The 61,238-nt window shown below is 38.6% G+C and overlaps 1 protein-coding gene across 1 annotated transcript; it reads left to right on the top strand.

The window, feature by feature from the left end:
- Positions 1-14,051: 14,051 nt before the first annotated feature.
- INTU (inturned planar cell polarity protein) lies at positions 14,052-53,157 on the top strand (the record flags this gene model as incomplete). Its single annotated transcript, XM_079534290.1, has 16 exons — positions 14,052-14,182; positions 15,845-16,431; positions 25,108-25,193; positions 30,963-31,166; positions 35,742-35,860; positions 38,726-38,815; positions 39,377-39,454; positions 40,567-40,756; positions 45,348-45,401; positions 46,594-46,656; positions 47,317-47,538; positions 48,024-48,446; positions 48,961-49,058; positions 49,409-49,598; positions 51,951-52,105; positions 53,046-53,157. 16 exons carry the CDS (start codon positions 14,052-14,054, stop codon positions 53,155-53,157), a joined length of 2,802 nt encoding a protein of 933 aa, XP_079390416.1.
- Between the last annotated feature and the right edge of the window lie 8,081 nt (positions 53,158-61,238).

Below are 61,238 nucleotides of genomic sequence, written 5' to 3'. Positions count from 1 at the left end.
AGTCCCTCCAGTAATAGGTACATGGCCTACTGATATTGTGGTCAACACTCCGATCTTTATTGCTAAAGGGACCCCCATCATGTCCCTGTGGCAGATCAGGACACCTCCTTTGGTGCCTGATATTGTTATGCAGCCGCAGATATCCGGCCAAAAGGTGTGGTACAGGCGGCCAGGACATGCCCCCGTACAAGCGGAAGTGTTGACCCAAGACAGAAATACGGCCTGTATCTTGCCCTGGAGAGCAGACCTTCCCCTCCTGGTACCTGTAAAACATCTGTATTACTCCCCGTGAGTCTGTGAGCCTTCAGGACCACCGGAAGGAACAAAACGCCATCAAGTGTTCCAGTGTTGCTGTCAGATCACGTACAACACCCGGTGATGGTCTGCATGGGACTGATGGAACATAGAACGGACCTGCACCTCAGGACCTCATGCCTCCAGTCACATCATCGAGCACTGGCCCATAGAAGAACATGGACATTCACTAATCATCACTTGTCTTGAACTGTACCAACACACGTCGCGATAAAATTGTATAAGCGTCGCGATATACCGGATCTCTGTATTAGGGAAAGCTCACCCTTTTGTTAACCTGATCAGTGGTTCACGCCGTGAAGGGGTGGAGTGTATGGGAACTGCTGAGTCACGGCCTGAACCTCTGATTAATCACCTGAGGCGAGCCATGAGTCAGCCAGAGGAGCACAGGTGAAGGCAATTCACCTGTGCTGCCGGAAGGGGTGGAGCCAGGCTCCACCCCTCCTAGACCTATTTAAGAGCTGGCTACCAGAGGGGAAGGATCTCTTCTGGAGATCCCCTCTCTTGGTGTCTTCTGGTGAGCTCAGCCGAAGGGTAAGCTCTTCCGCTTATTCTCTTTGTGATCATTGTCTACCTTGCTTGATTCTCTCGATTATATTGTGATTACAACATCTTGATATCTGTTGATTAAACAACTATATTGCAATTATAGCATCTTGATTATACACATCCATAAATATCAATTTACTTGTTCAGTAATTTCCTGAAAACTGTCCAGTATATACTTGAGGAACAATTGCTGGCTATCTTGTTCACAAAGGATCTCCACTGAAATCATAAAACAAGCATCAAAACTTACTAGCAAATTGCTTTTGCACTTGAGAGGGGGCAGTATCAAACAGCTCATGTTTAGAAATTTCTTTGTGCATAACCTTGTTTTCTGTAGCTTTACATGGCAACAACCAACATAAACTACTGAGTGCCTCAATGTAACAAAATACAGTTATCTCATAAGAAAGTATTTTAATCTGAAGGACAAGAAAATAAGCCCAACACTTGTCTGAATTCATATACAATATCCCAACACACCAAGAGATGGAGTACTTTTCAGAGCTGTTCAGCATAGAGAAGTACCAAATATTTGTCAAACAGCAGTGTAGTTCCATACCTGAGGATGTTCACACTCTCACAGATGTAAGCTAGACAGTCAGGACAGGCAGAAGACAACAGGCCCTACTGTACTAACAGAACAGAACCTCTGTCATAGATTATTCCTGCCATTGCATCCTCTCCTCCTGGTTCCAGCATCACCCTGGTCACATTAGTCCTACCCATCCCACTGGCCAGCAGAGCACCAATAGTGGACTGCTAAGTTGAAAACCTTGTTACAGGCAAAGCTGAACATCCTTCCTGAACTGTACAATACAAACTATATTGGTTTCATTCAAATTATTTTGTCATTTTACAAAAAAATACATGCAAGTCATTTTTTAAATATCATAATGGTGACATACAAAGTGAGCTTCATGGGACAGACGGACCAGAATATTATTCTTGGCCATTGAGGAGGAAGGAATGGTAAACTGCAACATGGAAAAAGGGGGAAAAAATTTCAAGCAGATAAAAAACCTCCTTCTTGCTCTTTTATGTTCTTCAGAGTAAATAGCAGTCAAAACAAGTTAACCTTTTTGCCAACGTTTTGTGGCAGTTTGTCATCCAACATGTTCAGCACGAAGAAAATTAGGTTCAGTGTTTTTCCCGGGTGGGTTTATTTACTGTTTAAGGGCAAGACAGGTAAGGAAAAACACAGCTAATCTTTGTAGGACAGGGTTTGTTTTCAATTTTAACAATGTGATGTTGGTTTCCTTTCATTATTTGTGCAATCTGCAGAATCAGAAAGCCTTAGAAGTGATGGCACATTTGGAGACTAAAACCTAAGCTATAATTCTAGGTAGCTAAAAGATGGAGATGGCATTCAGTGTTTCTGGTAGGCTGTCACATACAAAGGTTTTTTTGTACTTCCCATGGTCAAGATAATTGAGAAGCTAGATATTATCTTTAATTCTCTTCTTTGAAAAAAAAAACATCTAGAGATTGAATCCTTAATTGAATTCTTAGGGCTACAACCTCAGGGCAATTCCCATTGATTTTGACAGTTTTCGGGCATCTAAAGTCCTTTGAGGATGCAGGTCACTCTTTTCCTGCCAAGGACCCTGAGGAAGCCCAGAAATAAGTAAAAATTTTTAGCTCACTCTCTTCATATATACACCAGATGGAGAAAAGACTAGAAATAAGATTTTAATCGGTAACTTTTCATGCGTCTAGAATGTTTAATCTACAAGAAGAAGTTACTTTTGTAAGTCCCTACACAATGGTAAATAATGGATAAAGGTTTAGAAAAAAAAGCCTCTAAGAAAGAGGGCCAGGAAGCATTAATAATAGAGATAGCAATAATGAAACATCCTTGATTTGATCAGAAATCATTTGTGAAAGGCATTAGCTTAGCAGTACTGCAATTATCTCAAGTTCATAAAAACTTTGCTCAGCAGCAGGTGGTGCTATTCTGCTTTATAAAAGAATCTCGTGAGCTACTAAAATATTAATTAAGCTCTGACTAAATGTAAACTTGAGATAAAAGCACTTATTTTCTCAAGCTATAAGCCATTTCTGGGGCTGCTCTTTGCCTTATGTGTTCATATTTTTAAGAAGTAGGTGACTGTCAGTATACCTGATAAGCAAATTTTAAAAGTTTTTAGTTTTAAAAATAATTCTACTTAGGTCATGATTAACCTGACTATATACATTGTTTAGTCCAAAAAACGAATGCTACCTATGCCTCTTCAAGCAAGAAAAATCAGCTGAATCCAAAAGCACTGGTTGTGAAATAGCACATAAAATGTACAAGCAAATTTTGAAATTATGGGCTGGATATTGAACTTGTTTTCTACAGTTTTCCTTGTCACATTTTATCAGTCTTTGCAACATATTAGTTTTATTTATATTAATTTTATTTATATTAATTTTTAGATCTTTGCTGAGAGTAAACGATACATTGATGTGAGCTGAGTGATGCCATCCTACAGTGTGCAGATTATCAATTATGCTGATTGTGGAATGGAAGCAGCAGAATGCAAAGCTACTTTTTATACATCTTGGAGAGTCACTTTTTACAATCTGATAGTAACAGGACTAGGTGACATAGTCTGATAGCGATTTAGGCTAGGTATTAGAAGGAAATTCTTTACTCTGAGGATGGTGAGGCCCTGGTACAGCTGCCCAGAAAAGCTGTGGATGCCCCATCCCTGGAGGCACTCAAGGCCAGGCTGGATGGGGCCCTGGGCAGCTGAGCTGGTGGGTGGCAGCCCTGCCCACAACAGGGGGTTGGAACTGGGTAGGTGCTGAGGTCCCTTCCAACCCAAGCTGTTCTGCAAATCTATGATTCATTCTACGACTATGAAAACCCACCTGTGCCACACTTCAGTCTTTTAAACACAGAGACGGGTAGTAGCAGCCTAAGTACACAACAGTGATAACCTGTCCTGTCGTCTGAAAACAAACATCCACCTGACAAAATTGCTGTCATTATCCAGTAATAATCAGCAGAAGACCAAGCAATACTGGAAACAAGCCAACATAGACTTGAAGAAAGATCCCACATGGAGTTGCAGAATTTGTGCATATTTGTCTGTTACATGTCACAGTTCTGAAAAACGACATTCGGAATTACCTGTGGTTTTAATACAGCAGAAGCACATTTGGTAATGAACCCACTTACCAGAAAAGGCAATATCACAACACTGAATGACACAGTGTTAACTGACTGGTTTCTTTATTGGTTTTCATCCTCTGTGGTAATGCATAGCCCCTGCTTGCCCACTATGTCCATATACAAGCAATTTTCAATTTATAAGTAAAACGGAAAATACATATGACCCTTCAGATGGAAAAAAAAATAAATCCGTAGGCTGTCAAATCTCTGTATTTTCAGATGAGCAGAAAATGTGCTCTCTGGTTTGTTATTCCTGGATCCTTTCATTTACCATAGCTTAATGAAATAAGAGATGTGAACTTGATACTGAGCTGCCCCAGTTCATAACTTGGCATAACAAAATAAATGGAAGAAGATGGGCTTAAGTTAATATGCTGGACTGTGAATTGCAGCTGGTAGGACACATTCACAGTGCCTGCTCTGCTGTCTGTTACAGGAGTGGCTTCATAAGGAGAGACATGAGGAAGGATGCAATAGCCAGGAAAGTAACCTTGTGCTCACTCAGCAATTTGTCACAGCCCTTAGTTTGTGAGCTGAGTACGGTAAGGTACAACATTCTTCACTTGTAGGCATGATTAAACTGAAATAACAGCTTTTCCTATGAATATATCACCAGGACAAAAAACAAAAAGGGCAAATATAAACCAAGAGGGATCAGTCCTACTTGCTTAGCACTCCTTATTTCAATCAGATCGTCACAACTTCTGTTTTAACCAAGTAGAGTTGCAGCTCACTCACCTCCACACAAGCTTCATATTTATCCCATCCTGGGTCTGCAGCCAACAGCAGCTCAGAGTTGGCAACTTTGCAGTAAATTGGGCTAAAGAAGTACGTGCTGACTCATGAGGAGTGGAAAAGTAAAATACATGTAGAACTGATTCATAATTATCTAATATTTCATTCTCCAGATTCAGTGGAATGATCAGATACTTTTCCAAAAGATTTCAGCTACCCACACAGAGCTAACAATTCATGCCTAACGATGTAAGAGGCAAACAATAAGCACAAAGTAATGATAAGCTGCTTTTCATCTCACGTAGCTAATGAAATCAGATCAGCCTTTGATTCCCCAGCACACTAAAACTTACTAGCCAACTCAAAGAGGGTGTTGCAATATGGCAAAAGTAGCTTTTTTTTTTTTTTGTCTTTTCCAAGAAAGTGTGATGATCCAAGGACTTCTGAGACTGACCCTCCAGGGAATTGTTTCATACCCAAGAGAGCAACAACCACTTATTTAAGAAAATAAAATGTAAAAACACTACATCAGAAAGAGATTTCTTTCATAAGCAGAGCATCACAATATTTGCTATTTCTTTTACATAAGAAGCACCAGAATAGCTCTTGAACACAAAGGGCCTTCATAAGGCGGCTCAACTGGCAGTAAAAGTGCACAGATGGAAGGGGAGCCCAGGCGTGCTGCAATTATTTTGCATGCCAGGGTGCCTGCTAAAATTCATTTCTGTTGTCACTGCTCTGTTTTTACCAGGCTTAATATCCCTAATGCTTTTGTTTCTTTGCATTGCAGAACTTTTAAACTTTCCCCCGGTTGCATGAATTTCACTTGATTTAAAAAACACTGTAACACCACATTCTTAATACATAGTTACATACAGAACTGACAAACCTCGAATGTAATGATGACCTTACTTTTCTGTGGCATATTGTACACGCACTAAAATCTTGCTGAAATACAATAAAACAATACTTTATATTCCAGGGAACCTTTAATCTCTGACTCTACTACAATAATTCTTGTAAATGTCAAAGGCAGGGGGATTTGTAAAAGTTGCTTTGAGAATTAATCCTTCCAGCACAGAACTCTCTTTTAACTTTAGAAGCTCGTGTGCAGCAAAGGGAACGTAAACTTATCCAGGGGAAAAAACTGTACAGCTCTGAATGTATTCATAGTATCACTGTTGAATTTCTGACCCCTTTTTCCAGTTGTTATCTGCAAATATTGAGCTTAGCCACATTAAATGTTATCACTAAAGTTGTAATTAATATCTAGAAAAACATTCTATTTTTCCTGCTTATCAGCAACAAGATACTGTCATTCCGTATCTGTCATTTCATAATCTACATGCTCCTCCCCCCTCCCCTTTTTTTTCCATTTCAGCTCTCTTTTTCTACGCTTAAAAGCTTTTTTGGTGAGTTGTAAGCAATTCTAATGCAGGTTTTCACAACCAATTTTAGGCTTGAGTACAAATATTAGTATTAGATGATATTATCATGAAGATCAGCATTAGGTGGTTGTAAGTAACACCAGACAAAAAGTGGTCTCCTGCTAGAAGGATCACGAGGACAAGGGGAAAATGACACATGTCCTGGACAAGCCTTCTTGCGATGCCGTGGGGTTCTGATGGTAACGATCGGTCTTCTTGTTCTCTACAAGCAAACTCCAGCCCTAGAAATGAATTTTGCATTGCCCTAAGCAAATTGGAAAACACAACACCAAATTAAACATCACTGCTCCCTCAGGCATAAAAACAGTACTAAGAACAAAAAAATATTTGTACCAAAGTAAATCTCTGCTGCTTACTGTGGTGCTGCCGTTATGTAATGCTGAGCTCATAACCACGTATAAAGGACTGATGGGAATGCAGTGCTCCAGATAAGCTGTTCAAGTCCCAGGTCTATGTTACATTCTAAACCAACCTTTACAATCTCAGCATGTATGTGCAAGGATTTTTGCTTCTCATTTGCCTGAAGCTAATAAACACTGCTAGCAGCTCTGGTTCTTAATCACGCTGCGGTGAGATGTTAAGCTGCTGAAGGCTGATTATTTCAAGTTACGAAATATTTTTTTATTAACTGATGCTACTTTCAGCAGCACCAACTTTGTTTTTTATCTTTCCAGTTCAGCTTAAAAAGATCTCCATTTTCTCTTTCCCAGTTTCACAAGTCTAGTTTACCATAGCAGACACACTGTGAGAACACAAAAGTTGCTCTATTTGTGAATGGAAAGAAAATTTCTAACCCTGCCATCAGATGCATACTTCCAAGAACATTTGCAGGTGAAACACTCCAAGTTTCGCATCACATGATGCCCACTCATGTAGTCATCCAGAAATGTGAATTGTGCCTGAGTGGTATCTCAGGGGATAAGACCACACTACTTCTATCAGCTTCCTGAAATCACGATGTGGCGTATGGGAAGTGTTGAGTCACGGCCTGAACCACTGATTGATCACCTGGGGAAAAGATCAGCTCAGCCCTGGAAGTGCAGGTGAAGGCGATTCAGCTGTGTGATTAGAAGGGCTGGAGCCTGGCTGCACCTCTCTTAAACCCCATTTAAGGGCTGACTGCCTCTAGGGAAGGATCTTTTTCTGGAGTTCTCTTCCTTGTAGAGTTTTTCTGTGGGAGCCTACAGCTTTGGAGACAGGTAAGCATTCTTTTCCTGTTTGTTATTTTACTACACTATTCTTCCCAACTGTAACAGTGTGGTATTGTAGAAAGTTCTTCTCACAGTGCCTGTTGCAGTAACATTATGATTATTTAGAGTCTGTACACCCAAAGCTCTGTTAGTCACTGTTTCTGAGACCCAGAATATTGATACTCTTAGCTTTCCTATCACCGCAGCCCTGGTGCTGCAGGACATGGCAAGAGTTTTATGTTATTCTGAATAGAGTTGCTGCTGTTGCCCATCTTGGATGCAACAATTTGATTGTAGGCAGTTCCCGCATCTCTGAATTCAGTAGGATTTTGAGGAGATTGCCCTTCCCTTGTAACTTTTAGCTGGTATTAAAGGAACTGCTAATCAATAACTGATTGCAAGCTCTTACTAGCTAGTGATCCTAAATTGCTTATAGAAGAAATCTGGAGGAGATGATGTGCCTGACTAAAGCATCACGGAAACCTGACCTCCCTGTAAAAGGGAGTAGAGAGCACAAATGATGGCTATGCACAGGTAAGAACTAAGAACAGCAGAGATGTGAGTCACATCTCCATTCAGCCAGTGCACAGTGTCAGACAGGAATTTGTTGCAGGGCCCTGCAACTCTTTCCTTATCTGGAAAGACTTGTATGTTTTATATATATTTTTTTTATTTTCTCTCGGGGGGGGGGGGGGGGGCGAGAGGAGGAGGGAAGTGGGGGGGGGGGGCGGCGCAGGAGGAAGGGCAAAGATTTTGTGGGATTGACCCTTTTAGCACTGATACCTAAGGAAAGAGAGTCAATTGGACAACTCGATTCCCTTAACCAACAAGAAAGTAAGTGGGGAGAAAAGGCTTTCTCGCCCCAGAGGAAGGTTCAGGGACGAGGAGTTCTACGGTTGTCAGTTCGAAAGGGTTCCACCGAATCTGCGACAGACCGCCGTTTCCTGAGATCCGCTCCCCGCAGGTGATGATCCGGCACGGGGCAGGCGACAGGAGGCCCCAACAGCAGCCCGCCCCGACCGCCCCCGCCCCTCGGCGCGGGCCGCGCTTCCCCCGCCCCACGGCGGGCTCGGGGGCCGGACGGGCGGGGCGGCGGAGGCGGGCGGCTCGAAGGGTTCCCACCTGCCCGCTGCCGCCCGCCCGCAGTCCCTGGTGCCGCGGGGCGGGCGATGAGGGGGCCGCGGGCGGGCGCGATGTTCGGGGCGGGCAGGTACAGCATCCCGCGGCCCGTCACCAGGAACCTGGAGGACCTGGACTCGGTGCAAAGCGTTCTGCTGCACAGGTCAGCGGCGGGACGGGGACGGGAGGCCGTGGTGGGGAGCGGGCCCCTCGGCGCAGCCCCGCTCGGAGCGAGAGAGAGGCGGGCGGCGTGGAGCCCGAGCTCCCGGCCCTGCGGAGGGGCTCCTCGCGGCAGCCTTTCATTGCTGGGGCAGGAAATGAAACGGGCCGAGCCCGTGTCCGCCCTCGCCTTGTCCGGGAGCTCGGGCTCCCGCGGCCCCTCGGCAGGCAGGTGGGGCGGCGCCCCCGGCTCCGCGGGAGCCCTGGGAGAGAGCGCGGCGTGTGACGCGGGTGCAGAGATCGAGGCGACAGAAGCTGTTGGATCGGTTCGTGAGCGCTGGGAGCGCTCCGTCAAGGAGAAGAGGAAAAGCTGAACTGGTGGGCAGTCGTTAGTCAGCGTGCGGGAGAAGCGCTGTCTGCTTTATCCCTGCCTTCCTATCTCTAACGTGCGAAGTCCCGTGCCGTTCATGACAGAACTCGTAGCGGTAGCACCTTATCCGATGGGCCGTTCGTGGGGCTCTGAGAGCCGCCTCGGTGCCGCCTCCTTTGTGCACAGCTGTATGAGAGAAGCACCGACAGAAGCGCGTCTGCTTTGTGAAGTGCCCGTCTCCTCAAGTATTTTCTCGGCTGTGTTGATTTATTTCCCACTAAAGAAAAAGTGCGCTCTCTCCTAGTGCTAACTCCAAACATATATTGCTATGGGAACTGCCAACTGATTCTTAGCTCAGCTTCTCCCCAGCTGAAAGCGCCAACTGAATGAATAGTTGCTTGAAATGCCTGAGGATGAAAGCAGTGCTTGCAGCAAGCAGAGTGCTCTGCAATTGGGTTGTTCCTATGCTGCTCTCTGCTGCAGCTCTATGAGCAGAAAACTTGTCTGTATGCTACCAGGGATCCTATGGTACCTGAAATGCTGTGAATGCCTTTGTTAGTGACTTGATAAAGAAAATCTTGTTTTGAAGTTGAATTAAATACGCTGCCCAGTGGTATTGCTTATATCTTTGCAATTTCAGTGCTGTCAGGTACTTATTCATTCATGAAATATTTGCATGTTGACATGGCAAACAGTCACTTTGTTCCAGGAGTGATGTGCTTGCTATGTGCAGCAGGTGATGCTGAAAGAGCTTGAAGGTTTCAAGTGAAGTAAAAATAGAGGGAGAAGTTGTATTTGAAATTACAGCTGCTTTCCATGCTAATGGGAACTCTGAACCATGCAAGACTTTTCCTCAAGGGAATGAGACAGTTGGACTGCTGCTCCTGAATTCTGTCAATGTCCTCAGTTGCTTTTATGCCCTTTTTCTGAAATACTATTTGTGATCCATTTTAACAGTTGCTTAGATCGGAAGGGATGCAGGAGCTTTAACAAAATAAAGAACAGTCAATTTTATTTATGCAGTATTGATTTGTTTTCATATAAAAATTCTTTTGGTCACAAAGGTAGCTTTCATTCTCCACATAGTCTGTTGAAATGTAAATTTCCCAATTAAGATGAGTTCCAGTATCCCTACTCAATTTGTACTGCTTTGCTGCAAATGTTGGTTATGCAGCAATGTCAGAAAAGCTGTGAGCAGCAGCTCTTGTAATCACAGTCTTATTTGTGTAATCTTCTGTCAACCTTACTGTAATCACAAAATCTTGTTTATTAAGAAAAGCCTATGAAAAGTGCCTTTTGCCCCTCTTAAAGAAAGAAAGGCTTTAGTGGAGTAGGGGAAAGCTGTACTGTTGTCATTAAACTCGAACTAAAAGGAATTCATTCCTTTTTCATGTTTTTGCTGATGCTGTGTATGGGGGGGGGGGGGGGGGGGGGGAACCAAAATGAATTGAACTTCCCAGCTGAAAGAACTGATAGCTGGGATGGGCTTTGCTTAGCAGTCTGCCACTTCTCTGCTTGTTTTCCTTCAGATGTTTGAGTAAAGGTGGTGTTAACCTTAAGAAACAGAGATGAAAATATTTTTATCTTAGTACTGTTTGCTTGTAGTGTGTCATATCTTATCTATAATGTATCATTTTATGTCTGTCCAGTTGTCAATAGAGTCATGTTGGAAATATTACTCGATTTGAAAACTGGTAGAAAGGGAAAAAATGAAGACATAATGAGCAATTCAGGCTTTCTTATTTAGTTGCCAATAACAAAGAGCTGTAACTTGAACTAAGTAAAAGCAAAGGGACACTTAAAATCTTGATTAAAAATGGTGACTAGATGAAGAACAGATTCAGCTGTGAGATTGTGAGGTACAATCACTAGAGAACATTGCCAGCCGATTGCTGTTGCCACCGACTGCCACGGTGCTGCAGTCAGTTCTGCTCTTCACCCCCACTTAGCAGAGGAAATGACCCTGAAGAGGCATAGGAGGCAGCTGAAGGCTCGGCACCCGGTGATCCAATGTAGTTTCTGGTTAGTGTATTGGCACTTCATAGGCATAGACTGGATGCTCTTAGTGTCAGTCAGAGTTCTCTTGTGGTGAATGGAGCAGTAATTTGCTTCTGTATAAACAAGACCTAACGCTGCCTCTGTTTTTAGCCTTATGTTGAACAGAGCGCAGCTACATCCATATTCAGGCCCAGCACACCTTCTTGAATGTGAGTCAGTGAAATAAATCTGACATACTGTCCGATCGTGGGTCCTGATGAAACTGCTGAAGTTTGAATTAACTATATGTGGCCCAACAGGACAAATTAGTTACACAACTCCTAACTCCTTTTCCTGTGCTCTTACAGCTAATAGAAAAGATGGCAGTTCCCGCCTCGTTTCTTCATCAGGGTGGAGGAATCAGTTGTTGATGTGTAACACTGAAAAACTGTTAGTAGTTGAAATTGTCAAGTATATGGTTAGGGATTGGAATAGGAGGTAAGTATTTCTTCAGCCAGACCAAAACTGGAGTTGTATGCATTTTTTTTCCCCTTCGATAGAAAGGACCAGTATACCTCATTGGTGTGTCTTATGCACTATCCCCTTTTAACTACAGTCTGCTCCTGAACACAAATGTGGGTCAAAGTAGACTTATTTTTAGAGTGCAATATGTTTTGAAGCATGATATTAAGCTAAGAAGAAACAAGCAATTTCCAAACATATGAGTTAGTTCGTCCAGAAAAACCTTCAGGCAAAAGAGTGTTCAAAAGCACTCTTCTGGTTCTTTACTCTTTTAATTATTCACTTCTAAATGACCATCAACCGGTTGTTCAGTAAGAGTGAGCAGTAGTAGTGATGCCAGTGATGTCTTGTGGTGTATTTTGACCATCTGCTTGTCAACAACAGCAGCTAAGTGCAGAAGGGCTAGAGGTGCTTCAGTGAGAAGCATCAGCCAACCATTTGGACTGAGTGTAAAGGATCTACCAGAAGACAAATTGTTTTAAGTCTTTTCCTAATATTTATGCCCAAGAAATGATGGGAAGCTTTCTTAAGCAGGATTGTGTGGGAATGTTTCTTCACTCAAATAAAATTCTGCTGTGTGAGATAAATCCTTCAATTTTTAGTTGTTCCCACAGCACTGAAACCCCACATTCATTTCAGAAGAACACTTAAGTGATTCCCAGCTATCTCAGTGAACTAAAATCTTCCAGTATCCGTTCCTCTGTAATACGTTTATCTCTATATAATACCAAGCAGTGTAAGACTGCCTCCAATTTTTGGAGAGCCTGTGTTTCTCACTTACTGAACAAACAACTGGAAACAATTAACCAACTCTTGAACTCAGTGAAATTTGACATAAGTAAAAGGATAATCTGGCAGCTATAACTTCTCTACAGAAACACTTCAGTGCGCTATTTACTGTATTAAAAGTGCTTGCAAATAGTAGTGGAATTAGGGTGGGTGGGGACTGTATCTCATCTGCCTCTTTGAAAATTGTAACTCCTGCAGTATTCTTTCCAGAAAATTATAACTCATCAGGTTCTTTGGGAAATGTTGTTTATGCAGATTCTGTTTTTGCACAGTAAATTGTTTGAAAAGTTGGGTACTTCTAAAACATTTTTTTCACCTGTTTTTCTGGAAGCAATAGAAATTACGAAAGTTGGTGCATAGCTTGCATTCTGGCAATTGGAAACAAAGATATAATTTATTTTAAGAATCATCTACCATGCATGAATGATATACTCTGCATAAAGTGGTTTTTGCCAGCTTGGTTAATTCTTTTCACTATTTCTACCATGACTTGTCCTAACTTGAATAAAATCATACTGGAACAAACTTGCCTCTTTTTTTTTCTTTAGGTAGGGAAAGTTTGTTTCTTCCCTTGGATAGTTGTTTATTCAGAAAATCCACACAACAGTAACATTTCCTTGAAAGAAGCTTTTCTACAGACGTTTCAGAATTGGCACGACATTTGATGTAGGTATTTCTAACTACTCTGGTTGAAGTTGAATCACTGGGACACAAGTCCAAACCATTCCTGTCTGTTAATTCACTTAAAATCACGATGATCAACAAATGCTTCCCTAAGACAGTTTCAAAGGCAGGAATCTACCAGAGTTCTGCAACTCAAGCAAAATACTGCAGTGCTATAAAACCTCACTGCTGAGGCTGTGCAAGCATCCCGCTGAGCAGAGATTACATCCAACACATTAAAAATGTTCCAACAATTATTCTCTATCCCTTCCCTTATTCACCATGCGTGTCTTGATAGGTTTACTGACACTGCTACACAGTGAGTTGCCTGCAGGGCTGCTGTGGATCTTGTTTTTCATGCATGTGAATAATTAAAGCCTTGAAAATGAAGTTGTTTTTTGTTTTTCTATCTCTCTACTGTGTACTGACTGCTTTCAGGAGCCAAAACACGTAGCTGGTTTGGCTGTGCCTCACATCCCTGCCCTTTGTCTCTCACTTACCTGCTGTCCTAAGCTAAGAAGCCATCTTCGTTTCTTGTGCTTCTTTAAATGACGATGGGATGTAATCTGCTGCTAACGGTTTGATGGTGAAAGTCAGTTTTTAATTGGAGTTTCTTTCTCCAGATAAGTTTTTGATTACAAGCAATGCTTTAGAGTTCAGCCCGGGACTGCGGTTCCATTGAGAGTCTCTTTTACGGGGATGTTGCTGAGGCCTTGGTAACAGACAACCAAACAGTCTATTTCCATTACGTTTTCAGTGCTGACCCACTGAAGGATGCTCAAGTCCACCGAGACTCAGATGTGGGTGCAGAGGGAGTAACGGGGGAGACTGGGCGCTTCCAAGACTCTCTTACTCCATGTAGCCCGAGCACGGAGGAGAGCGGCCCTCCCAGCCCGAGGTCGCACTAACGCTTCCCGACTGTTGGCGGGGCCCTCACAGGCGGGGCCGCGACCGTTACTGCGCGCGGCACTGCCACGCGCTTCCCGCGTCTCCATGGCGCCGGGAGGAGTCGCCAATCAGAAGGCGCGGCGCCGGTCACGTGCGGGCGGGCAGTCATGGCGTCCGAGGGGGACGGCGCGAGCGGAGCAGCCGCAGGCATGGAGCCGCTGCAGGGTTGCAGAGCGGGGTGCGCGGACACCGGCAGCGAGAGCGGCTCGGATAGCACCTCGCTGTCGGGCAGCTCCGAGTAAGGGCGGGGCGGGGTGCAGCCCGCGGGGCGGGGGGGATGGGCTGAGCGTTGGCGAGCATCATTTTGGGCAAGAGTGCATAAATGCGAAGTGCATGACGTTTGTCCTGCCTGCAGCACCCTTACACGCATCTAAGTCCCTGCGGTTCCAGGCAGAGAGTGGTATCTCTATGGGCGTTTTGTTTTTTGTTATTTTGCTTTTTTCCACTCAGACCTTTTCTCTGAGTCCTAAAGATGCTCTGGTGGGATGTCTTTATTATGTTCTTTCTCAGCTGTGCTCTCTAATTAATGCACTATTCAAGTTGTGTGCTGATGTTAGTTTTAAACGAAACTTTCTTCCTCAATGTAGTCAAATTATCTTGTTCTAGATTTATGAATGTGTGCTAGCTTTTCTCAATTATTGATATGATTACGTATGTCTTCATTGTGCGTTTCCTTGTTTGATTTCTGTTGGGGCAGTCTCAGGTTGGCAAGAGCAGAGATCTGGCTGCCCTCAGGCATTCCTGAGCTGCTCTTGGCTGTTCATGAGCATCTTTCGTGTAGAATATCTTAGAATTTCTTCACAAAGTTGCTAATGCTGACTTCTATGTGCGTGAAATCAGAAGCTTTCTAATGTTCACCTGAAATGTTTTGATAAATTAAATCCCTGATGACTTTCCCTGCTGTGATGGTTGCTGATCCTTGTGCTCCTGTGATAGCACTCAGAGGTTCTGGTGCTGTGGCGTGGACAATTTGCCCTGTTGCCTTCTCAGCTATCTTCTTTTTTTCCCCAGCCAAGAGAGTGTGATTTCCTTTAGTCTCTTTCCATTTAAGAGATGTTTATAAACTACTTTGTATTTGTCTCTGTGCTCTGGGCCTGTTCCAGTTATTATGTCTCTTTTAGACTATACGATCCAAAGCTGGACGTGGTTGACACATCACTATTGCCAAACTAGAATAAAAACTTCTTATGTCTTGCAGACAGCACTCCTGTTAATCCATCCTGCAGTTGCATTGCCTTTCCTATGCAGCATCTCGATGCCAGTGATCTACTCCAGCTGCTAGAACTCTTTCTGTAGCAGTGCTGCCTCTGTACTTTATTGTTTTGTATTTTTTGCACGCAAATCTGAATGTGTTATTTTGACACGTCTTAAAAAGTGTTATGTGGATTTCATTTTGTTCTTTCTTTTTGTTATTTTAAGATGATTTAAAAATGCTAGCCTTGTCTTTCAGCGAGGTTGCAGTACAGTCCAACCTTTAAATGCATAAAGGAAAAATTATGGCAGAGAACAAATAGGATGCCATTTTTTCTCTAAGCCCCATCATGCCCATGAATGTAATTACTAATGAAAACTTGGATATGAAAGAAACTTTTTTTTTTTGCTTGCTTCCACAGAAGTCAGTAACAATAACAGTACTTTTTGCAATGATTGGAAGGCATTTGGAGAATCTGTTTTAGTGTTTGAAAGGGATGTATTTCCTTCCCAAAGCTGTCATGGAAGAGTTCCCATTCCCACAGCAAACTTAAAGCATTAAACTTTTAATATTCAGGAGATCATATACTTTCTTGCCTTGTACTCTCCATATACCTTCCCTTGAAGTAAGTAGATAAGTAAGTAGAAAGACCTGCAGAGCAGTCTTTCTTATCAGAGCTATCACTGATTGTTCTTCTTTGTTTCCCAGTGATCTTGAGCCTGAATGGTTGGATCGTGTGCAGAAAAATGGGGAGTTATTTTATTTAGAAATGAGCGAAAGTGAGGAAGAAACTTTACTTCAGAATGCCTGTCCAGAAATACCGTCGGTGAATCATGTCAGATTTCGTGAAAATGAAGCGGAAGTTATTCAAGAGGGATCGCGGAAAGAAAGAAAGTATGAACTGAAGAAACTGACAAAAATATTAAAGAAGAAGAATCTTTTACCAAAACATTCTAGTAAGAAAGGAAGTGGAAGCTGTAATGTGCGCTCCAGCGGTCCAACTTCCATACTGAAACATAACTCCACTCAGAAAATGGGTGAAATACAGCAGAAGTACAAAGACATATATGTTTATGTAAATCCCAGAAAATTGTTGGAGAATGCTGGAGAAGATGAGCAGCACAGGCTGCTAGAGGCCTTGGTAGGAATTGTCCATCAATCTTCATGGAGCAGCAGAAGAGCAGAAAAACAAGGCAAGAGGGATAAGGTTACCAGAGGAATCAGTGAAGAGAAGCTTGTAGTACACGGCTTGGTGCCAGGCAGTTCAGCAATGAAAACAGGCCAAATCTTGATTGGTAAGTTAATCATGTGAACATGCTCTTCTTTTAAAATGAATATTTTTATTGTATTTTGTTTTTTGAGAGGCAGATGCCTTGAGTACTCCCAAGATGTAAGTGATGCTTACAAGTACTGTTTTGTAAATTCTTGAGGTACCATTTTAAGTAAATGTCACTGCATTTGGTGTTTTGTCACCTATTCTATGTTATTATATTAATGGTTTTAAGAATATGTGACATAAACCAGAAGGCATTAAGGAGATGATTGTCTCTTTAGCCTACAAGGAGCAAGCATCTTCAATTTAGGAAAAAGAAGTACTGCTTTACATCTTTAATGCAGCATTTACTCTGTAGATAACTGTTCCTGTGGAAAAACTTGAGTGTGCCAAATACTGTGTTTTGCTTTTATTCTTTTCTACCACTCTTCTTAGAATACGCTTTATCTGGATTTTGAGACACACACAAAAAAAGAGAGAAAAAGCGTGGAGTAAATGTGTATTTTTTAGATTTTGTCTGTGCACAGTCTTGTTTAGTTGTTCTTCTGTCTAGCAGTGAGAAGAGCTTCTTCAGCAATTGTGATCAGCAGGCCTCTCAGCTGCAGAATGAGAAGGCAGTGAGTTAGCAGAGCAGCTCTTTTGTGTTGGTTTGGCTCTTGCCAGATGTAAGGCGATGCAGCTAAGTAACCTGGCAGGAAATAAACCCAGAAGAAAAACTGTTCATCTAGTTTTTGCTGGTGTGCTGAGTTAAACCGGATTGCAGAAAGCCTGACAGGCACCAGAGCTTGAGCAACATACAGGAATGAATTTTCCTGGTCAGTAGTGAAGGAGCAGATGCATGTGCTCCCATTTCCAGCATCAAGAAGCCACTGAAATAAGTGACTTAGTACTCATGAACTCCCAACCTCAGAGACTGTAAATGTGAGACAGCTAACTTGTGTCTGCAAGGGGTGGAAGGTGGTTAATTGCCCTTGAAGTTGCTCTCTAGTAAGAGCAAGCAAAGATGTGATTTTGGTTAAAAGATCATGAAAATTTTAATACTGTAGTAGCACAAATTGCACAGACTCAGCATGAGTGCTTTTGGAATTCCAATGTAGTGTGTGTTAAAAATGCAAATCATGCTCTGACTAGCTCATTCTTCTTAGAATAGATCTTCAGTACGTTGCTAAAGAATACTCGAGGGAGAATTGGATAGCTTTCAAATGTTACCAGAAAGAACTGATTAGTCAAGAAGTAAGGGATGAAGAAGGAGGGGGAGGAGGAAGAGAGTTTCAGCTTGACCTACTGTGCTTAATGGTATTTAATCTGATTAGTGTCAAGCTGGGCATTTATAACCTGTAAGTTAATTTTGGGACACACATTTGTTATGTAACCACCTATTTGTAAGTGCAGCTTACAAAGTGAAGTCAGACCAACACAGACACATACCAAGTCGAGGAGAAAGTGCCAGTGGTGCATCATCTGCAGCATTCAGTGTTTTCTTGAGCGAATGAGAACAATTTTGTTATTTGTTTTGTCTTCTCTTAAATACAAGTTTACATTTAAGTTAATCTAAAAAGTCCAGCAACTTCACGTGTCATAGGACTGACAACCAATAGTGCTCTGGTTTGGGATGTTGGAATAAAGTATTTTCAAGCATATTACAGTTATCCAGCTTTCAGTTGGGAAAATGAGCTGTATTCTGTGCCAACAGTATAAAATATATACTTTGCAAGTATTTTTATATGAAAATTGCACATCTACAGTGAACACTGAGTACTCTCAAATTTTTATGTGGTGTCTAGAAACAGAGCTTTGCGTAAATTAGGTGTTTAGATTTCAGTGCTGTCAGCATAAAGATATACAGTAAAAATAATTTTGATTCTCTCAGAAAAACTGCTTGGCTTACTGTCTCTGTATTGGACTTTGGACGATGAGTGTTACATTATATACCCAAAGCCTGACTTAGAAACAGTAGTTTCTGTGTAGTTCAGTGGAGGGCCTTACAGGAGCTGAAGTTGCACAGAAATTTGAGGAAAAAAAGTCAATAGAACTTTGCTTCTGAGTTTTAGGAATTCTATTCAGAATTGTGGACAAACACAGTAAAATGTATTTCTGTGGTCAGTCTAAAACCTGATCAATATGGCATGATGCTGACTGACTGGAACTTTGTTCATCTTCTTTGACCTTCATATGCATAGGTGTTAATCTGTTCCTGATTATTTTTTTTTTAAATTAATATTTTAATGACCTGCAATGGGTGATACAGACCATTTCTGTATCAGTATTTTTGTTTCTTTGCTCTTTGTTTTTAAGTGAATGCCAAGTATATTTTCCCTCTTAAAAGCCATGCTTTAAAGCAGTGGGTTTCTTGGTGACCAGCTTGCAGTGGCTGTTGCAGGCATTTCTGTCTCAGCATACTGTTCCTGAATTTGATCTGTTGTCAATCAACGTAAAACTTGAAGTCATTCCAGTACTGAGAAGACAGAAACAGAACAGAAAACTAATAACAATTTAGGAAGTGCACTTTGCCTACCTTCTTTGTGCTCAAACACCTCTCCTCTCCCTCTTCCTCATCTCAGCCCCCCTGTTCCTACCATATGGTAACTGCACATCTCCATCTCTTCAGGAAGGTAATGAATGGGGCAGGAGGCTGGAACTGTACGGGCGATGCCTTCCTTCTGCCACCCCTTGCTTCTTGTTTTCCTTTGCCGCATCATAACTCTTCCACAGGCCTTAAGCTTTCAAGGAGTGAGAACCTCTGTGGGCCCCAGCCCATCCTGTACTGGCTGCTGCACTCTTAAATACTTGGGCAGAAGTGCTACTGGCTGCCCTAGCTGGGCCAGATGTGCTGTGAGTTGCTCCGCTGAGTGGCAGGAGGTGGTTCATGGCTTTCCACACAGCTCACTGCTGCAGCACCCAGCTCCCCACATCGTGGCAGGGCTGCCCAGTAGCACCGTCTGCCTCTCTGGTCTTAAGATTTGAGCACTCTAGATTTTTATGGTTTTTTCCACCTCACGATTTGTGTTTGTGATATGGTAAATAATAACGGAGTTACTGGTTACTTTGTATTTTCCTTAGCAACTTAGTTATTTGTCAGCAGTAAGTATGGTTGCCAATGAAGTGGCTGCTAAGGCTGAGTCATGAGGGAGGCTGATTTTCTACTTTGAATGACCAGTTAAAAAGCTGTTATTACTTTAATATTTTTAGTAAAAATAACTGCTTTTTTCCCAGTAAATAATCACTTTCCTCTGATGACTTCTTCAATTGATTCTGATACATGTATCCCTTACAGCACCAAACATGAAAAAATAAAACATCTGTTTATTATTTGTGGAGTGTACTTTACTTTTTTTAATTTGGGTATGGAAGTCATAATTCCTGTTGCTATATTTTATCAACCAAGTAGAATGCAGCCACTGACCGTATGACATAAACATAAGTTTTGTAAGCTAAGAAACTGCTGCTTTACCTCTGTAAAAAGATGGGACTCTGTTGTTTTTCAGTTCTTTTTAATGTTGTTGGGGTTTTTTTGCATTTAAAAATCCATCAGTCTTAAGTTGTCAAATAAAAAAATCCTCACTGCTTTTAAAATTCTTGCTGTCACTTCCATTTGGGTTAAGAGATACAGTTGTCTTTATCTCATGTACCTTAAGGGTTTTTTGGTTGTTGTTTTTTTTTTTTAATAATTTCTCTTATATGAGTTTATTAATAAAAATATGCAAAGCCCGCTCTGCTATGTAAAACTTTATAGTTAAATGTTTGAATGCATCTTCAAAGACAGAAAGCTCCACTGAATACTCACTGTTAGATCCAGGGAAATAAGGGTTATAATAGGAAATGCCAGTATAATTTGATTTCCTTTCCCCTCCAAACTGAAACTTATCCAATTCGCAGCAGGGGATACTTTCTGTAAATGCTGCTGATGACCATCTTTACTGTGGTATAAATGGAAAAGTAATTCCAGTGACACTGAAAATGCAGAAAAGCTCTTTCACCTTACCCTCTTTGAAATCATTTTTCATAATTATTGCACTTGTCACTGAGCATCTGAATGCTATGCATAAATTCTCCCATTTGATCAGTGGGTTCAGCTGTCAAAAAGTTGTAAGAACTACCTAGGGAGAGGGATTATTTCTGAAAGTTAGTAAACATGGACTGTAATAATCCAATTCTGAGCAACTGTGTAGAAGGTGCAGGCTACTGTTGCAGGCATCAGTTGAAAAGTGCAGATCCAAACCCCCTTATTGGCAAAAGGTTTTCTGTGGGCTTTTATTAATTCTCTTGGTGTTATGTGGGAGGGTTATTGATTTCCTCTGAAGAAATGTTCAAGTAGTAATCTTTTCTCCTTTCATTTGAATAGTAAAAACACAGATAATCATTGTTGGAGGTCCAAAGCTCAAGTCCTGTGCACAATATTGTTATTCAGCAATTGATCACAGATTGGTAAGACAGGCAGTTGTTGCTGGAAAGCAGAGTGCAGCATGAACTGGTTGTTTAAAACAATAATCCATTTACGTAAGCAGCTTGCAGTCATCTTCTGACAGTTAAGGTAAATAATATTGGTGGTTGTTGTTGCTTTTTGTCATTTGCTACGAGCTAAGAGTTCTGTCAGAAAAATGTTCTTGAAAGGACCACAATGCTGTAAGAGTTTGAGATTTTTCCATGGGAAATTGCCATATATGGTGTATTGTTGAAAAGTCTCTCCAATGTAGAGATGTTAAGCATACAAGATAGAAATACAGAGCTTGCGTAAGCTTTGCTGTGCTCTCACTGTGGAGTTGGGGATGTCGTTTATGTTCTTTTAATCTCCTCTTGAGGCATAACATCATTGGTTTGGGTCGAAGCAGCTTGCTAACACATAAAACAAGTAATTGATCTGGCTTTCTTCAGTAAAGTATGTTCCACGCTTTGCCTTTTTTGGAAGGGAGTGTGTGAGTATTTATAAGTACTTTTACTGAGCCATTACTAAGAACAGAGGAAATTGCATGAAATTAGAAAAGTCTCATTCCTCTCCCATGTGAACGGCATGGCTCTGATTTTTAATTCAGATTAAAATGTTCGTTTGCCATCACAGCATGGAAGTGGCATTCACTCATCAGCCAGTACCCTCTGGCCTAATGCAGAGTTCTGCTTCTAGAAGTGGGGTGTGCAGGTTTAGTTGTGTGGAACCAATATTTAACAAAGGTAATAAACCTGTGCCTCATGGGACAAAGTGACAATCTGCCCTGAGAGAAATATCTTAGTGATGCCAGCAGTCCCGAGACTTTACTCAACTTCATCTTCTTTAAATGGGAAAAAAACTATCAATCACTTTCATGCCACATGTTTGAGATCAATACACGTTCTTAGGTAACAGTGGGTGAGAAGTGTTTTCTACTGAGATAAAACTGAAAAGGCTGAATGAAGAAAACAGGAACAAATTCTTGACTGTCTTTTGTGTCAGTTACATCACTTTAGTTTTTGGTTCTCTTTGGCACTGTGTGGAGAATGTATATGGACATCTAATAGTTTGTGGACTAGGAGCAAGTTTTTGCAGTAAATGATAGAACTCAAAACTTGATTATTCATTCTTAGGGAACGCACATGAATAGCTTACTGTGTTCCTTTAAGAGAAGGATATGGTTTTCTATATTTTTATTGACTCTAAGTTTGATATCCTGGATCTGTCAGAAGAAAAAAAAAATTTGCCAAGTGCAGTTGCTCAAAATCTCTCTAAAAATGGAAATGAGACCTTGTCCTAATGTTCTTCATCTCGTGTCTTTCAAGCCAGACAAAAACGAGCTGAGGGACTTATAGAATGCAAGCCAATAAGAGCAGGTCAAGTGCTATTCTACATAGTATATTAGTATGCAGTATAATTTGAATTTGCAACTGTATTAATGAAAAAGCTAACATAAGTTTTTTGTTTCTCTATAACAAGTTTGAAAACAATATTTTGTAGAAACATGTGCTCTTGTAATGTCTACTTCAGCAAAACCAGAAACATTCAGTTTAGTCTGTGTACTTAAGAAAAGCCAATTGTGCTTTTTAGGGTTTTTTTTACTTAGTTTGTAGAGCACAAGAATGATTGAAAAATGTACTTGCAGTGCCACCTGTACAACTTTTCTTGCAAAATGTCTTTCTGTGTGTCATTCAGCTACATTTTAGTCTGTGGAAATTGACGTTAACTCTGAAAACTACCAAGTTTAAGAAACTGCTATTTAGTTTTTTTTAGTTTATTTAATGTAAATTGATAAAATATGAGTGACGTTGAATTTTGTATTTCGCATACAGTTTTTGATGGATTTAACATCTAAGAACCTGAGTCACTCTCACTTTTAAGTTGTTCACACCTTTAAAGGGAAAGAAACGTTTCTTAAAGAAAATGTTGGAAGCAGTATTAACAAAGGAATACTTGCAGATATAAACTTCTACTGTCATTAATTACCACCCTGAGTAGATCTTGTGGCTGTGTTCTGCTTTAATGTGCTCCATGTTCATAGTTTTACATACTTGCTATTGTGCTAGTAGTGCCTTTCACTGTTACTTAATAGTCTCTGTTCATTGAATTCTGTTCTGCTTGGTGAAAAGGCCAAGAGCCCCACCATCTCTGCTCTGAAAAGTCGGTACTGATGGGTGGAGTTTTTCTTAGTCAATGTCAATTTGCAGTTCTTCCATAGTGATACTGCATTTTCTGGCAAAATGAAGGTAGCCTTATGGGACTGCTTTGGCAGTGTCTTCTGGAAAGCTGTTCCATTTATGGTACGTGATTACATTTTTACAAATTGAATGGAATAAATATTTATCTCTCCAATGAAAGTTTTACAGACATACATTAGATGTCAAATAAATGGAACACTTGAAGTATAAAGCGTGTAAATACTGATGGATTTTCTTTCAAAGAGGATTTGTGTATTCCACCCCACCAGATGTGGTCCAAAAACATTCCTTTTAAGTGCTAAGGTGTGTATATCTTCAGTAAGCATATGCAGTTGGTTTGAATGCCATCGTGGAGCAGAAGATCAGATGCCCACAGTTTGTCTTTACTGTAGAATTTCCCTATCATAATTTCCCTAACAGAACAAAAAGAATACAAACAATTTTTTGTTTAAACAGTGCTTCAGATTAGTACAGGAGCAACTTAGGTTTTCTCTTGTATTTGTGAGTGATGATCTTAAATACATGGTACTACAGTGTTTTTCAACAGAGAAGCTAGTAGTTCTGATGATAATTATTTATTGTATTAGTGCTGCCTGAATGCTCCATTCTTGGTTGCTCGTTGTGAAGTCCTAGGACTCTGGCTCGGGCTCCTCTACTTGCTTTTAAATGCTGCTGCAACTTTCAACTATCTTTGAGTTGTTGTGCTGACGATTCACTAGATCAAAACTTTACTGTGCCGTGCATCTAAAATTGCAGAGATTAGGGAGAGAGCTGCTCATACATCAGAAAAGAAGTCCTCCAAAGGAGCAGTAACGATTTTTTTTTTACCGATTTCTCTTGTCTTTCTTGCACTCTCCATTGTTAAACCTTCTATCTGTTTGAGGGGGATAAGGCAGAAGTTGTTATAAATTGTTAATACCTCTAAAATATTTTCCCTTGCTGTAAGTAGAAATTCTACTTTGATTTTTGTACCTTACAGTTGAACATGGATTTTAAGTTTGTAAGCTTTAATTCAGTTCTATTTGCTTTTCATCTGTGCCTTTAATTTTTCAATCCCTTTCCATCTGCAGTTCAAGACTTTCTGTGGGATCCTGTTTTGCAACTCTATTTTTAGTAATGGAAAAAGAGCTTGATTTTAGTAAAATTTTAGTAAATTCAAGACCTGCCTGGATGCCTACCTGTGTGACCTGGTGTAGGGAACCTGCTTTGGCAGGGGGGTTGGACTCGATGATCTCTGGAGGTCCCTTCCAACCCCTACAATTCTGTGATTCTGTGAAATGCAAAGTGTCATTAGGCAGGAAGAACTGGTAGATAAAAATATGGAGAAGGCTAATATGGAGAAGGCTAAGAAGCTTCAGAATGGGGCAAGGTGTGGGAAAGAAGGGAGAGCACTAAATTGTGGTGTGCCTTAGGAGACCAAGGAGGTGTAGGTATGAAATGAAGGAGCTCTGATTCTGAAGAAGATCAATGACATTTCACAAGATGATCAGCCAAACTAACTGCTCACCACTGCGATGTGACAGTGGCTGAAGTATCGCATACTGTCTATGCAGTCCTTTTTTTCCTTTATGCTAACTCGAGAACTCATTTAGAGCGTCTAGGATTCAAAAATTATCTACGTGGGGAATGGATGATTTTCTGCCTGTTTACTGAACTAAGCTGAGTTATTGAAGTTCATGGGAAATGCCAGCACTACTAAAAAGAGAAAAGGGGAAGGGATGGTGAGGTTTTCCTTCAGCTGATGCTTGAAACCTCGTCTGTAAATAATGGCATGGAACTTGTCAAGTGCATATAGGAGGAATGTATCAATAGGATGGACTGAAACCTGGATGGAGGGAAAAGGCTTTGCTGGTTATTTTTGTAAAGCAGCACAAGCATGGCAGTAAGGACTTGAGAGCATTCAAGTAACAGCCTGCTGTTTCTAAGTGTAATAAATGCTGCAAGTAGATGTCATCTACTTAAATGCAGTAAAGTCATTTATAATTGGATGCCATATTCAGTTTTAAAACAACATTGTTTGGCTTTGTACTGTGCTGTAATAGCCTCTAATTTATGCTTTTATCTCTTTTATCTCCAGGAGATGCTCTAGTTGCTGTAAATGATGTTGATGTGAATTCTGAAAACATAGAAAGAGTTTTGTCTTGCATTCCAGGTCCTATGCAGGTACAGTTGAACATTTATTCCTAATGTTCTTTGTAAAAAAAACCAACAAACAAAAACAAAACAAGACAAAAAACCAAACAAATACAATGTATAGTCTTTTTTTTCCTTCAGAAAAGTAATCTAGGTGATCTTTCTCTCATATGAGGAAGTTCTAGTTTTTTACTTAATTCAGTGAGATGTGCAGTCTGACAGTAGAATGTATGAAGCAAGCTACTGATGAATAGCTTGCAAATAACTGTCATCTGGAGTGGCAGTGAATGGATACAGTGCTATTTTGTTCTCCCTTGGAAATAAGTATGGTAGAGCCAAAGAATGAAGTATAAAAGAACGTATGCTTGGCATTTTAAATTTGATTACGTTGTTCTTAAAATAATAATTGCTGTATAAATACTGAGATGAAATAATTCATCAGTATAAAAGGATCACAAATCCTGATTTAACATGTAATGCTATTAAAGATACTTAAGAGGATTTAAATGGAGATATTGATAGTTTTTGCATTTAAATAGAAAAATAGTGTTTAAAAGCCTTTACCTTAAATGTTTTTAAGATCTTTCAATACTGAATAGTGATTAAAATGGATATTAAACAAATAAAATGGATAAATAATGCATTTTCTTACAGAATGCAACTTCAGTTGTCTTCTAATTGAGCAATAATTTTGGAACTATAATAAGGAATTAAATAATAAAGAATTACAACAGTGAGTGCAAATTACCTACAATGTCAGTACCATAAAATTAAGTGTTTTCCACATCCTGGTGGACAAGAAGACAAGGTAAAAGTTGTAACTTGGTACAGGACAGGGGAGGTTAAAACGATCATGTATCTTATGTTATCTATGCCTGTAGTCCGTGGTAGTTTTATTCCAGGTCGAATATGAGAGGTGAAAATAAAAATGTTTTACTGTCCAGAGATTTAAAAAAAAAAAAAAAGTAGAAGTTTTGTTTTTGTCAAACATGCTTCTGTTCACAACTTGGTGCAAGTGCCTGTAGAACTGCATCTGCACTTGCAGTAAGACTGAGTACTGCAGTGTCAGTTTAGGAAGCTTTCCAAGATACTCAACAGTATAAAGCTTGCCTAAGCTACCAGAGTTGTGGTCAGGTATTGGCAGAGTTCCATTGCAGAAAAACCTTGTCTTGCCTGTCTTAGACCAAATAAGGAGTTGATGTAGCTATTATTAAATATAGAATGATTAGAAAAGCAGAGATGATATCCTTTCCTTAATTGTATCTTTGCTAGATTAGAGTGTACTTATACATTTGTTGCTTAAATGCAGTGCAACCCTTTGCATAGTAGTGATTTTTAATGCAATGTTAACATTTATGTTGTCAGTAAATTTGTCCAGTAGACAGTGATTACTTCAACCATAGAAGTATTTGTCATGTTGGCTTTCCAAAACCTTCTATTAAAGTGCAATTATTCCTTTTTTACTGTGTAATTTTAGTCAAGCCAAAAGAGTGATTGCTGAAATAGACAAGCGGAGAACTTAAATACGTAGTTCTATTTTTTTTTTGCAGTGTAGAACTCTGTGTTCATGCTGCTGAAGAAGCAGAGAGTTGTTGTATCTAGGATGTAGTGTATAAAGATAGCTGTTACACAAGCAAAACTGTTAATAACTTCTCATTCATCACACATTGCACAAAATGATTTCTCATTCATTGGACATTGCGTACATTTTAAAAAGATGCAATTTAAAGCAGTCAAAAGATGTTAACATCATTATGAATTAATTAAATAAAAAGCTGAGTCACTGCTCTTCTGGGTTCACTGTAAAAATTACTGCAAGTAATATAAAAAATGACTTACCTAACTGCTTTCAGATGCAACAGTTGGCTTAACATCTCTCATTATTGTGTTACCTTTCCCAAATTTTGTTTGTATTATCTGAGATTTGTCAAACTCGCTTTTGGGCATGTAGAGGCAAGAACAAGGCACTTACAAAGCAAGAGCAATCTGTAAGAGCAGATTGCTGTTTCCTATTTCCCGTGCTCCCACATCAGAGCTGTTTCTGTTTGGGTTCTTGTGTGTCTCTTAGTCAGATAAAGTCTCAGTTCCAGTTAACTCATTTCAAGATTCTTCAGCACTCATTGAATGTGACTGGCCAAAGCGTGCCCCTCCATCAATGATTGAGACAAGATAATAGAGCTATGTTCTGTGATCTGTACAATTTTACATTTCTGAAATCAAAATAGCTGCTACTTAATTTGATGTTGATCACTGCTTATGTGTTCTCTTTCTTCTATAGCTTTATTCATGAACATTCACAGAACTTGATATTACTTCTCATTTTTTAAATGTATTCAAAAAAGAAAATTGGAATCTGTTTTGAGGCAGACTTGAATAAGCTCAGTGATTTGTTTTAATATAGCTCAGTTCATGGTACTTCTGTGCATCCGATGAAATGACTAAATACACATAAGTGACAGTTTACCTGAGTCACTGAGATAGCACAACAACAAAACAAAACAACCCCCCCTTTGGATCAGTCTGTGATCTCTTCTAAGCAGGTAATTTGTAAATATCCAAAAGGTAATGTACCTTCATTTTTGGTGAGCTTTAGAGACAAACGTCCTACAGAAGCTGGTAAACTTCAGAGAAGCTAAATACTGCTCACAATAATGTGGTTATTCTTGTGATTTAAAGATCCAAAAAGGCAATTCTTTAACTTCGCTATTATTGCTCTTCAGTATGCAAGAATTAAAATCATATTGTGTGCTGTTTGTGACAGGTAGCAGTGATGCTTGAGATGCTTGTCTCTGGAGCCACTTATTCTTCGAGGATAAGCTTGGAAGCAGCAGATCCTCTGAGATGTTTAGCAGCACAAGACTGAGGAGAGACTGAATAGGAAGGAGATAAGCATAGAAGAATATACTTTTCTTTAACCATATCTTAGAAGTTGCAGTACTTTCTAAACTTTCCAAAAATATTCAGCCTGAGGCAGATAGTCAGAATCAAAAATCTCAGCCTGAATTTTTAAATTATGGTTTGGCAAATCATAAGCACATGGAAAACACAGTCTTAAACAGGAAATGGCAGGCGATCTTGAAAGGCAGGCAATGCTACCAGTTCTGCCTGTAATAAAATCCATATTCTTGAGTGTATGGCTTTCGTGCAGATGAACATAGAGCATGCCTTTCTGGGATAGACCATAAGTGTAACAGGAATATTTTTCAATGTATTGACACTGAAAAATGTTTAGATAAAAAATATTAACAAAAAAGTCAAGTATAGAAGGATTCTGGCATGATATTTTTCTGGGTTCCCACAGTCCTAGTAACAGCTTAGGGACTTGCTGGATCACATACTAGTTTCTAGCTTATTTTAATCTACTTCTTAAAATTCCTTTGACTTCCACAGCATCCTATAGCAGTGATTTTACTTAACTGATTTTTATATTCTGTTCCTTTCTGCTGGCTTTCAAGCTGCTTCCTAGTAAGTGCTTTTAATGCCTACAGGTTCCGGTGTCAGGAATAACAGCTGTCTGTATCTTCTTATTCTTCTTATCATTCTGTGATTTTTGGAGAGCTCTGTCATGTTTAACTTCTGTCTCTTTTTTCCTAAGCTGAAAAATCCTTATCTATGTACCTCATTATTGTCATCTTCACCAGCATCTTCTTGCAGTTAGACAATTTTTTTTTGAGAACTCTTGTAAGTATTGAGAATATATACATGTTGTATATTTATGGAGTAGAGTATCAATATTTTCTGTGCTTTTTCCAATTCTCCAGTTTGAAATAGCATTTTTTTTTTTTCCCGTTTTCTGCTGTATATTGACTAGATTTTCTTAAGAGAACTGGAGTCAGACAGTGAAAGATTTTATACTCAGTATTCACGGGAGAGTTCTTCATTTGTCACCTATTTAATCAGATCTTGGTGCACTGTTCAGGACAGAGCTTTCTTGTAGAAATGTAGTCTCTTGGTCACATTCTGTTACAGCATTTTCCAGCCTACATGATCTTTTTCACAGCAATTTTTAAAAGGCTAATTGTATAGTAGAACTTGGGTGAGAGTTGCTGTATAGAATCTAGTAAACTTGGAAGGGAACAGGAAGCCAAATTATGGTGAGAGACCTTTCTCATAATGTAGTGACTGCTCGTCTGACTGCCGTGGCATTGCGTGCAGCCATGTGGGAGCCAGCATGGAGGCTGCAGGAGGAAGGAGAGTTACAGTTTTGTTTGGCCCAATTCATTTGAGCTCTTGCTTGAAGAGCCAGATGGTTATGTCTCTAAGACAAGACAGACAGAGATTTTTTTTAGTTTGAGAGGCTAAAAGATAGACTGCAGCAAGAATTACATCTGTGCATCATTAGTGTAGGAACTGTAGCCTAAGTGTTGTGAGTAAGTTTCCACAGACAAGATGTAGTAGAAGTTAAGAGAAAGAACTCTTGAGTCTTGAGGAAATCTGCAAGAAGTTAAGCAGGGTATGAAGAAAATCCTCTGAAATACATGCAGATGGATTGACGTAGAAAGAGAACTGAGTCACAGAATGCTGCAGAAGGAAACACTACAACTGTGAACGATTGAGTTACTAGATCATAAAATGCTGCTGCTGCTTAGCTGGATGCCAGTACTCCTTGAGTCCTTTTAATACATAGTGCATTGAATTGAAACTGAAATGATGAGGAAAGAGCGCGGGATGAGTTGTCATCAGGAAAAAAAAAAAAAAGGGGTGGCAAATGACAGGAGAGCATGATGGAGTGCAGTGCCATTCCAAAGAATGGGAAGAGAAAGGAGGGGAATAAAGAGCTGACAGCAGCCAAAATAGGCGAGGAAAAGATTAATGAGTAGTGTTGGGAGGGAATAGAGTGGGATGGGGAGAAGGCAGCATGTGACACAAGTGGTGTAGCTAGAAGAGATGATGATGGCATGTCTCTTGGATCTAGTTGGACAGGCAGTGAGTATTTTAAAGCATCGCAATTTCTTGCTGGCACTCCTCTCAAGGCTTATGCATGCACATACAGACAATTATGAAAATAAAAAGTATCTATATTTAAATGTATAAGCTGCCTCTACTGAGGCTTTTTGGATGTATTGCAACTGGAAAAAAAAAAAAAACCAAAAACTTTAATTTGCACTAATCGTTGCACTAAGTCGTCACTAATAGAAGTGGGATTTGCTGTGCTACACTGTGTTTCAGATCTGCCAAGTCAACAAACATTTTAAGGTTATTTTAATGCAGACAAACAATCTCATATGAAATGAGGAACTGAGACTGTGCCTACTTAGCTTTGCTGTCCAGCAAAAATTTATTTTCCTGTTCAATTGTACCTGCCAGCGTGCTCAAAACAGCAATGAAACATCCATGAAGGAGCCTTGAGGATACATACGTATGGAAGTGCTAATATTTAGACTCAAATGTAGTGTATGTTTAAAAATGGTGGTAATACGTTTTGTGTTCAAACAAACTCAGAACAGTAAGTACGTTCTTTCCATTCTCAAAACCATAAAAATTGAGAATGAAAACACACCAAACCACATGCTTACTTACATGGCTCACAGAGCATATAATAGCTGGCTTTGTTGTTAATAATAAATGGTTACAGAACACTGAGCATATAACTGTTTTTCCTTAAACAGCAGCAGTTCTTGAATGCTTTCATCTTCTACAGATGCTTACAAAAATTTAGCATTGTGCCACGTGAAAGTTTGCCCTTTCATAAGCTATGAAAACGTCTCTTAAATGTCTCAAACTACATCCCTCTTACCTGACGTTAGAATGTAATTGTAAATGCATCATCATTTTCACAATAATTAATTGTTTTAATAGGTAAAACTCACATTTGAGACATCGGCATTTGAACCTGAAGGAGCCTCTCAGCAAAGGTATAAGCAGGAACAGTCAAGTATGAACAACCTGCTCCGGCTTTTGTGGGGGGGAGACAGCATGGACCTTCAGCAGGCTGTACAGAGCGTTCCTCATATTGTTATGTTCCTCTCACTGAAACTGGACTCTGAAACATCTACGGATGAGGTATGTGGCTAACTAAGAAAAGTGAAGAGGAAGGGTAAAAACTGACGGCAACGCATGCTATGCCTTTTGATACTGAAAGAAATAAAATCTTGCTGGTTAATTTCAGTAATGAGGAGTCTGCCAAATGTCTGTTTTGACAGAAATAAAGCCTGAAATTTCGGGGGGGGGGGGGAAATGCCAGCATCACTGCAGACAAACTCTAATTGGGCTTAAAATTACTTCAACACCACTGATTGTCTTGAGAGAGAGAACAGTCCAGGTGTTAACAGAGAAAGCAGAGGCAAATTCAGAATTACATTATTTTCTCAAATGCTCACTGTGACATTTTCAATACACAGCTCAAACTGGATGTATGAAATCTGCCTAATCAAAAAAGCCTTTTCCTCAGCAGGAGCTATTGGCAGTCCCCATACATAATCTTTCTAAACAGTCCCCTCCTGTTTAAAAATGCTAATATGCCTTCCCTCGGAAGAGTCTTGCATGTCTGCTGACTGTTGATTCTTGCTTGGGCAATGTTTTTTCAGCTACCAAAGTACTCTTTCTTTGTCCCATAAAATTTCACATCTCTTTCCTTTTGTGTTCCTCAGAAAAATTTTGCCTGTCTATGTATAACCTTTTGTAAGTTTGTGTAGATGTTCCTGATGTAGCCATAGCTACAAATGTTCTGCTCCACATGCTCAGCAGATACAGAACAGAGTGGAGGGCTGAGCTTGGCCCCTTGCCTGATCAGAAAATGTCTGCTCCTGAAGAGGGCACTTGGGGCACCAGTCATTTGGAAAAGGACCCTTGTCCCTTATGTAATTCTCCTCACATTTAGCACAGGGCCCTGTGACCTTTATTATCTGTTCTATGGATGAAGCACAGTTTTTTGTAGTCTCCAAGGTCTCATATAGCAGGACAGTGACAGTGTGTGGAACAGAAAATAAGACAGTTTTGTTTCCCTCCTGGGATGAATGCTAAGATCCAGGCAGTGCTGCATCCCTTTCTGGAATGTCTTTATCTTTTTAATACTTTTTCAATTAATATGAGTCTGTATTACTCTGATAATCTACAACAGAGAAAAAAGTGCTGCAATTATACCTAATGGAATTTTGTTTTCTAGAGACATGACTAGGGAGGAGAACCATAGAAAACTGCATATCATGATACCATTAAAAATACAGTATGCAGAGTGAAATGCGTGAAAGCTAGACAATGACAGATTTGTGGCTACTTGTGCAACTTTAATTGAGCCATTTATTACGTATGCAGCATGACATTGTCCTTTCTTTTGAAAGATGCTAGGCTTGCATAAAGCCCAAGATGGGCAGGTGAGTGTGTAAAATTAAGACTTACGAGGCAACCGTAAATTCAGTACTTTGTAAATCTACAGAACTTGGCTTTGCAATATAAATCACTTTTTTTTCACTTTAATACTTTTAAGGTACCACATGCTTCATTATGTGTGGCAACTACATGCTAGCACTGTAAGCTTTGGTTTGCAGTTCTTTCTGATCTCATTTAACAGACTACAAGTTTTCATAGTAGGTACTTTCACTGGATATTAGTTTATGTCAATTTCACTTACAAATTTTCAGTAACCTTCCATCTTCTTATCTCCACCATGAGACTGCTTCCATTAAAACGTGCAGTACCATAGGATTTATATTCTCTGTTATTTACCTATAATAAAAATGGAAAAAACTAATTTAACAATTAATTAAGTTTAAGATGCTTTATAAAAATTGACTTAGATGTTATAAATACCTCTTCTATCTTAAGCTCTTAGTTTGTCCTGTGTTACATGTACAGGACATTCATGGGGCAATTGCTACAGACTTAGACCAGTGTTTTCTTGGTTACTTACATAAATTCTATGAAATGTTAAAAGAAGAAGCAAAGTAATTCAAGGTCTCTGACTCTGGTGGGTAAATAGGTATGCAAATGCCTAACGGCAGTTCCTGCACTTCAGAGTAAATGAACAGTGTTTTTTCCCCATTATTTCTCTACTTTCCCCCAAGAAATGGGATTAAGCCTGAATGTTGAGTGGAGGTAAAAGAAGGATTGTAATGCACTTGTCCTCCTTTCACACCATGGAAGAATTGTTTCCTGGTAAGCCTTGGCAGTTATGCAGCCCTAAATAGTCTCTGATGTTGAAATATGCTTTGCTGGTATAACCAAGTCCTTTTTGTAACACACTGAAAAAAGAATGCTAACTTTTTCATGGAATTTCTTTCATTTTCATTTGGTAAACAGTAAGTGACATTAGTGATGTGGAGGTACTATTCCAAATTTAGTTTACATTGGTTCAAATTAGCACTGAATTATTATACGCTCATGCCATCTTACACAACGGAAAAATATAATGACCCTTCACTAAGCTTCTCTACCCTTATCTTAAATGAGTATGGTATGCAGATCACATCCTTATAAACAATGGAAACTTGGGCTAGTTACTAATTCTTCCACTTGTGAGCCTTTGGCACCCAAAAATAGATTTAATGATCTCTAAGACTTGAAAGCTTTATCTAACAGTCCTACAGGAAAGCAGCCTTAGACAGTATTTGTGAGTGTGTGTGTGTTGTGAGTCCCAGATGATGATGGTCTGATCTTGCCTTTTACGGTTTTAACTCAAAGTATTCTGATTATAGCATACAGTATTTATACTAACACATGTTATTTGCATCACCAAACATTATATTATCTTTATGCATTTGAATGATTTTTTTTTTTTATGATACCGTATTTTAAAATGAAGTTCGTATTCCTTCATCACGATAGTTTTACTGTTATAAACTGTTATATAAACATGAAAAGTAGGTATTAAGGGAAGATGTTAAGGTATCTTAGTTCACACAGACGCTTGTGTTTCCTGGGGCATTTCACTCAGTGTTTATAAGTTCTAAATTAATCTTAAGGAGCGCACAGTGTTCCTTTCATCTACTGTTTCTTTTTTTTTTTTTTTTTTTTTTTTTATATATAAAGAGTAACTTAAAGCATCTATTGTCAGTGCACTGTGAAGGCTGTACATTTCTTGCATTGTTCTGAATCCCATTTCATTTGTTGTCGAGCTTGCACTGAATGGAGAGGAAAAAAAGCCTATTAAGATTTGGTTTGAGACATAAATAAAATAGTAGTTTTAAAAGGAGAAACTGTTAAGTTAAAGGCTAAACTTTAGTTTAGATGCTCTGCCTGTTTTGGGTGTTCAGTTTGGTGTAGGGTTTACAGTTTTCTTTTAAATGAGCTGCTTCTAATTTAGTAATTCCATTGTCTTTGCCCTATGAACTTTGGGATAAAATGGTACTTTTCATTTTGCTCTGAGAACAGCTGATCCTGTATGGTGATATGCGCTGAACCTTGCTGCTTCATTAATATATATATGATTCAGCTACGACCTTTTGTTACAGTTGTCTTTTCTTTTCCTGGGAAAGTGTTCAGACAATTCTCAAATGAATTTTGCGTAAAAGACCCCATTCATAGTGAGGAGAGAAAAAGAGAATGTTTTCTTTTTAGCCCCTTTGTAGTGCTGCAATTAGAAAGTGGTGGTTTGTTGTTTTTTTTTCCTGCTGAGGGATTGATTTAAGAAAAAAATCCATGTTACTAATGACTGTTTGAAAGTAAAGCTAATTAAATTGGTTAAGAATGAAGAGTTTGCCAGGACTGTCTACAACGAAGCATTAATCTAACCGTGACGAAGGAAAATTTTTAACGGGTATTGGCACCAAACAATAAAATAACAAAGTTAATCACATCAGGGTTTCTTTTGTTTGTGTAGAAAAATAATTTAGTGTTCTCATTGTGTTGAATGGGCTGAACGTTACGCATCGTTATTTGCCAGAAAGCAAAGCTGTGGAGAATCACACGTTTGCTTATTAATGTTCTATTGTTATGGTGCCTGAAGTAATTAATACACAACTTTGGAACATGCTTACGTAATACATATATTTTTAAGAACCAGTAAGAAAAATAACATTAACTGACATGAACATTCATCCTCACTGATCATCAGTTTCAACCTGACCTTTCTAAGAGAGTGCCAATAAATACAGCCAGAGCTTTGGCGATTAAATCGTTAATGGTGTGTACGTGATTTGAATATATACCTCAGTTTTATGTTTTGCACATGTAGAGTGAATAGTTAGGGATACAGGGAGAGATTTGAGTCATCATGTTCTTGTTGGTTTTAGAGAGCTGTCTGTTTGATGGGCAGTACGGCTCTTAATTCACAGCTTAAATACTGAAAGAAACAAACAAATGTTAGCAGTCTTTTGGAATCAGATTTGTTAACAGCGTACATAATGCTGTAAAATGCAGTGGACAAATTGCTAGTCGTTTCTTGTTTCTCCATATGATACTGATTTACTTATCCATAAAACAGAAGTTAAATTGTCAAAAACATTCACTTGTGTTTTAGAACTTTCCAGCGTGTCTGTGCAGATCACTACTTGTTTTGATACTGTGCAAAAGTATATGATAAAAGCTTTCATGTTTAAAAATAAAAATTGATGCCATTAAAAATATGCCAGCTTGTTTTCTGGTTTTCTTTTTGTTTCTTTGTTTTTACTTCCCTTATCTAACAGTTAACTTTGTTCACAGCAAGAAATTCTTTATCAGTACCCCATATCAGAAGCATCCCAAAAACTCAAAAATGTGAGGGGAATATTTCTCACCCTGTGTGATATAATGGAAAGTGTTACTGGTGCCCAGATTCTCAGGTAAAAATAGTTGCAATTTTATGTGTTATTTGTTTTATTATTCTATATGTATGTGTACAGAAAAATGCCCGTGGGTGACGCGTTCCAGTTTAGACGAAACAAGAATATGTCTCAAGTTGCGCTGCTCAGTTTCAACGTACATTGATTTGGGGTAATGTTTTTGTCACAGGTATCAGTGATTAGGATTTTTAGTTCAGTGTAACTGATTTTATTTTATTTTATTTTATCAGATCCCTTCTTAGAGCTCCTAAAACATCCTTAGATAAACTTCAGTTGTTTGGCACTGTACATTGGCACACTGGAAATTCAACAACAGCTTCAATCAGATTAATAAACCAACACATCAATATCTAATTCCATTAAATTCATGAGCGTCTGCACTTTTAGAATTCACTTCAGTACACATTTAATTTGCAATACTATAAATATTTTTGTATCCACAGACACTGGATACAAAAGAACTCTGGTTAGAAGACTGATATAGATGGTTTTGAGCTTTGTGGAGGTGGGTAGGGGTGGTGGAGATAGGTCAAGAGATGATTATATATTTGAAGGCAGACAATTTTATGATGGAATAATTAGGAGTGCGGTAGCAGTTATCTTTTGGTTTCACATTTCATTCACTGAGAGTTTGTATGTCAGCTCACATCTCCTGGGTGCCTGGTCACAGTTCTCTTCTGCACAACACTGCCTTCCACATCACACATAAGGTGTGAATAGTTTTGGTGGTTTCTTTGTTTTGTTTTGTTGTATTTAAAGAGACAACTGTTAGTGGGATTTCAAGCCCAAGAATTTAGTTTCAAGAAGGATGAAGGCAGACATGCTGTACAAATAGTGGAAAATATTGCCAAGAATAGAGAATTTCTTGAAAGGCAGAAAGCCTCTTTCACATGTTTAGGTTGAGTTTTCTACTTACATTTTTCTCCTGAAAAGGAATTTTTTAATTGTTTTTAAATGCTTTTGTTTACCAGAAAATGAATACTTGCTAATTTAATATTATTTACATTTGGTTATTTTCATTTGTTCTTAGACTTGCAAGTGTCTTGCTATTTTGACTAAGAAGCTTTAGCAATGTGTTTCTGCTGTGCTTACAAACTTGTAGTAAGTGAAAGCTCATAAGTGTGTTACTGATTTAGTGACCACTGCAACTGGAGAATGACTCTTTTAGCAGCAGCTACCGAACACAGGCTTTAGATCTTTTGAGTATGCTAATATTCCGAAGTAATGCTGCATTAATTAGCACAGGACGCATTTACCACTTTTCAATACTTGTGTGTTATTATGGAAATTCTCTCCAATAGAGGCAATTTTTACGTGTCCAGATTTTGTTTTTTAGATGTGTCTGAAATCAATCTATGTGTTGATGATCTATATGCATGTTATCATCAGTAAGACAATACAGAAATGCATGTTAAAATCACCTTTCCTGTTAAGGTTTTCAATTCGCCACTTGTAGATGAGTTCTAAAAATATAAAAGGACTTCTGCTAGTCTCTGAAGACTGTTTCATATTTTCAAAAAATATAACAGCTCTCCTATGAAGCTCTGTCAGAAGAGAAAGTTATGATAACTGCTCAAGTTTTATGCATCATTTGAGATGCGTATGTTTATTGTTAATTGCATTATCAATTATATTACTTGTTTTGCTTGTAAAAGTGGCTTGAAGGATAAAAATTTTCTGAAGACCTATGGAAATAGTTAGGAATTTCATAACTAATGAAATGACAGTGCTATGGTTTATTCAGTTCCATCAACTTCTGCAGTATGACTGAATCAGTGGAACAACTTAATCATGGAGTCATTTTTTAAAGCTGAAATTAAAGTTACGTATCCTCTGCTTTGCATTAGTGTTATGTTATTTAGAACTTGTTAGATCACACTATGAAAAGTCAGGAGACGAAATCAGTGCTTTTTAATAACTTTTCTAGATGGCCTGTAAAACAGTTAGCTCTAAGATGTTGTATGCAGTAAGTCTGTTGTTTCAAATGCCATCATAACAGCTACTAACTAGTACCAATTCACTGCCTGTTCACTCACCGGCATCGTAGGTGTCAGAGAGAAATTATTATAACTTAATTTATAAATGAGGAACTCAGTTATAGAATCTGTGTTTGTAGTCACACAAGTCGTCTGTAGCAGGGCTAAAAAATGAATTCTAGCTGTAGTCACAGCTGAGTACATAAACAATCTTTTTTCCTGAGTTTTAGAACTGATATAAATTAAGCGTTGGAGATGTTTACAGACCTTACTTTTAGCAGCAACCAATAAATTAAATTTTATAATCTACTGCATAATATTTTATTTATTGCTGACTAGAACCTAACCTTCTGGGGTTGATGAGCTTTGTAGGGTAATTTCCTTTATAAGGAGATAGCATGGGAGTTCATACTTGTCACTCAGATAATAGATCCAAATAGCTCTTGGTCTTGCTATCAAAACCTGTTTGTGGGTTTCTTGAAATGCTTTTGTGAGTAAGCATTAGGATCTCGGTGTGACCTGAAATGGCATTTACTTTCTAAATGAACTGTATTAAACGGTAGGCAAGGGCATCGTAGGAAGACCTTAAGGAAGCATCTGAATCAATTCTCTGAGGAAAAGTGTGCTGCTTCAGTAATGGTTATTCCTCCTTCATGCTTGTACCTTGAAAATGTTATTACTACTGATGTGACCTCTTAGTGGACTATAAGTCAGAGGGTCTTTTGAGTTTTCTAATAATTAAGGTAATTATGTATTTCAATTGCATGCATGTCATTTTATATAAGCATAAGACTTTATATATACAATACATATGTTCCAACTTGGAAGATGATTTTATTTTATTTTTACAACTTCATAGTGCTAACAGAAGTACTTCTGGCTTTTCTAGTTCCTCCCTTTTCGTATGTGAAAAACTAGTTCAAGTTGTTTACTGGAAAGAATGTGACAAGTTGCTTGTGATTGGCCTTCCTGAAGAAAAGTGAGTTTCAAATACAGTATTTTCTTTCTAACTTTGTTTTACGTTTTTCTGAAATACCAGCCTCCAATTACTGTTCTGCCATTAAAGAACAAGGAAGGGAGGGCTTACAATGTTATCTTCTCAGTTTAGTTAGATTTTATAGCTGGGATCCCACTGTTTGGATTGACTTTGCTCACATCTTTTAAATACCCCTCATTACAATTTCTTCTTCTTAATAGATCTCTAGAAACACGTATAAGCTGTAACAGCCACTTTCAGTGTTTTGTGAAGTCATGCCTTGCTCAGAGACCACTGAGTAGCAATAGTAATATTACATATATAAGTTTTCTAGAAGTCAAGAACTTGTGAATGTTTTCTTCCAGCTTTACTACTATGTCTGTGTGATCATGGGCAAGTTACTCAAAGGAAACACAAGTATGTTCTCATACAGTCCTATGAAATAACTTCTGTTTGCAAATATATCACTGGTTATGGAGACTCTTGAGAAGATACCTATGTACATTCACAGTAGTTAAGGACGTTATAAACATAAGCAAATGTTTTATTGTTATTTATTTTTAGTGTGTCACTTACTCAGCTGAGGAATATGATTGAAGATGTTGTCAGGACCTTAAAATTTATGTACAGCTCTTTAGACAGGTGAGTTATTTCAGAAGTATTTTCTTTTCAGTCACTAGCTTTCAATTGATGTTTATGGAAAAAGAGCATTAATTTCTAATATTTACATGGATTTTTTTTGCCTGTTCTTTTACCTTTGCGCAAAACCAGGATTCTGTTCTTCTTATTTTTTGTTTCATTCTTAATACCAGTAAGACTCTTTTGAAATAGTCTTTGTTATTTCAGAAAATGTTGTCCTTGATTAGGTTAAATCATTCACATAACCAAAGTCACTCTGGATGTCAACAGCACTCTGCAAGTCTGTTAAACCACTGTCTGCAAAATGTATATATGAATCATAGTGTTATATTTGTAATAAAATAAACACTCTAGACTTCTCAACTTTATTTGGCAGAGTAAATGTCTTTCTCTACATTTGGAAATTACCCAGAAAAAATGCAGTCTGACTGTAATCTAAATAAAATTGCCAAGGTGGACTATTCATATGCTTGCATTCACTTCAGGACTTAAGTGTGTATGCCATGGAGAAAATCCTAGTGTTTCTATTACTTTTGTGCTGTTCAGCACAGAAAAATGTTTTAGGCAGAACAGGCTCATGTAATGTCAAGTTGTAGCTTTTTCTCATAGCATTTTTAACAACAAGGAGCAACTTAAATTTGTCATACTTGAAGCTATTTAAATGCATCTTAGAAAAAACTTAAGCTTTGAATACGGAAGATAAAGTACTTGATTTTTCTATAAGTATAGGAGGCCATTTGGAATAATGGAGTTTTTTATACCTTCTGAAGAAAATAGTCATACAGCACAGAGATCTATAACACCTAAAAATAGTTAAATAAATTACTGAAATAAGGGAAAAGAATGATCTGTTGTTTTTTTTGGGTTGTTTTTTTTTTTTTTTTTTTTTTTTTTATCCAAAGCTGATCATTGCCTCATCTTACTTTGCTTTCAGCACGGCTGTTTCTTCTTTGTATGTACTGTGTGAGTATTAGCATAGCATTTGCTTAAAAGGAATGTTAAGAAATCCAAATGTAGTTAGCGTGCTGTAAAGAGGCTTCGACAGCACAGAGGGTTATATAAACAAGCTACAAGTTTTTTGATGCTATTTTAACTTGCAGTTCATGTTTGTTCAGTGCTTTTTGCCAGGTGGAACATGTTTCTCGTCTGGATCATTTTTTCAACCTGTTCTTCCAACGAGCACTTCAGCCTGCAAGACTTAACTCAAATGCCAGCCCCAGTGTTCAACACTACACTACCTGCAGTGCATTATTCTTAGACAGTCTCCCAGGCTTGCGCTGGTTGACTTTGCCTCAGGAAATCAAGGTGATCTTGTTTTCAGATCTCTTCAGAACTTGTCTAAGTCAAGCCAGAAAACTAACACAGGTCTTGCATATATCTTTTGCTGACATTGTGTAATATAAATGTGGGCTGCCCATTTGCCTACAGGACCCTTCTCTTAAGTTTAAAGCTATGCAGTCATTTACACTGGAAACAGAATGCTACTACATATGTAGTTCAGTGACTTCAGAGTTACCGAGGAAGAGAGCACGATGATAAAGCAATTAAGATTACTTTAAAAACATAGATATCTGAATGTAGATATGTCACAGGGAAAGCACGTCATGCTATGTAGCTTTATGTTTGATTCTCATCATTTATGTACTTATAGAAATACATTAAAAAAGTACCAGCAGTTAAAATATCTACTATAGATAAAATAATACTCCAGAAGCTCATGCGTAACTTGTGATTTAGGATGCAATCTTATATTATCTTCTATCAATGCACTGAGTTACACAAAGGGAGCAGTATGCAATCACCAAAGAATGTAAGGGAAAACTTGTGAGAAATGACATTTAGGACAAATGCTGGTAATTGCTGCTTACGTGCAGAAAGTTACTCTGAAATGTTTTCTTTTTTATTTTTTCTGATTTTTTTTTTTCTCTGTTATGTATGCAGATCATCTTTAACTCAGTCTTCTTTATATTTTCTGTTAATTCTGATCTTAATGCTTTAATAACATAACTGTGCATGTATTTGTTTAGAAATACTCTGGTATCTCCCTCAAAGGGCAATTTGCAATTTTTTAAACTGTTTCTGTGCTACGATTTGCTACAATTTGGTTTAGTATCACTATCTAAGGGTTGTTTTCCATGGAGAGCAATGTTAGAACATATTTTGATCTCACAGTAGGTTCAGATGTAGATAACAAGGTCTTGTTGGGTGCAGTTGGCTGCCATATTTTCAAATATATGCTGCGAGTACAGAAGTTAATCTGTACTTTGAAAACATGGAAATCAATAAATGATTGCTTCTGTGTTGTTGTTTTGTATTTGAGCAGTGTCCTGCTTTATGCTTCCGCAGTCAAAAACAGAGCTGTATATTACTTTCAAAATACAGAGCTGATAATGAAATACAAAAGCAGTCTTCTTTCTGAACCACGTAGTCAGTATATGAATGAATCTCAGTCTGTACCTTTTCCAGGGTACATACAGCAAATCACTGGTTACAGAAGAGACTTACATATTCTGACTGTAGATTAGGAAGCAAGCTTACAGATGTTATTTGGATTTTGCCACTTCTAAAGTGCAGCATATAACTTCCTCATTGTGATTTTATTAACTTTATAAGTAACTTTTATGATTCTTTCTGTTACTTCAGTCTGTTTTATGCCCACTAACTGTAAGTACAAAATCTGATCCAAACATGAAAGAACAGTTTCTACTTGAGGAAACTCACTTCCCAAGACAGTGGTAAAAAGTAGTTTTGGATATGTTTTATATGTAATTATGTAGAATAATACTAGTTCTAAATTGCTAAGAACTTTAAATGTCCTACAAGATGCAGCTGTATTACGAAGATTAGGTCTATTAATACTTTGAGAGAGCATTTCGAGAAGTTGAGGATTTTATCCACATTGTGTTTAGAAGCTTTAGTATAACTCCCCTTCTGCTGTTCCAAATGTGTCACATTTCTTAACTGTTTCCAGAGTTTCTCAGAATCAGGTTAAACGTTCATATATTCCATGCAGCTACTATTTATTCCATTAGTGCGAAGACTTGGGGAAGCACCCATCTCACCTTCTGTTAGACCTGTTACTACAGCTGAAGTGCTGATCTTGAACTCTTCCTGTTATTAGTGGGGAAAAATCTGGCATTTCAACTGATTTACTCCAGCTTTTTGCTTTAGTATTTGATGAATAATGTCTTAGGACTCCAGTGCAGAGCAGGACTCTTCTGCATCAATTATGAAGCCTGAATCAAAAAGTAGCTCAAAAAGGTACTTCTATACTATAGGTATCATTCAAGGACCTAAATGTATGTCTAGACAGCTAATTATTTTGTAAGTCTATTGATCTTTAATGAGACAGATGCATTTTAAAATTGAACCACTTTTTCTATTTAGAACAATCACGTTGTCATATAAACACTCTAATAACTAGTCAGGTTCCAGTTGAGAAAGGAACTTCCCATACAGTGCACGTTTTCTTTAATAAACTTTAGTGAATTGAGGAACCATTTTTGCTTTCATGATTTTCAAGTATATTCAACTCTGTATTAGGAAATTATTTTCTATTCCATGTGAAGAGCAGTTTGCATATCATATTTATGTGCGAAGGAGAATTTTAGTCAGACCTGTGCTTTTGTAGTATATGTTTTATTGACAGAAGTACATGTCATGCCTGACCAACCTCATCTCCTTCTCTGACTGGGTGACCAGATGGTTAGATGATGGAAAGGCTGTTGATACAGTCTACCTAGACTTCAGCAAAGCCTTTGACATGGTCTCCCACAGTATTCTCCTGGGGAAACTGGCTGCCCGTGGCCTGGACTGGTATAGCCTTCTTTGGGTAAGGAACTGGCTAGAGGGCCGTGCCCAGTGGGTAGTAGTTAATGGAGTTAAGTCCAGCTGGCAACCAACCAACAAGTGGTGTCCCTCAGGGGTCAGGACTGGGGCCCATTTTGTTTAGTATCTTTATTGAAGACCTAGGTGAGGGGATTGAGAAAGCACCCTCAGTAAGTTTGCATATGACACCAAGCTGGGAGGTGGTGTCAATCTGCCTGACGGTAGGAGGGCGCTTCAGAGGGATCACAGAATCACAGAATGGCCAGGGTTGGAAGGGACATCAAGGATCATGAATCTCCAACCCCCTGCCACATGCAGGGCCACCAACCTCCCCATTTAATACCAGAACAGGCTACCCAGGGCCCCATCCAACCTGGCCTTGAACACTTTCAGGGACGGGACATCCACAACCTCTCTGGGCAGCCTGTTTCAGCACCTCAACACTCCCTCTGTAAAGAACATCCCCCTGACATCCAACCTAAATCTTCCCTTCCTCAACTTGAAACCATTTCCCCTTGTCCTGTAGTTATCAACCCTTTCAAAGAGTTGATTCCCCTCCTGTCTGTAGGGATCTAGGTAAGCTGGATCGCTGGGCTGAGGTGAATGGGATGAGGTTCAACAAGGCTGAGTGCTGGGTCCTGCACTTTGGCCAAAATAACCCCATGCAACGCTGCAGGCTTGGGGCAGAGTTTCTTGAGTGCTGCAGGACAATTGCTTTCATCTCATTATCCCAGTTATATCTGCTATCCAAGTGAAAATTCGTGAAGTGTGCCCGTAGTCCTTGTAACACACACCCATTCACTCTCTGACAAAATCCATGCCCTGTAATTGAGGGGATTAAAATGTTTATGGAATCATAGTTGTAGTGTGGTTAGTCAGCTGATGTATGTTAGAAATGTTACTCAGTGCACCTTATCACACATTATTTTTCCTATCAAGAAAATGATATTTTTATTTTCTTGTACTATTTGGTGGTGAACCTTTCTCTTCCTTCATGCTTTTTTCTTTCTTTCTCACATTTCTGCTGAGAGAGACTGCAGTGCTTCAGTCTCTATTTTAGCGTGCAGGTTGTTTACCTTCTTATAAAATGACAGGGTTTTAGGGGGATTTACAAAACAACTTATTTTAATATGCATGATATGAACATGGATTTACAGAATTATTTTAGGTCATCCACATCTGCAAGATTTTTTTTTCTAGACAAAGAGCAAATTTCTGGTAGATGAATGTAGTGAAGATGGTTTTTATTTGTGTATTCTCTGGAGAATACAAATGTTAGTTCTTTTGTTGGGCGGAAAGCCATTTGCATTTTAAGTGAGGAAAAAACTGAGATGTTGGGTACTTGCTGACTGCCAACAGTGTAGCTGACATTTCTGTTTGTGAAACTGGCTGTATTTCAATTAGAGTCAGCTTGTTTAAACAGCCCAGGGAACTTGTCATGGTGGGTTGTAGGTTCTTTTTATTAGTAGCGCATTTATGTCATGAACTTCAGCAGCTACTGACATGTTCTTTAAAGCAATGAATTTTTAGTAAAACTTGCATTAACCAACAGCTCCTGCATTAAGAGAAATGCACCCGCATAAAGCGGTTTCAGCAGGACAAAGATCATACGTTAGAAGGTTTGGGAAATTTCCTTAGAGGTAAAACCAATCCATTGTAGAAAAAGATTTTTCTAAAAACTCAGTTGGATATAGTAGCGTGGCAGATCTCAGTGTTGTCCCTTGCCTTCAAGGAGTAGTCTCTAGATTTCATGTTTTAAAACATACTGAAACTAAATGTGACATCTTTATATACAGCACAGTGGGTTCAGGAGGCATACAAGAAGAGACATTTTAGTTTTAAAGAAGAGGGAAATGCATGGCAATTGGATATCTTTTTTTTCATCTGATGAGTTGGGGTGTTCTTGATATTTAATATTGCTGTTAAAAAGTATGTGCTTTTTTTGTCCATTCAACTTTGTACTTGTGAATTCTAATCCCCTGAGATTGGCCAGAAAAAGTGAATTATGCTTTTACTGTAAATTAGTGTGCTAAAAACCTCTACTAAAATGTACTGCTTAATATTTCAGATAGAAATTGACACAGCACTGAGTGATCTTGAAGCAGCTGATTTTGCTGAACTGGTAAATATTTACTTTTGTTGTTTGCATTGCACAGTACTTCTTTGCCTTCCTCGTATTTGGTAGCTTAAGAAAAGCAGCAGTTAGTCAGCCATGCTTTGTAAGCAAGTGGGATTCAAAGCAAAAGTACACCGTGTTATTTCTGTTTTAAGATAGATTGATGTTCACCATTTTCTTTGTCCTGAATTTTTCTCAGTGGTTAATGTTATAACCATAACCATATTATAATCCTCTAGGATTAGTCACTGAGTAAACATGATTCACTGTAATTTAAGTCCATGGATTGTCTACAAGGACACTTCTAATCTCAACAAATTTGTTGGTTGTTGTTTTTTTTGTTTTTTTTTTTTTTTGTATAAGTAACTGTCTCCTTCCCAAGTAATTGTGAATACTACAAAATGTTTCAGTGGAGCACTGAGAACTTAACTTACCAGTTTGAATGAAGCAATTACAAGTTATACTTAATCTCAAAGGAGAAAATAGTAATTTACTTGACCATATGCTTTGTACTTGGTGAACAGGAAGGTGAGATGTAAATGCACTGAAATCTTGTTCAGGTAATTGCTGATGATAAAAATACAAGTTAGGTAGACATACAGTCAGTCTTTCAAAACAAATTTTAAAAAATGGTACCAACCAGACTGGATAAATATTTTCAGAAGAGGTTGGTTCCAAGTTGTATTTTATTGCAAATAAATGGATTGCACCCAATAATTCAAAATGCTCTATCTCCACATAAAGTTAGTCTTACTACTCTGAAAGCAATGAGTAGCTAAACTCAGAGACTACTGAGCAGGCATATTTGGGGTAAAATGCAAAAAACTAGTAAAAATGCTTTGACTTGGAAGTTTTGCTCAATGAGGGCCTCTGGTGTCAGTACTTATGCTTCGGTTTGCTGTAAGAATTAGCATCTCTTGAAAAGTTTGTTTATGGACAGGTAAGCGCTGGATGAGAAATCTGAGCATCTTATTTTGAGCTGAAAACTATAGTGACATGAAAATTTATAACGTAGACTAAAACTTTGTATTCGATTTAACCGCCTGAAATATTCTTATTAATGCCATTTTGATGCCCTATTGATATAAGTGGTCAAAAATGAAAATATGAAATAATACTGATTGACTGGAATTAGTTTCCTTGTATTCACTCTGTAAAATAAAAAGCCTGAACTAAAAATTCATGCTTTTGTTCACAGTCTGAAGATTACTACAACATCAGAAGATTATATATGATTATGGGCTCTTGTCTCTTCTACAAGGTAGTATTACCGATTAAGGCGTACAGGTTAGGAAAACAAATCATTTTAAAAATCCTGTCATGCAGAATTCTTCAGAATCTCACAAATAAGATAAATGTATGTTTGCTTTACACATGAAATTCTAGTGACACATCAAAAACACTAACAAAAACATCAACAAACAGATCATGAAGTGATACCTGTTATACGATCAATAAAGCCAAAATATTTGTTTGAAGCTGTCTTATGGAAATTCTGTTGCATGTGATGTAAGAATCAAGGAACGACAGTAATACGAGATGGAAGACTCACTTGAATTGATTGGGAATATTCTAACAGGATTTTTCTTTGCATTGCAGTTATTTAATAAAGATGACAGCCAGTCAACCATCTCTCTTTGATCTGTCTTCAAATCAAGGATTTGACAAATTGGATTGCCAGCTTTTTCAGTTTGGCCTTAATTGTAAATTTATCTATCTTATTAAATGTATGTAGTGTATTGGACAGTGTAAAGACAGTGGAAGATAACACCTTTTGCTTTAAGGAAACTGTCATGCAATTGATCTTTATACCAGTAGTATTATGAGAGTAAATTGTCAGCACAGTGTTTGGGTTTTGTTTGTTTGTTTTTTGTCAACAAGTTTCTTACTGAATACGCTTCCTTTTCTGTGTTCAATTAAGGGTTACTTGATTGGCAATCACTTGCCAAAGGAAGATCTCATTGATATAGGTTTATATAGCCAGCACTATTGTCTGTTACCCTTGGCAGCAGAACAGAAGATCGGTCAGTTAGTGATATGGCGGGAAGTATTTCCACAGCATCATATCCAGCCATGTGAAGTGTCAAATTTTACAGGATACACTGAACCCGAAGCAAGATACTTCTTATTGATAGTTGGCTTGGTAAGTACCAAATTATGTGTACCCCTTTTTGTATGTTCTGTTCTATTATTGTGTTTTGCCTGTTGTTCAGCAGGATCATAAATGTCCACGTGTTAACTTAGTAATTTTAGAAAATACTCATATTTTATTTGTTTCGTGGGACGTTATTTCTTAGGTAGTAGAATTATTTGTATCTTGTTTTTTTATACTTTTCCACTTCAGTTGGAAATGTTTTACTTTAATGATCCTGTATTTTCAGGTAACTCACTGAAGAAATGTTTTTTAAAAGCACTGTTTTTTGTCTAATATCTGATGAGTATGTAGGCCATAGCTTACATTTGCGTGATAACTTAGATAATGTGAAAGGAAAAAGGAAAAACTGCTCTGGGGAGGAGGAAGGGCTTCTAAATATAGTACTGTTTTTTGTCCAAGCATCTGGTGAGATATAATACAGTAAACAGGGTATTTTAAATCAAAGGCTAATGTTGCTACCTCCGTGTTTACAGAGACACTTTATGCTGTGTGTTCTGCTAGAGGCAGGAGGCTGTGCATCAAAAGCCATTGGGAATCCAGGACCAGACTGTATATATGTAGACCAAGTTAAAGCCACTATACTTCAGCTGGAAGGTATAGATGCCAGCATTGAGGAGAGGCTAGATTCTCCTTCCGTTCCACCTTTATCTTGTGCTGACTGGTTCCTGCCTACAACACGTGACAAGCTGGAGAGCTTAACCACCTCACCTATCCTAAGTAAGATACAAAATGCTTCTAGAACAGAAACTGCTCCAGCAAGCAAAAGGACTCTGTTTGGTGACTCTTCCTTAACAACACGTAAGCCAAGTCCTACAAGAAACAGTGGAGGACCCGACCATGGTAATGAAGCTCCTGCAGAAGATGAAAGCAATAATCAACACTCTCTAGCAGATCAGGTCTGAGAACAGAACAGGTTTTGGTGGGCTTGGGGAAGAGGCAGTTCTTACCCAAATTCACTAACTTAAGCAAAAGTCCCAAAGCAGAGCTGAATAAAATGTCAAGAGCCCCTGAATTCAGTAGAAGATACTTGAGTTGCTTTGGGAAACTTTGAGACAGGCGCCCAGCTGTCACATTTTTATTTGGATTACCGTTGCTTCTAAATATTTGGTTTTCAGCTGACTAAATTGGGGACAGCTGTGTTGGAATTAGAGTAAGTAATTGGAGAATAGCCCCAAAATAATAATGATGTAAACAAAAGCAATAAGGACAACTTGCTGTATGGTTGTACAACTGCTTCTTCTAATCAATTTTGGCTAGAAATAGCCTAAAATACATTTTACATTAATTGATGTGACTGGGGCTTCTCAAAGCAATACGTTATTTTTATTTTAAATAGGTAATTTCTTTCTTTAATTCTATTCTTTCCTTAGCAATATTTTCTGTTAGTTCACCCATCTACTTGTTTTTCAGGTTGCTAGAAAAAAACATACCCTACCAAATCCATTTCATTTAGGAAACCTTAAGAAGAATTTGTCAGAGATGGACATGGAACTTTTTAATACTATCAAGTAAGAAATTGTTATTGTTTTTAAATAGTGTTTCACTTTAGAAGTCATACATGCATGTTTTTTAAGCTTTAGGGTTTGTTGGTTTGGTTTTTTTTTTTTTTCAAAAGTTTTGTGAGAATTTTTGAGAGCACAAGTTCAATAGCTAACTGCACTTACGTGTTAAATTTTAATATAAGCAGTCCAAATGAGCAGATTTCCTTGATATAGAAACAAGCATCTTTCTAATGTCTTCATTTTAGTACTCCATTGCAGCTACCAGAAAAATGATTATAAGAATACTGTATATATTGTTTAACTGAAATTTCATTCAGATTTATTTGAATATTGAAATGATTATCCTATTTTTGAAGGTTGACATCTGGACCTGAGAATACCCTCTTTCACTATCTATCTTTGGAAACAATGCATGGAATCTTTATCACTCCAACTCACAAGGAAGTCGCACGGCTCGGGGGCTCCATCCACCCTCAGTTAATTGAGAATTTCCATCGTTGCTGTCTTTCAATTCGTTCAGTTTTTCAGCAGTCCATGGTGAAAGAAGTATGTGAGCTTTATCTTCAGTCTTTATCTCTATGTTCTCAATTTATTATTTCAATATTGTTTTCATGTCTTTCTTTAGAAAGTTCACTAGCAGGCAATTATTTGGTTGTTTAAAAGCACTTGATTCTCTTACTGCTTTAACAGAGTAAATTGAACATCCAATTATGTATACATGTAACTATGGTTCAACCTGCCATTCCCTCCAAATAAATGCTCCATGTATTCAGTATGGTACTTTCCTGTTTGATTTTAGGGCTCTGTAACTTAGCACAAAGTTCTCACACATTGGGTTGAAATGTAGGAAGTAGCAAGAGAGGGTTGTTGGATTCTTTTAGTCATATTAATCCTATAAGGAAATTTCAGACTGTAGGAGAAAGTAAATGGATGCCCTCTCTTTGCACAGAAAACGTTTGATACGAGCAGTGCCAATGCTCCCCTTGCTGCCCTGATGGTGTGTCTTAACATTGACCTCAAGAGAGCCTCTTCTGAAGCTGAGGGAATGTTTGTTCTCAGTGCCTTTGTTCTCTGTACTACTTGAGATAGCGTATACATTTGCCACCCACTGATGTCTCTGGTAGCTTTCTCACATTGATATCTGTCTGGTTATAATGATCAATTCTTTTTAATTATGCTGGCAAATAATCTCTTGGATTTTAGATTATGTGGGGCAGCACAACAGGTGAGCTTTTTTCTCTTCACAAGAAGTTCATGCCTTGCTCTAGCCTTGGGCTTAATCCTGGTCTCATCTGCCAGAGCTTCACTTGAGTATTTGGTATTTAGGAAAATTAAAAAAAAAAAAAAAAAAAAAAAAAGTAGGAGAAAAGAGGATAGATCTGATGTCAGCAGCTCTTCTGCCTTGAGCTTGATTATAGTTTTCTGTTTACTTCAAACGATCCATCCAAAGTAAATTGTAGTAACTGTGCAGAAATCTAAACAATAGCTATGAGAATCAATTTGAGGTGCTCAGATCAGATGTTTTGTGTTCAATACCTGCTTTGTCCAGAGTCTGGTTTGTAAATTCTGCAGTTGATTTTTACTGACACAAACGAATTAGGGTAGTATTTCATCCCTGCTAATTTTGTGACCTGTTTAGTTTCTTTGGGAAAAAAGGAAATAATTTAATATTATCACAAGTGGAATACTGTATACCACTTGCATTTTTTTTAGATCCCTAAGTGACAGTTCAAGTGCATTAAATAAGAAACGTGGAAGAACAGTACATATTGAATCAATGCAGTTTGCAAGTATCAGTATTATTTTTCTCTGTCTTTTCTTGAAGTTACTGAAGAAGTTATTTCTTTTTAGAGTGATGTCCCTCAAATTTTTTTTTATTTATTTTTTTTTTTAAAGTGTTAGGAAAAACAGCTTAATTTGGTGCATTATGCTGTCAGCACCATAAGATGCTGAGGTTAGGCTGAATAAGACATTGGCAGTGAGTCTTTTGTTCTGTGCACTTTGACAGATCTGGAAACCCAAAAGCAAGCAGAGAGAGTACAGAAATATTTCTTCTGATCAAATTGCCTTTGGTTAAAGTTGTTAAATAGGCAGCTTGTAGTTCAAACCAAAGATACCTGAGTAAACAAACCATTCGACTACTAACCGTAGTTCATAACAAGTGAAGAATGCATACTTCAAAGTGACAACTTCTGTTTTAGCAACAGCTGTGTCAGCACATGGTTTTCTGGGTTTTTCAGGTGTGTGTCTTTACCGTAAGCAGCAGCTAGGTTCATTGTGCCCTGAAAGTCAGAAATAATTGAACATGTGCTGCTGAACAAAGTTTCTTTTAGAGGAAAATCTGAGAAACCTATGTAAGCCAGCTTGTTAACTAAAAGTATTTTGACTCCAGAACTTCAAGGTAGTTTTTGTTAGTTGGCTTCAACAGTTAATGCTGTAATTGCCAGGTTGTATTAGGGCACAAGGAAAATGTAAAAGAATGAATAGAACTTCTTTTGAGTTCAGAGGGCTTGACAAAAAGAAAAAAAAATAGGCAAAAAATGTACTATTATATTGTTAGTTCAAAGGAAGAGATGCAAGCTTTAGCTGTTTTAACATAGTTTGTTGTTAATGAAGCTGCTTTAACTCAGATGTCCTAGTAAAAAGAATGCTGTTTGGCTAGACCAAAAAATCAAAGTGAGGAGAGCACTTCCAAATTGTGTAAAAATGTTAAAAATCCTGTTGATACTTAAGTAACAAAACTGAAGCAAAGAATCATGTAAGCAAAATAGGTTTATCTTCTATCTGGCTGTTTGACAGCAATGTCATTCAGCAGCTTCCTGAAGAAAGCATGTTAAAATTACATGTACTGATGTTTGCATTAAAAAATTTATCTATGCTTCACCAACTGTTTTACAGAAAAAGAAGAAAGCAGGCAGTAAAGTCTCAGAATTTAGTAGTACAGATGAAGACTTAGGTCCTGTAAGAGAACATGGAGTTTTGTTTGAGTGCTCTCCTGAGAACTGGAATGATCAGAAGAAACCACCACCAACACTGAGTTACTGGGTTGTGGGGTAAGTTTAAAGGCAGACAAATCTATTTCTCTCCAAACCTTCCATTTTGAGTATGCTTCTATCATATTAAAGAATATTTTTTTTCAATTGGGAAGATCAGATCCACTTACTGGTCTATCTGAGATGTTCTGGGGAAGGAGCATTCTTTCCTGGATTTGCTTTCTAAGTTCTGCTGTCAGCACAAATAATCTATTTACTGTGATGTCACATAATTTTAATTGAAACTTATTTGCGTGACAGAACAGTCTGCTGCCCTAGGTATTAAATATTAAAAATAAGAGCTTTTATTCAAAGTAATCATGTTTCATGAGAAAATAGTATGCATTATCACTTGACAATTCAGAACACTGCAAATAATTTAATTGTTTAAGACCAGGCCAGCAAGCCACATTCTGCAGCCATCACTTCTCACCAACCATATTCTGTGATGCTTAATATTTATCTGCAGTTAGCAGACAGTCACATTAGGATTATTAGTCAGTCAGCAGGATGACCAAGGACAGTCTGTTAATATTTACAGAGCTGTATGCTATAATGCTACATACAGTTATGCAAAGGTTTATTAACAGCTTTCCTATTTTAGTTCTTCCCCTCAAAGAGTCTGTTGGAGTGACACACAGGTTCATTGGAATGTACCTGCCAGGTTGTATTAAGTTTAAAAATGAGTAAATATGTAAATACTGCAGTTTGCTCCCACATAACCCAGTGCAAAAAAAAAAAAAAAGTAACATCAAATACATACTAAAAACATAAACTTGTTAAATAGGCTTGAGAAAACTGAAGAAAGAATAACCTACCTTAAGAATGTAACATATGAAAACAGTAAAATCATGCAGAAGGCCACAGAGATTTGCTAGTTGTATTATGCAGCAATTGCAAAAAGGCTAACACCTGTGATTTCTTATTTTTTGTGGGTTTTTTGTGTGTTCTTTTTCTTCAGGAGACTCTTCTTGCATCCAAAACCACAGGAGTTTTATGTTTGTTTCCATGACTCAGTTGCAGAAGTTGCTGTTGAGCTGGCCTTCAAGCTGTCCTTTGGCTTAGCTACATAGATGAACTTCCTGAATATTCAGCCATTCTTGTTCTCCTCTCTCAAAGCATTTAAGGGCAGTGAGAAATGAACTCAATTGAGATGCCTGCTGATGGCATACCTTTGAAATGCTTTTAAAACGGTAAATCTACCTTATGATTTGATACAGGTGAAACTTCAGAGCTGATTCTAATGACCTGATCAGTTGAATACTTAAAAAATTCCAGAGCACCGAAATTTTTGTATTTATCTATTGTCAAATTACTTATCCTAATTGTAACTTTATTATGTGAAAACCTCACATAATTAGTACATTCACTGCTGTTCACTGTCCAGTATTCAATGTAAAATGATACACTCAGATGTAAAATGATGTCCTCAAAGTGCTCTGTGAATATTTGGCAGTCACCGATAGGGAAAAGTAAATTTCCCAATTAATTAAAATTCTGTGCCTCTGAGCACGTGAAAAATACAGAAATATTTTCAGTAGTATCGTGTTAATCACAACAAAAAGAAACCTTTTAGAGGAATAATGATGTTTAGCCACCCAAAACTGATGGTGTAACATTTTTGCTAGTGCACACTGTTAGACACTTGAGACCTACAGCGACTGATGTTTTACTTGATTTCAGGACTTTTATCATAAGTAATGCTTACATTTGTTAAACAAAAACAGTTATGAAGCACATAAGAGGTGTGCTGAGGGTGATATTTTTGTTTAAGACCAATGCATGGATAGCTACTTTTGTATTATATTCATAATTTTATAATAAAAAATACATATTTTTAAAAGACCAGTACAGTGCTATTCTAATTTCTTTTAAAGTTATATATTTTCTTTTTGTTCATTTAAACAGTACTTGTTTGGCTAGATTTTCTATAATCTAATACTGGATACTGAAACAAATGTTAGGTTACACCTGTATGAGGTAAGAGAAGGAACGCTTGCAAATTCAGAAGGCTTCTACAGAATTCAGCTTTCCTACTAATTGCTGAAAGGTTTGTGGTAGACAAACTAGCTGCTCTGGTTGTATTTGTTTGTTTCTTTAGACAGTTTCACTGGAGGTCTAGTTTAAAATGTTTGATTTTCTTGGGTCCTTTTTTTTAGCCCCCATCAAGCACATTTAGATTTGGTTGCCTGCAAGGTGTCCACTCACATACTTTGTCAATAGTGCAATTGTTTTTTCTTTTGCTGCCTCTATTTGCTAACAGTGGGATGAAAAGAAAAAATATAAATGTATTTAGGAAATTAAATTCAGTTTTTTAGGTTCTCATGATCAAATGCTCGTTTCAACTAGTAAATTGCACTCAGAGTAATTCTAAACTGAGCCTTGAAATGCCTTTGACTGCTCACGCTTACTGGCTGATTCAAAACTTGGCTTGAATTGTTCAGGAGTTGCTTTCATTTCATAGAAGTCTTAAGCTATTTCATAGAAGTCTTAAGCTTGAAGTTTAAGTGTATGATGGAAGGTTTTGTTAATCAGCCCTTTCCAAAATTGATGGTTCCTTGATGACAACGTAACAGTTTGAGATGAGCAGAGCAGAGTTGCATCAGTAGTGCTTTCACATTTTCATTCTCCATCTATAAATTATCTGAGAGAATTCTGTGTTTGAATATGGAAAATATATGAACGCCTTTAAAAATGATCTAAAATAAGTTTGGAATGTTGTGTTTATTTCTAGATGAGAAAAGGAACCCGGGGATGGAGGGGGGGAAGCAATCATTGCAAATAGTGGACATGACAGCTAGGCCTAATTCATTTTGTTAATTTGTTTTAGATGGTTTTCTTTGTTTTGTTGTTTGGTGTTTTTTTTTTTCTGGGCACTTTGCTGCCAGTGTAGTGGGCTGATCTCAGTTGACTTAGTTGGGTTTGGTCATTGCAGAAAAAACAGTGAATATGTAGCATGTGTGGAAGTAAGAAGGACTGTAGGGGCTCCTTCAGTAGCAATCAGCTACAAGAGCTGCTCTGGAAGTAACGTCTCCTATTTTATTATGTTGGCCCATGACATCAGAGGTGGATGTTGATGGTACGGCGGTGAAGGTTGAACCTTCCCACCAATGTTCTTTTACACGTTGTTGCCACGCAACTGATGGCAACAGAGGAGCCCTGCCCCTAGGAGTCATTGAGAGCAGAGGAATGGTGTGCCCTGAGGTAACGCCCTGCTGCAAGGGACTGGGGAGCAGCTGTTGGCCTGGTGGAGCAGTGCCAAGCACCATGGTGGATGTGCAGAGCTGGTGGCTGCCCATCATGCAGGTGAAGCTGCTCCTGCAGCTGTAGGCCTCATCCAAGCAGTTCCAGGCAGACCAGCAGTGCAGGGTTATGGTCAACTGCTTTGTGCGCATCCAGACAGAACAAGGTACAGACCCAGCCATTCTGTTCTACCACTATGCTTAGGAAAACAAACAATTTCAGAAACCTCTCTGTAGCCACAGTGATGTCAAGCCAATTGCAGGCTGCTGGCGTTCAGAGGAGTGCTGCTAGATGGGGGGAGGAGGTAGGGAGAAGGGGCACTTCCATTCAGGATTCTTGTTGATCTGAAAAAAAAACCTGCAGCCACAAAGTCAGCATGCTTTTATGTGATGAAGCAGCAAAATTATGCTTAGTGATGGTTGTGGACATTTTCCTTCTGATGGTTTCTCAGAAGCAGCAGTTATTCAGTACACCCACATTGATATGGACGTAAGTGTACTCAGGAAAAGAAAGGAATACCTAGGCTTGATTTTTCTTTGTCCTTAAGGTGTCTTTGCCTTCACCCACAAGAAGATATTTAAGTGAAGTGCATGACTGTGCGTTACCAAGCTCAGTCTCACTGTTGCTCACCACTGCCCACCAGCACAGGTGGGAGCCAGGCACGGAGCAGGGGCAGTGATGGCAAAAAGCATATGCTTTTCTCATGGTTCACATAAGATTTCCTTCCTGTGTTAGCTCCTTGGCACCATTTAACTTAGTGCATTTACATTAGCATCCAGAGGAATCCTCTTTTTGATTTAGAAAAAGAATATCACCACAAAAACCCTGCAAAGTTTCTGGTGTGTATGAACCAGTTAGTTATTGTTTTAGTATGGAGTCAGAGCACCCCCTATGAAAGCTAACCGGTATAGCCAGGCTCCTTCTAGCAAAGGACACGGGTTAAAGAGTCGGATGCTCAGTGGTTTCTCTTGACAGTTTTTTCTGTATCCAGACTGCAGTTGATGCAGGTATCTCTACTCTTTGAGAGGTATAGAAGTTGATGAAAATTTATGGAAGTAAGGAAGCTGAAAGTGTTTCCCATTCCTCAGCATTTGCATTTATAGTTTCTTGTGCTAACACTGAATGCATGCATTTGTTGGTACACATCAGAATAAATCCAGATTTCTAGCACCAAATGCCTGAGAAATAGAAGACCTGAAAAGTAGTATTTCTAACTTTTGTTATACCTCATATAAGTAGAAACAGTAAAAGGAATGCTGTATAAAAAACTCCATGTAATACAAACTGTGGATGTTTATGTTAAGAATCCATTTCTTTTTCTGTAGGATTTTTTCGGTTCTGGCATGATGATTTGGTAAATGTTATATGCTGTTTTCTAACAGAGGCTCCAAACTATGCTTTCAAAGACAGGTACAAACAGATTTTCATGTTCAAAGTGGTTAAGTGGATAAAATGGTAAATAACTAACTTCTTGGTTCTGCTTCATAAACTCGCTAGATCGGGCCAAGAACTGTGCAGTTCTTTCTGTCAGCATGGTTGGTAATTCATGGTAGTGTGTTGATAACATTTCGTAATTGGCATATTTAAAAGTGAGCATGGTTTTCTGTATAGCTTATCGTTGAAGGTAATGAAGTCTGACTTTTTCACTTCTGTGATTAACAACTCTGTGAAGTGCATGTAAGTAACTGCTCATAACTGCAGTCAAAATTTTCAAAGTTATGTTCCAACACAGTGCTTTTGGTGCTAACTGACGGAATTATTAAGATATATACTGAAACTCTTAGATTCAGGTACCAATGTTTCTGTTCTTTGTTAAAAAAAATCCCAATTGCATTTTAGCAGTTACGATGGCACTAGCATGGATTCTAATCTCAAAAATGTTTATAGGTAATCCCACAAGTGAAATTAGAGCCGTTTTTATTCTAACATGGGAAGTTCTTGTGTTGTGTCCCTCAAGTGTGTCTGCCTTCAATCTTGATACTTTCCTTTGCATTACTTGCTTGCTATTGTTACTGCGCAACTGCCTGACAGAGCTCCTACATAGTAGAATATGCCATACATTATTGGAGTGTGTGCTGTTAATGTAGCTAAGTAATGGCCCTGTAAACTTATTTCTTGCTATACATAAAGCTAGAAACGTTTATGAATAGTTGAAAGATTTTGAGTCTAGTTTTGTACAAATGGAAGCAAAAAAGAAAGAAACAATGTTAAGTTACAGATCGAAATGCAAATTGTACTTTTGAGCTATGCTGTCTTACCTTGCACATTTGTTCACTTCAAGAGGGAAGTTCCTTAACGTGGATGGATTCTCACTGGGACGTAGAGATCAGCACTCAGGGAATTAATTGCAGGGAATCTTGATCCTGAAATATAAAGTGTTGATAATGAGATTTGAAAAATTATATCAAATGTATTCATATCTGAACAGAAAATAAGTTAATATTGTTTCATTTAGAAATCTGCTTTATCTGTGTATTTCTTAAGTTATCCATTTCACAATTTCTTTGATTGTGTTTTCATAATTTAAACAAAAGCCTGGGTTCTGTGCCACGGGCAATGTTTGTGCTGTGAGCTTTCCTGGTGTTGCTTCCCAGGAAGAATGTTGTCAGTCCTTAAGTTTGGATTGATCCCCTGCAAACTCCTCAGCTGTCCTTTTTCAATTGCAATCCCTTCATATGTAAAGAGTTTGAAGTTGCTGTTTTCTTTTTCTTGTTTGAGTGGAAAAAGTAAAACATGCATGAGATACATAAGTGTTTATAGTTCTTCAAATCTCCTTTCTGCCTTCTAGAAATATTTCCAGATGGCCTACATGTGTATGTGCTTGTGACTTAAAATTTAGAAACATTCCACAAATAGCATTCAAGATTAATTTCTTCAGAAGGCTATTTAACAAAGTAGCGTTATGCATTATTGAAGCTCAGGGACTTGGGATGCTTTCTTACATACTTGATGCAGGATAGGAAATCCAAAGTACAGTGGTGTGCGTGATTTTTGCTTGGCTGGATTGTCTTTTGAAGAAGATTACCACAAACTTAAGCTTGTGGGGAAGTAAAGTGCAAAGAACTGAAGAAAGCAGGCTTAATCAGCTCGCCAGGCACTGTTGGTACTGACACAATACAGGCACAGTTGAGCATCTTCAAATTGTAGCTGTCCCCTCCTGCTTGCTACGTGAACTAGATTGAAAAAACCAAACAACAAACCTGAATGCTGCCCTTTTTTTTTTTTTTTTTTTTTTTTAGCATTCTCATGTTTTTACATTATTGTGCTACTCAAAGACTTAACTTTTTTTTTTTTTAAATTTATTGGAGAACAGCTGCTTGATGGACTATTGATTACTGATCTGAATGTACATGCTGTAAAAACTGTTTCAGTATTATTAAAGGAAAAGAAAAGCTGTGAAATTTTAATAGCACTGAAACATTTCTAAGCTCCCTTGAGACTGGAGTGACCTCATTTAATTCTTAAGCCTTCTTTTTGCCCCGTAAAGAAGCACCAGAAGAAGGATCACAGCCTTTCTAATCTTAGCTGTTGGAACCAGCTAATAAGGCATTACATCAGATAAATGTTAGGTAAAGATTTCTCTTTTGCTGTAGGTGAAACAAGAAGAAAACATTCCTTAGTGTTCTTTACCAAAGAAAAGCACTTTGCTAGGCATCTGAGTTTCCTTTTCAGTATAGTGCAATAATGATTTCTTCTGATTATTTGGATGCAGAATGAGGAGAGGGAACCCATAAAGGTCCCATTTACTGCTTTATGACAACATATCACCAAGATAACACTTAACACTTGCTTTCATGGGGCACTCCCCAGTATCCTTCATGGGACAGGAGGACATTAGGGCTAGCTAGTTCTTTGTGCTGCAGAGGACTTGGGGGTTCTGATGAAAAGCTGGACATGAGCCAACAGTGTGCACTTGCAGCCCAGAGGACCGACAGTATCCTGTGCTACATCAAAAGTCGGGTGGCCATCAGGGAGAGGGAGGTGAACTGTCCCCCTTTACTCTGCCCTCGTGAGGCCCCACCTGGAGTACGTCCAGGCCTGGGGCCCCCAGCACAGAAGGGATGCACAACTGTTGGAGCAGGTCCAGAGAAGGGTCACAAAGATCATCGGAGGGCTGGAGAAAGGTTGAGGAAACTGGGCTTGTGTAGCTTGGAGAAGAGAAGGTGCTGGGGAGACCTCATTGTGACCTTCTGGTACATGAAAGGAGCTTACAAGCAAGAGGGAGACCGAGTTTTTACACAGTCTGATAGTGACAGGATAAGGGGAGGAGATATAGGTTAGATGTCAAGCAGAAAGTTTTTACTCAGGCTGGTGAGGCACTGGCACAGGTTGCCCAGAGAAGCTGTGACATATCTTGTTTAACACATATCTTGTTTGTGTAATGTCTGTGATCATTTGCATGGTGTGTTTTCAGTTGAAATACTAGACAAGTGATACTCCTAAGTCATTTGGTTATTTTTATAAAGAGGCATGTACCAAGTTAAATACTTACGGAATTAAAGAGCGCTGTTTTGATATCATTCAAGAAACTAATCCAAGGAAAACCTTTAACCTTTTTCACAGAATGATCTGTGTTGCTATCTTATTGATACTAGATATTACACATCTTGAATTAAAACCCTCCAAATGTAACTAAGAAATGAGGAGACCCAACCATATAAGCCTTTAACCAAAACATCATTGATTCTTTTTCAAGAAAAATTTAAGTAATCTGCAATTCTTGTCAGAAGGGAGGATAAATCTTATGGTATGTACAAATCTACCCATTTTCATTTCAGGAAGAGTCTTCCTGTTATTTTTGAGGTAGTCATTTTCAGTAAGAGAAGGAAAAAAGAATTGCTGTGGAGTACTGATAACTTACAGATTTATGATAGCACAGCGAGGCCTATATGTGATTTGTTTCTGAAAAATAAAGGCTAGCAGGTTCCTGACATCTCCTTGTAGACTCTTTGGCACCACACAAAGCCCTCAGGTCCTGCAGTTACTACTACAACTACTTTTCAGCCCCTGCTAAATAGATTTTGTGATGTACAGGCTGAGAACTGGGGTGACGGATATCACCAGCTTCCAGGACCAGAGCATTAATGGAAGATACCTGGAGGGATAGGATCTGGTCGGTGGACAGAGCAGAACATAGGGGTGATAGGACTCATGTTTGTGGCTAATCTGATGTGAATGAATTTTGTTCATACTTGCAGATTGAGCAAATGGTGTAATGCTAATGCATGCAAGCAAAACTTTTATGAACAAGTTCAGCTTACCCGTTTGCAATCTCATCTCTGACTCACACAGTCACACACCTGACAAAGCCAACATAGCAGCCCACGGCACTTTCTTGTTGCTATCACTGCACTGTCTGCGTTCCCCACTGCAGCACAGTCCGTCCTGCTGCTGCCGGATGTGCAGCTCTCCTGCACAGACAGCTGGCTCCACTGCACAGCAGCTCTGGGGCTGGCTTGGCAAGTTGCACTGCCACACAAGAGCATGTGCTGTGTGTCGGTTTCTGTCAGCGAGCGTGAGGCGCTGCTGCAGGAGCGGCGTGCTGCGGTGCCTTGAGTCACAGGGCTGGTTTTGTCCCAGCAGGAACTGAGCCGGCTTTGGTCATGGAGCAATAACCAAAGTTCTGGCAGGGCTGCCGATCCAGTCATTGCTTCGGCGCTGATTTGCAGTCTGTCCGGTGGAACAAAAGAGTGCAACAGTGTCACCTGCTGCGCTAAATCCAGGTACTCTTTTCAGAGGGGAGCAAATACTTAGGGTGATTTTCCAGCATTGTTTTGTAGGGTTTTGATGTTGATGCCTAAAATGGTACCCGTAAAACCAACATACCTGCAGTGGCGGTAAGCAGGCTGCGGGCACCTTTTTTTTTCCGAGAAGGCAAAGCCAACGCCACCTGTGGGAAGCACGGATGAGC

The sequence above is a fragment of the Tetrao urogallus genome, assembly GCF_951394365.1.
Source record: "Tetrao urogallus genome assembly, chromosome: 4".
In the NCBI taxonomy this organism is placed as follows: Eukaryota; Metazoa; Chordata; class Aves; order Galliformes; family Phasianidae; genus Tetrao; species Tetrao urogallus.
Note: the sequence above shows the minus strand (reverse complement) of the source record. Positions and strands in the feature narration are given on the sequence as shown.